At 33.2% G+C, this 57,223-nt stretch overlaps 6 protein-coding genes and 1 non-coding gene across 7 annotated transcripts in view; 5 read left to right on the top strand and 2 right to left on the bottom strand.

The window, feature by feature from the left end:
- Nucleotides 1-18,213: 18,213 nt before the first annotated feature.
- Nucleotides 18,214-21,453, top strand: LOC105762856 (probable receptor-like serine/threonine-protein kinase At4g34500). The gene is made up of 7 exons (XM_012580795.2): nt 18,214-18,933; nt 19,380-19,484; nt 19,575-19,697; nt 20,093-20,263; nt 20,361-20,490; nt 20,563-20,772; nt 21,105-21,453. Exons 1-7 carry the CDS (start codon nt 18,398-18,400, stop codon nt 21,210-21,212), a joined length of 1,383 nt encoding a protein of 460 aa, XP_012436249.1. The 5' UTR covers nt 18,214-18,397; the 3' UTR covers nt 21,213-21,453.
- A 2,200-nt stretch (nt 21,454-23,653) lies between these two features.
- LOC105762851 (coatomer subunit gamma) lies at nt 23,654-29,830 on the bottom strand. The gene is made up of 19 exons (XM_012580790.2): nt 29,643-29,830; nt 29,060-29,157; nt 28,917-28,967; nt 28,633-28,746; nt 28,329-28,529; nt 28,126-28,227; nt 27,603-27,710; nt 27,288-27,521; nt 26,752-27,002; nt 26,484-26,655; nt 26,215-26,370; nt 26,084-26,134; nt 25,754-25,882; nt 25,475-25,672; nt 25,253-25,384; nt 24,991-25,164; nt 24,485-24,724; nt 24,159-24,353; nt 23,654-23,962 (listed from the first exon to the last, which is right to left on the bottom strand). The coding sequence occupies exons 1-18, from the start codon at nt 29,686-29,688 to the stop codon at nt 24,159-24,161; spliced, it is 2,652 nt and encodes an 883-aa protein (XP_012436244.1). The 5' UTR covers nt 29,689-29,830; the 3' UTR covers nt 23,654-23,962.
- A 3,047-nt stretch (nt 29,831-32,877) lies between these two features.
- LOC105761910 (uncharacterized) lies at nt 32,878-35,197 on the top strand (the record flags this gene model as incomplete). The annotated part of the gene is made up of 4 exons (XM_052624890.1): nt 32,878-32,942; nt 33,442-34,360; nt 34,448-34,538; nt 34,788-35,197. Coding segments are annotated over 4 exons (1,095 nt in total), but the record flags the coding sequence as incomplete, so codon positions are not given.
- Nucleotides 35,198-38,139: 2,942 nt separating this feature from the next.
- Nucleotides 38,140-40,910, top strand: LOC105762857 (ras-related protein Rab7). The gene is made up of 7 exons (XM_012580796.2): nt 38,140-38,339; nt 38,482-38,508; nt 38,623-38,722; nt 39,605-39,751; nt 39,851-39,931; nt 40,033-40,178; nt 40,610-40,910. The coding sequence occupies exons 1-7, from the start codon at nt 38,287-38,289 to the stop codon at nt 40,674-40,676; spliced, it is 621 nt and encodes a 206-aa protein (XP_012436250.1). The 5' UTR covers nt 38,140-38,286; the 3' UTR covers nt 40,677-40,910.
- Nucleotides 40,911-49,046: 8,136 nt separating this feature from the next.
- LOC105762852 (pentatricopeptide repeat-containing protein At3g62890) lies at nt 49,047-52,193 on the top strand. Its single transcript, XM_012580791.2, has one exon. The coding sequence runs from the start codon at nt 49,837-49,839 to the stop codon at nt 51,856-51,858; it is 2,022 nt and encodes a 673-aa protein (XP_012436245.1). The 5' UTR covers nt 49,047-49,836; the 3' UTR covers nt 51,859-52,193.
- Nucleotides 52,194-52,324: 131 nt separating this feature from the next.
- Nucleotides 52,325-52,409, bottom strand: TRNAM-CAU (transfer RNA methionine (anticodon CAU)). Its single transcript is given in 2 exon segments — nt 52,325-52,360; nt 52,372-52,409. It is a non-coding gene; the product is annotated as a tRNA-Met (tRNA).
- A 3,021-nt stretch (nt 52,410-55,430) lies between these two features.
- Nucleotides 55,431-57,223, top strand: part of LOC105762853 (probable receptor-like protein kinase At1g11050) — a 2,492-nt gene continuing 699 nt past the window's right edge. Inside the window, exon 1 of the mRNA XM_012580792.2 lies at nt 55,431-57,223. This exon is cut by the window's right edge and continues 699 nt beyond it. Coding sequence (XP_012436246.1) covers nt 55,609-57,223 — 1,615 coding nt within the window. The 5' untranslated portion in view covers nt 55,431-55,608.

Raw genomic sequence — 57,223 nt, 5'->3', positions numbered from 1 at the left:
AGTCGAACCGGGCCTGGTATGTGAAACTGAGCCGATGGTCCAATCAGTGGTTGGACCAAACCAGTCGGGCCGTCATTGGCTCGGACCAAATTGAAAGAAATCGAACCAGCTCGGGGTGCCGGCGGCTGTGAGTAATTTGAGACAGATTCGTTTGTTTTTACCCTTTTACTTCTTGCATTAGCTTTGCTTTGATGGCTTCAAGTTATTCCTTTACAGAGACATTGTTGTTACCTTGTAAATGTCGGGATATTGCTAGGAGGTTGGAATTATTTTTGCGAAGGTTTTCCAAATCATTGTGCACACTCTCCGTGAAGGGCGGACTAAGCTTTATCCTCTTGGCGAGTCAAGTTCTTCATCCGGGAACCCTCTTGTATAACCCTTAACTCAACGATAAACTACTCATTCTAGGGGCATTCCTTTGGTTAAAGATACGTTGTTGTTTCTACTGCTCCTTGAAGCGACACTTTTGCTGAGAAATTGCTCTTCCAAACGTCGCAATTTTTCTTGAGTTTCTAAGGACATGATGCTTGTTGGTGAGAATCCTAGTCTAGAGGGGTGGGGGTCATGGTTGGTAGAGCAGGCGTGGTTGTGAGACAAGTTATGGCTTCTTGCAAGCAACAGGTTATTCGTTCTAAGGGTCCAAAAGGGGATACACCAGGTTGTGGTTGATGTTAGGGGTGAGCAAAATCCGATTCGATCCAAAAAACTCGATAAAAATTCAAATTTTGAATTAAATAGTTTGAGTTATTTGAGTTAATCGAGTTATTCGAATCAACTCGAATAGAAAATCAGAATTTTCAGTTTAACTTGAATATGAATTACACAATTCAAGTTATCCGAAATTCCGACTAAGGAAAGACAAAACTACGTCATTTTGATAAATGTTTACCTTTTCTAAAATTAAAAATCAAAACCATTAAGTTAAAAAGCAAAACTACGTTGTTTTGATAAATGTTTACCCATTAAGTTAAAAGGTAAAATCATTATATTGTTTATGTAGTTAAATAATCTTGTATATTGTCTACTAGTTAAATAAGTGGTCCATGTAAATGCAACATTGAGGATAAATAATAGGATTGGTTAACTCGACTCGACTTGACTCGAAATTTTTTGACTCAATTTTATTCAAAAAAGTTTCAAATTGAGTTTGGTTGCTAAAATAGGATTTGTCAACTCAACTAACTCGAAATTTTTTTACTCGATTCGACTCAACTTGACTGAATACTCACCCCTAGTTGATGTTCTGCTGTAGTTGGGGGGTTGGGGCAACTAGGGAAGTGGTTCCTATTGGCACAGCAGGAGGGATAGGATTGGGAACCTAAGGATCCCTTAGAGCTTTCATCAACTGCTCTAAGATGGGTAAGAGGATACTTGTGTATTGCAGAAAAGTTTCGATAGGGATAGAAGAAGTATCCTGGGGTAGGGTTTAGGCCAAAAGAAGCTCCTAAGCCAAGCGGGATGGGTGTGTTAAATGGAGTGGAGAAGTTGATCTGGTTGGTTGGATCATTGGTTTAGTTGGACGGGTCGACGAGGATGCCATTCTAGTATTGTAAAGCCATGTTGTCTACACTCACCGCACCAATTGTTGATAAAGTGATACAACAAGGAGATGTGGTGGTTGTTGCGAAGGTCGGTTCACCCAGTTGGGGCGAGAGCTAAAGGTTACAAATAATGAAGGTGAGGAAAGTATCAAGGTTAAAAGCTAAAGATAAGTTGATAGAGTATAAGCTTGTATTCTTGGAGAGCCAATCCTTTCTTCATCATTCTTGGAGGTATTTATAGGCAAGGGTCCTGTGTAGGATGATGTTAACGTGTTAAACTTACCCTCTAGTCATTATTACTGAACGCGTGGATGATAGAACTAACCCTATCATTCACTCTAACTTGATGATGTAAGACAGTTGAGTCCATATGGTGTTTGATAATCTGAATGACGAATGACTTATGCTTGTCCGGATGATCTCTTCGAAAGAAAACCTTATGGTGACCTTTCAATTTGCTGACAGTTGACATACCATTTGAATATCTTTTTGATTTACCGACAGGAATAAAAGTATTACAATACGTAATGAAATGATTTACGGGGACTCATGAGTAATAACTATGAGTATACATGTTTGTTATGGTATGATATGGTTTTAGAAGGTTGCGGCCTTGTGATTTTCAATAAACTAACCGTTATGATTGTCATTCTTCTTTTGCTTTCAGCTTTGGACCAAACAGATTCTTTTTAGTTTGGCAGCATTCGACGCTACTTTTTGATAAGTATATGAATGTGGTGATACAACCAACGTAAAGTTCCTTTCCCTGTGGTTGCAATTTTATTAGTTTGATTCGAATAAAGACAATCCTGCTCTCTAACTTATTTTATTTTGGTACAACAAACCTCCTCCATTAAAATGGTTTTCTTTAAACAATTCATTTAATATTTAATTTTTTATTGAATTAGAAGGTTTACAAAAATATCCTTTTGTGTATAAAATAAGTCTATTATTACGAGAGTATTTTCATATTTTCAATAAAAAAAATCTGCATACGATGAATTTTGAACCCATGTCTCCAACATTTACAATACCTACTTTATCACTTCGATAAAAACTTGAGTTAGTAGTTGATACACTGACAGTTTCCACAAACAATTTTAAAAATTTATCATGTTTCTATTTTTTTTTTCAAGTATTTTAGTATACGTTAACCCCTAATCCTATCTGTGAGTCTAAAAACTCCACTAGTAATATATCAAATATTTTCCCAAAACTTTATTTTAATTTTTGTATACATTTTAATTTTATTTTACTGAACTTTTTCATCAACATCGTCCTTTGTATATATATATATGCTTATATTAAATCCTTGACTAAATTGGTGTTACAAGCCACCCAGGCTCCAACTTAATTGAGATATTACAAAATTACCTGCACATATAAAGTAACAAATATTAATACAAATATATTTTTGTGTTTTCATTTTTTTAATAAAATAAAGAGTAAACTATACAGATAGTCATCCAACTATAAAAATTTTCATTTTAAGCATCCAAAATATAAAAAAATTAATTTAAACACGCATGTTACATGATAGAATTTGAGCTTAGGACATATGCATATCAAAGTTTTAACTTTGTCATTTCAACCAAAGCATCATTTGGATTTTATATAAAATTTTAATAAATATACTTATTACATAATTTTTTATCCACATAATGGGTGTGCCATAAATATAGTATTGATATTGTTAATTGAGTTAGTGTCACAAGTCAACTTAATATCAATTCAAGATTAACGAGTTTTTTAAAAATTAAGTTACCGCTCTTGACTCTACCAAGAATTCAGTTGTTAAATAAATATTTTATAACTATATTTTTAATGTTGTTTTTTTATGAACATGATAAAATTTTGACATTTTGATAACATGTTAAATGACCTAACATTAGAGGCAAATACAACAGGCGATTAGGCTGCATTTAATATTTTTAATCACTTGTATTTACGTATTTAAATTTATTTTTACTCGAGTTTAAACTAATTTGTTTTATTTTAATTTCGTATATATTATATATATTATTATCAATTTCAAACCATATGTTTAATTATTTATTGAATGATATTATTAAACGCACAAATGTGTTCTAAACACGTGACTTCACGCGTTATAGATTTACTAGTATTGATAATGTCATTGATTGAGTTGGTGTCATAAGTTAACTCAATACCTGCTCAAGATCGATGAGAATTTAAAAAAAAAATTTATCACTCTAACTATTATTCAATTATTAAATAAATCTTTTATAGCTAGATTTTTAATGTAAGATTTTTCTTTCACAAATATATTACATTATAGTTGTGGAGTTAGCCTTTCTATTTTTCAGTTTTCTTCTCTCAATTAAATTCTATTTTAGTTTCTCACTTAAACTCAAATTAGTGTAGGTTATTTTAATATTATTTGACCTATAAATTTAGCCTATAAATAGACTATTTTCCCACCCTAACAAGATAACCCATAACACATTTAGGTATTAGCTTTTTAAGCTTTTAGAGAATTTTGTGTTTAATTCTTATTTTCGTGTTTCGGGGTTTAGTTTTATCTCTATCTTTGTATTCTTAGTTTTTGCCGTTATAGTGAAATTATCTTTATCCGTGGTTTTTATCCTTTTCGGAGGAGTTTTTCTACATAAAATATTTATATTTGATTTTTTCAATTTCTTTATTATTTTACTTGTTCATTGCTTAATCACGTTTGTTTGATATTCAATTAAAAAATTGAAGTTAATTTAGTGATTGTTGAGTTAATCTTGAGCCAATTAAATTTGAGTATTTTAATTTTTAGCTTAAGTAGTTTACGAGCCTAATCAAAGATTCCTATTTTCAATTAATATTCCTTTGGAGCATGAATACTTGAATTTAAAAGCGAGCATCGAATATAATCTCATTTTTTTACTAAATAATTGAATCAATGATGATTTTAATTTACCCAACTCAAATCATTTTAGCATTTTAAATTCAATTTCGGGTGTGTTTGGATGGATGGTGCGTTTTCTTGTGGTAAGTGTAAAAATAACAGTAACGGTAAAATTAAATATTACAGCGATACTAAAGCGTAAAATAAAAAATAAATTAAATGCATCCCACCTGATCACCTCGCCTCACCATCTATCGAAACCCACCTTCCATTAATTTGGCCTAAACCTCAAACTTTAAATTTCAACTCGACCCTACACTTCTTAAAATTCGAGTTTAGTTCAAATTATTGGAACAAGTAGACTAAGTGTTAGCTAATTAAGTTATAAGTTTGTTAGTTAATCTAGCTGTTATCTAGCTGTAATTTTCTGTTAGCTTAGTTAGCTGTTTACTTCATGTATATAAGCATTTTTCCTATTCTGTAAATAATAAGGAAAATCATTTTCATATTTTCCACGTTTTCAACATGGTATCAGATGTAAAATTCTTTCTTTCTTTCATTTTTCTTTTCCGCCAAACACTCTGCTTTTCTTGATTTGCTCTTTCAATGGCAACTTCCGATCCATCGCTTCCTTCCAGTCCGTATTTTCTTCATCCAAATGAAAATCCATCGCTTGTTCTTGTTACTCCAACATTAACCAGCCTTAATTACAATTCTTGGTCGAGAGCGATGCGAATGGCTCTTCTTTCTAAAAACAAATTGAAGTTTGTTGATGGTTCTATTCTTCTTCCGACGACCACAGATTCGATCTATCCGGCGTGGGAGCGGTGTAACAACATGGTGATTTCATGGCTGCATCATTCTATTTCACAATCCATTGTTAACAGTATTCTTTGGATTGATACTGTGCATCAGATTTGGCGCGATCTTCATGAGAGGTTTTCGCAGGGTGATGTCTTCCGTATATCTGATCTTCAAGATGAAATTTCTGTTTTCAAACAGGAAGAACGCTCTGTGACTGATTACTTCATTGAGTTGAAGGTTCTTTGGGACGAGTTGTTAAATTTCTGTCCACTTCCATCGTGTTCGTGCCGTATTCAATGCTCGTGTGGTGATTTTACCACCATTCGAAAGTATCATAATAATGACTATGTCATTCGTTTTCTCAAAGGATTGAATGAGCGATATGCTTCTATTTGATCTCAAATTATGCTTCTGGATCCTCTTCCGACCATCAATAAAGCTTTTTCTATGGTGATTCAACAAGAGCGACAGCTTCTTGCTCCCTCTTCTACTGTTTTTGTGAGCAATGTTGTTCGTCAACCTTCCAAGAGGCCATCTCAGGCTTCTTCTCAGGTTTCTTCTCGATCTTATGATTCCAAGATTGATACTCAGAAATGTACCTTTTGCGGTGGTTTACAGCACACAGTGGATACTTGTTATCATAAGAATGGATTTCCACCTGGCTATAAGTCTCGTAATTCAACCTCTCGTGTTCATAATGTGTTTGAGGAAATTGATGCAGACACGATTGATTCTTTTACTGGATACTCTCAGTCTGTTACATCACAAGGTTCTGGTGTTACTTTGACTCAGGAGCAGATAACTCACCTGTTGGCATTGCTTCCTTCTTCTTCGAACCAATCCACCAATCCCACTCACTCACAACCTACACCACACCTCACCAACCAAGTCCTGGTTACTCCATCTCTCACTCTTGCTTCTACTGAAGGTATATTTTCTACACCTATATCTTTTCATTCACCCTATTGGATAGTTGATACTGGTGCTACTGACCATATCACACACACATTAACCTCTTTTGCATCCTACACTAAAATAAAACCTATCTATATTACATTACCTAATGGTATTAAAGTCACTGCTCGTTTCTCTGGCACTGTTATATTTTCTGTACATCTTTACCTTACCAATGTTCTATACATTCCTGAATTTGCCTTTAACATGTTATCTATCACTAAACTTACATCCACCTTATCTTGTTCTTTTGTGTTTCACAAATCTTCTTGTGAAATACAGGCTCTCCCCTCTATGAAGATGATTGGTACAGCTAGAGTGATGTCTGGTCTTTATTTGTTTGACTGCCTTATTGCTTCTTTTTCAGTGTCAACCCCTACTGCATTACAAGTTTCTTCATCATCCACATTGTGGCATCATCGACTTAACCATCTTTCAAATTCAAAGCTCAAGTTGCTGCCATCATCTATTCCCAACTTGTCTTTTTCGAGTGATTCTCCTTGTAAAACTTGCCATTTGGCAAAGCAAAAGAAACTTTCTTTTCCTGTAAGCCATTCACTATCAAATAATTTTTTTGATTTGATTCATGTTGATATTTGGGGGCCTAATGTTGTTGTTTCCATTACTGGTTACGTTATTTTTTAACAATTGTGGATGATTTTAGTCGTTTTACTTGGGTTATCCTTATGAAAACAAAATCTGAAGCTCGTGTTCATCTTCAAAATTTTTGTCTCTTGGTTGACACACAATTTGGTTGTAAAATCAAGACTATTCGAAGTGATAATGGTCCTGAGCTTAATATCCCACCTTTTTATGCTTCTCGTGGTATCATTCATCAAAACTCTTGTGTTGAAACTTCACAGCAAAATGGTTTAGTGGAGCGTAAACATCAACATATCCTTAATGTGTCTCGTGCCTTGTTGTTTCATTCCAAATTACCTGAGCTTTTCTGGGGTCATGCCATTTTACACTCTGTATTTCTTATTAACCGTACACCAACACCATTATTTAACAATCTTACCCCTTTTGAAAAACTAAATTCTACTCCACCAGATTTTCAAGCCTTAAAAGTTTTTGGTTGCCTAAGCTTTGCCACCACCTTACAATCCAATAGACATAAATTTGATCCTCGTGACAGAGAATGTATTTTCCTTGGTTACCCACCTAATGTCAAAGGCTATATTTTGTTTGATCTTGCTTCTCATGACATTTTCATCTCTCGAAATGTCATGTTTCATGAAACCACCTTTCCAACTGTCACACCTTCCTTTGATACTATCCCAAATATTACTTTTGATCCTTCACTGTCTTATGATACTGATATACCATCTCCTGAACCTATTCCCTCACCTCAATCTGACTTTTCAACTCAATCCTCTCGGCCATCTCGCACTCGAAAACCACCATCTTACCTCCAGGACTATCAATGCCATTTATGTCCACCAAGCCAATCTCACTCCACTCTTTATCCATTAACTAATTATCTTACCTATGCCAACCTCTCCACTTCTCATTTACATTTTACCTTAGCCATTACTGCAGCTATTAAACCTCAAAATTTTAATCAAGCCAACAAACAGTCCCAATGGAGAGAAGCAATGCAGGCTGAATTTTTAGCTCTTGAACAAAATAACACTTGGGTTCTTGTTGATTTACCACCTGGGAAACAAGCCATTGGTTGCAAATGGGTGTACCGTATTAAGCACAAAGCAGACGGTTCTATTGAGCGATATAAGGCTCGTTTGGTTGCTAAGGGTTACACGCAAACTGAAGGTATTGACTACTTTGACACTTTTTCTCCTGTAGCAAAGATTACAACTGTCAGATTGTTACTGGCTATGGCTGCTTCAAAGAAATGGTTTCTCCAGGAGTTAGTTGTTAATAATGCCTTCTTACATGGAGATCTTGATGAGGAATTTTATATGTTGCCTCCTCCTGGATTTGATTTGGGTATGAATAAGGTTTGCAAACTTCAAAAGTCACTTTATGGACTTAAATAGGCTAGTAGGCAATGGTTTTCAAAGCTTACATCAGCTTTGTTATCTATTGGATATGTGCAATCCATGGCTGATTATTCTTTGTTTGTGAAAAAGGAAGCTACTTCATTTACTGCTTTGTTAATCTATGTTGATGACGTGATTCTAACTGGTGACAACATGGATAAGATTAACAAAGTCAAAGCCTTCTTGGATACCTCATTTCGGATCAAAGACCTTGGAGATTTAAAGTATTTTTTGGGTTTAGAGGTAGCTCGAAGTTCATCTGGTATTCATTTGTCCCAAAGAAAAAATGTCTTGGACATTCTTTCTGATTTTGGTTTCTTAGAGTGCAAACCTGCTAAAACACCTATTGCAACCAAACTGTCAAAGGATGCTTCTCATGAATATCTTTTTGATGTTACTGCATATAGACAACTTGTTGGCCGATTGATTTATTTGCGCCTTTTTCATACGATATATCATTTGCAGACAATAATCGAGTCAAGATTTGGATAAACCTACACTCTCACACTTGCAGACAGCTCATAGAGTGCTTCGATATTTGAAAGGATCTCCTGGATCTGGTTTGTTCTTTTCTAGTTCAACAATTCAACCAGTTCTTAAAGCCTTTAGTGATTCAGATTGGGCGGGTTGTCCGGATACGCGACGGTCAATCACTGGATATTGTATGTTCTATGGTGACTCATTGATTAGCTGGAAGGCAAAGAAACAAACTACTATTTCTCGTTCTTCCACAGAAGCGGAGTATAGAGCACTTGCATCCACAACATGTGAAATCCAGTGGCTACATTTTTTGCTGACTGACCTTCATCAGCCTGTTTCTCATCCAACTTCATTGTATTGTGATAATGCTTCTGCTTTACAATTGGCTGCGAATCCTGTTTTTCATGAGAGGACAAAACATATAGAGATAGATTGTCACCTCATTAGAGAAAAGACTACTCAGGGTGTTATCAAATTGCTTCCTTGTTCATCCAAAGATCAACTTGCAGATATCTTTACCAAGGCCCTTGCTGCAGTTCCTTTTGAGGCAAATTTGGTCAAGCTGGGAATGAAGAATATCCACTCTCCAAATTGAGGGGCGATTAGCTAATTAAGTTATAAGTTTGTTAGTTAATCTAGTCATTATCTAGTCGTAATTTTCTCATTAGCTTAGTTAGTGCTTACTTCATGTATATAAGCATTTTCCTATTCGTAAATAATAAGGAAAATCATTTTCATATTTTCCACGTTTTCTACACTAAGTAAAAAAATTGAAAAATAAAAAATCTGTTAATTGAATTCACGATTAATTGGACAATTTTTATTCACAAGTAAAAAAAATCCACGATTAATTGAATAGAATCTTATTTAATTTATAATTAATTTTAATTTGTTATGATGTAAAATTACATATTTCATATTTAGAATAGTGAGAAAATACTATGTAAAAATTATTTCTCAAAATATATTATTCATTATTGATTATATACTTGAAGAATAAATTGATTTAGAAATATTTATAAAAGATTTAAATTTTACTAAAAAATCATAAAATAAAGTTTATTTTATTAAAATAAATTTAAAAATTAATATGAAAAATTGAAAATCAAACTGAAGTTAAAAAATAAAAGAAAACTCCAGTGAGCTGAACTCAACTCTGGTAAACTACTATTTACAAGAGAATTTAATCTCCTTTTATGTATTAAAATCTCAATCGAAAAAACATAAATTAAGGGATAGTTGTTTGAAAAAATATGGTTTATCATTTGATAAATAATTTTCGAATTAATAGCTATAATTTTGGAATAATTGAAAATGGACCACTTGTAACAATAATATTACAACAAAAGGTTAAGCGATTTTATTGTCTTAAATGAAAAGAAAAGCATAATTTTATCACCGGCATGCGACACGTGATAATCATGAATTATAATTATTATTTTATGTTCTCATTATTTCATGACTAAAATTTTCAAAATTTATTCGACGCATATTTGAGATTCATTCTTAAAATTTAAATTTAATATTAATTTTATAATTTAAAAATATTGATTTGGGGTAATTGTATACAATTAAATTTGTTGATACATGCTATCAACGGAGACAGAGAAGGGGAAAAGGGGTGATGGTATCGAGGAAGGCCGGTTCATCCATTCTAAGGTTAAGAGTCAGAAAAGTAGAGGGGCTCAAGCAGTGGCGAATCCAAGAATACGATTTAGGGGGCAGGGGCAAAGTTAAAATTTTTTTGGGAGGGGCAAAATTAAATTATATATTTTTATGACAGTAAAAATGTAATTTCGTCATTTTAATAACCTATATATTTATAATTTTTAGAGGATTAAATCAAATTCTTATCATTTTGGGGGGCCAAAATGTAATTTTACTATTACTAATTTAAAATTTTATAAATTATAAATAGCCTAAATAAAAAATATTTCATTCTAGGGGGATCTGGGCCCCTGCTACCCCCTTTAGATCCGCCTCTGGACCCAAGTAAAGCTAGTAGAGGGTTTAGTGTATTAGGGTTTTTGAGAGTGGAGAAAAATCCTCCTACAATGTTGAAACCTTTGGATATTTATAGGTAAGTGGCGGTTCCTACCCAACTATGCCACTCAATGGGCCTTAGGTGGTCCAATGAAGGGTCCAACTGGATCCAAATTGAGGTAGGGATATAACAATAGCTCCCCCTAGTCGAGAGGTAGGTTATAAAGTAACTGTACCTCGAGATCATCTATAGGCTGCACCCTGTTGATGGTAGTTGTAGCAATTAAAGTAATGAGACGAAGGGTACAATTATATACTCGATGACATGGGAATATACGATGCCTTGTGAGGCTATTTGAAATTCATGCGCACCCTTTTTAATAATGAGCTTTCGGATGATAATTCTATTGATAGTTGACTTGTAGAAATTTTGTTTTGTGATTTAGCGGGTGGTATGCCCATTGGCTCGACAATTTGAAAATGTATAATGTATACTTGAGTGATGTAATTGTCAATTGGAGGAACCAGAGTTATGCAGTGGAGATGTGTTGTATGTATATTGCGGACACGATTATTGAAAATATAAAATATATGAAGTTCAAGCCATTCATTGGCAATATAAAATGTGAGAGATGCAACCCATTCATTGGTTATATGAAACGCAAGAAATGCACACCATCCGTTGGCAATATAAAGCATAAGAAATGTGCACCGTTGCATAAGAAATGCACAATGCTCATTAAACCACGAGCGGGAGGATTATTCGTTATCATAAATAATGGTAGCGAATGTAGCTTTTGGCTTGAGTTTTTGACGAGAAATATTGGATAAGTGCTTATGGAAGGTGGTATTATAATGTTGACATGAAAATAATTGTTGATCTAGAGAAATAAAGTGTGTGTGCTTGTAGTTATAAAATTTATTAGTTAACTTAACTCTAATCTTTATGAATATGATGTGCATTACCTCTATTGAGAGCTTGAACGGTTCATAGAGGGGCCCGAATGTTGAAGATATGTCTCACTTCGTTGAGAGCCTGAATGGTTCACAGAGGGACTCGAGTGTTGAAGATATACCTCACCTCGATCGAGAGCGCAAAAGGTTCACGGATGCCTCATCTTTGCCAAGAGCCCAAAGGGTTCACGGAGGGGCCTGAATGCCTACTCTTGACGCATAGAGGGAGGCTTACGGAATGAACCACAAGTCAGTTGCACTACCGTGGCTCTTGCAGCTTCAAATTACGTAGAAAGTAAGGCCCTACCGCATCGAACCACAACCATCAATCAAGTATACTCGATTGGATTTACATGATAAAAATCATGTTGAATCACTACCGTTGGCCAAACCAACCCGAATTTAGGTGATGAAAATCATGTCGAATCATAGCCGTCAACCAAGTCTACTCGGCTTGGACTTATGTGACGAAAACCATGTTGAATCACTATTGTCGGCCCAGCCAGCCTAGATTTATGTGATGAATGTAGAATCATAAGTACAACACGTAGAATTTATAGATATGACATAAATATTAACAGTGGGTGAGATTCCCTCTCTAACAATATACACTATAGGAACATACATATATGTAAAGGGGTATAACCACCCATGGGAACCCCTCGTGGGTTCTCTTGCCCAAACTCATATAGACATGCACGTACAGGCAAGTATAGATAAGCATACCGAATATTTACCGTCCGTGGGGTGTAACCATCTAAGGATGGGAATGGAGACCTATGGTGGTAGCTGCCCATGGTGTGTACGCACTCATGTGAGCTTTATGAAATAGAAAGGTACAACAATAATTTTGGATGATTACAACAAAGGTTAGTCGGCAAGGTGCAGCTGCGGAGCACAACCCATCATTCTTTGGGTCAAATGTGCAAATACTCCCCCCTTTATACGATTAAAAAGGATGTGAGGATCCATTTTAAAGACATTAGCAACCATCTCAAACCTCTTAATTCATAACTGATAACACCTCACGTCCAATTCGTATTAATGTAACAAGCACATGCAAACACAATGAGTCACATTGCTACCCCTTCAAAAATAATAAATGAAATGCACATTTTAATATTTCAAAATAATATTTTTAATATTCTAAAATCGATTCCAATGAATTTTTTTTGTTGAATAAATTCAAAAGAAAATTAAGCCAAATTTATGGGCAGATTTTATGCTGATCATCAATTTGGTCAACGATTAAGAAAAGAATTAGCAATTTCATCAAAATAATTACTATATGTGTTTCTATTACCCCCATTAAACATTGAGATCATGAACCAAAAGTCTTGCTTGTAACAGTAGTAATAGTAAGGCAATTTCATCAAAACTCTTTTCTCGATTTTTTTTTATAGACATTTTCACAAACATTTTACAAGCAATGCCGAAAAGAAGTGTTAAATGCCCCCACGCGTACACGAATATCACTGGAACAGGAGAGCAGGGAAACCCTGTAATTAGGGGTAGATTGCATTTAGGTCCCTCTACTGAAGAAATGGACAAATTAGCCCTTATATATTTTGAAACGTGCAAATTAGCTCCTTCGTAATTTTTTTTCTGTTAAATGATGATGTGGATATGCTGAAATTTTTTTATGGATAAACTATAAAAATGGTCACCCAACTATGCCTTTTGTTCTATTTTGGTCACTCAACTATTAAGTTTTTTCGATTTAGTCACTAAAATTTCCGAAATTAAATATTTCAAGCTCCTTTAGCTTATGTGGCCTTTTTTTTATTGGTGTAGCACCAAAATTAGCCCTTTAATGTTTATATACTCTATCAATATGATCTTAAATATAAAAAATTCAACAAATTTAGCCCTTAGTGTTTACAAAATTTGTCATTTTAGTTCTAATTCTAAAAATTTATTAAATTTGACCTCAATTTACAAAATCTATCAATTTAGTCCTAACTCTAAAAACTAAAAGATATTTTTAAAAAATCATTTTAGCTCTTTATAATCATCAACTAATCCATGTGAGATATTATAAGAAAAAGAGTACACTCTTTCAAGCCACTTGCAAAATAACTCTAAAATTTAGGATAAAACACAAAAAAAATTTAAGATCCAAAAGAAAATAAAGGCATTAAAAACGTTATTTGTTTGGGTAGTAATGCAACCAATTATTCCAAATAAGTTCCAAATCAATTGGTTCGGTCCAGTGTGAAGTCTAAATTATAGTAAAAGAAATTGTTGCAAGTGGCTTAAAAGAGGGTATTCTTTTTCTTATTTTAATATCTCACATAGATTATTCGATGGGTTATAAAGGGCTAACAATGATTTTTTAAAATATTTTTTAAATTTTAGAGTTAGGACTAAATTGAGATATTTTGTAAATATTGAGGGTTGAACTTATTGAATTTTTAGGATTAGAGCTAAAATGAAAATTTTCGTAAACATTAAACTCTAAATTTATTGAATTTTTATATTTAGGATCAAATTGATAGAATGTATAAATATTAGAAGGCTAATTTTGTTACTAGACCAAAAAAAAAAGCCTACACGTAACTAAAATATTTAATTTTGAAAAGTTAAGTGACTAAATTGAAAAATTAATAGTTAGATGACCAAAATAGAACGAAATGCATATTTAGGTGACCATTATAATAGTTTACCCATAAAAAATAATTTCAGCATGTCCATGTCATCATTTAATAGAAAGAAATTTAAGTGGAGAAACTAATTTACATATTTTAAAATGTAAAAAAAAATCATTTACTCATTTTTCAGCATGTCCATGTCCCTAAATATAATGGCTTCACTTTATGAAAACAGAGAGCCTAACCTTCATTAAATAGCACTTTGTTCCATTCTTACTCTTTTTGAACCATCCACGTTCAAAGGAGGCCAACATTTTGTACTTTTTTTTTCTCAATGGCGGCAAGTGCAGTTCTTAGATCATTCCCTATTCTGATATCATTTCTTATGCTTTTAGATCAATTTGCGTTATCCCAAGTGGAAAACCAGTCATCTTCAATGGTATTTATAATCCATTTTCTCTAATCATAAAACGAAACTGATCAGTATACTTTCCTAATAAAGCTGGAAAATTTCACTAATCAAATGTTTTAAATAAAAACTTAAATAAATCATCAAATCATCAATTATGTAAAATTGACAGAATAAGAATGGAATAAAATTAAGGATAAACTACAAAAATAGTCACTTTTGTTTGTCTCAAGTTACATTTTAGTCACTTATCTTTGAAATGTTACGTTTTAGTCACTTATGTTATTATTTTGTTACAAAGTGATCACTCTTCCGTTAAGTTCTGTTATCTTCCTAACGGTAATCCTACGTGGCAGTTCAACTAGATTTAAAATGTCAACTTAAATTTCCTAATAGAATGAGGATAAATTTTTAATTAAATAAATTTAATTAATTAAAAATTTTAAACCCTAAATCTTAATTAAAAAATAGTTCATCTCCTTTTTTTTAGTTTTTTTTTCAGTTGACTAATAAAACAGTCATGTCTTTGAGCAGGCCTCAGTAATCATCAATAGCTTGACTCCATATATTTAAGAACATAAAGCTTCTACCTTTTTTCTGTCACATAAAAAAGATAAAAGGAAAAAGAAGGAAAACCCCACACCAAATTTCTCTGCATTTTTTTTTTTTTTTTTGCTTCCACTTTACCCCATTGAAGTAGACATGTTGGCGACCTTATGGATGGAGGAGCTTTCACCAACCAAGAGTAAATAGCTCTACCAAACAGCAGCAACAACAACAGTACCACCAGTTGAAGCTTTGTATGCCTGCGCCAAAGCTAAAAGCTAAGAGCTTTTGGATTTCAAAATCTTTTAGAAGCTTGTGTTACAAAGCTATAGAGTCCAATGTGTGTTGCTCACAGAGGTTAGAGTATAGTGGTATGATAGTAAATCACTCTGTGTTTTGTTCTTCACCTGGTCCTTTTGAAGAACAACAAACTGAAATGGAGGGTTTGGTTGAGAAAGAAGGACTCTTTAAAGAGAAAAATGAAAGTTGTAGTGAGAATGGGGTTCAAATGGGAACATTTGCCGAGTTGCTTGAAGACAAGGGTAGGGAAAGTAGTTCAAGTTCTGATTTTTTAACATCTGAAACAACCGGTCATGGGGAGGAACACAGTCACAGTAGTTCCGAGGAAGGGTATGCTGAAAAAGAAAACTTAAAAAAAAGGGAGATGAATGGTTTTTAACTAAGATTTAGGGTTTAAAATTTTTATTTAATTAAAAATCTATTCTTATCCCATTAGGAAATTTAAATTGGTACTTAAAATCTAATTGACCACGCATAGGATTACCGTTAGGAGATAATGAATTTAACTAAGAGTGATCACTTCAGAACAAAATAATAACATAAGTGACTAAAACGTAACATTTCAAACATAAGTGACTAAAATGTAACTTGAGGTAAACAAAAGTGACTATTTTTGTAGTTTACCCTAAAATTAAATAAGAAATTGTAAATAAAAGAATAAAGTGAACACCATCACCAGTAAATAGATCAGAGTTCCGTCATCGGCGTTCAGTCTATGTTCATCGTATCATTGTTAACACACGTTATAAATAAAGATAGAGAAGGAAAGGGGTGGTGTCGAGGAAGGCTGATTTACCCAGTTTAGGCCAAAAGCTGAAAAAGTAGAAATGCTCAAACAGAGCTAGTTGAGAGTTTAGTGTATTAGAACTTTTGAGGGTGGAGAAGAATCCTTTACACTATTGATACATTGAGGTATTTATAGGTAAATGTGGGTTTTTACTCAATTATGTCACTCAGTGGGTCTTAAGTGATTCAATGAAAAATTCAACTAGATCTAAATTGAGGTAGGGATATAACAAAAATTATTTTAGTCCAATTTAATATTAGATTTGAAATTAGCTTTGCTGATTTAATTTTATGCATGTTTGAAAATATCCATCAACGAGATCTTTGTTTGATGGTAGGTATGAGGTTTTGAAAATTTTAAGATTTTAAGTTTGAATGTTATATTATCTAAGTTCCCAGTTCTTAATTTAGATTGAGGTTCAACTCTCACTATGTGTGGGTCTTACCTAAATTTATTATGATGTAGGTTCGAAACAGAAGCGTAGTCAGGGGGTTGGCAAGGGCTTCTATCCCCTTAAAATGGAAAACTTTTTATTCAAGTCTTTTTAAAAATTTAAATTAATAAATGCAAAATTGCATTGTGGCCCCTCCTAAAAATGAAAAAAATTGATTTAATTTTTTAAAAATTATAAAGATATAGGGTATTAAAATCGTGAAATTGTATATTTACTATCATAAAAATTACAATTTAATTTCTTCCCTAAAATAAATTTCTGAATTTACTCCTAGTTCGGATATATATTTATTATCTGTTTGTTTATCTGTATTGTAATGATTGAATCTAGTTGATTTAGAATAATTTTAGTAGCAGTTATATGGAGTGTTTATTATAATTACAATTTCATTTGTGGATTGTAATTATGCAAACATATTATAAGTATATCTAACTATTTTTATGCTAAATTAATATGTAATAAGTAGGCATATCTAGATGATGCTGCATAGGTAATCTATTAGGTAGCAAGTTTACGTTAAGACATTCACTTTCTATCTGGTCAAGTGTTTAAACAAATGGTTATTGTTCAAATCTCCAAAGAATTTTGGTCGGCTTATTTGTGATTTACGTAAAACCCTAATTGGCCATTCTAATTTAGTTTGATTTTTTAAGAGATTTTATTTTATTTTTCAAAAGACATTCTAAATACATTGTTGAAAGGTAATGATACTTTAAATAACAAGCTAATTTTAAAAATTTTATATTAAAATCAAGTGAGAAATTAATTAAATATTTAAAAGAATAAGTGTAATAAGTTGAAATCCTATTATCATTTTAAAAATTAAATCCTGTTTTTGCTTAAATTATGCCATTAATTCTTGTATTTTAATTTAATTAATTTTAATTCATGTACTTTTGAATTTCGGTTCAAACAAGAGTAAATAAATTTCTTTGATTGAATTTAATTATTGGTCTTGTACCATACATATAGTTATAGATTTAATCCACATTCTCCAGTTAGATCATTCTTAGACTCTATACTTTTAAAATTTTGAAATTTCAGTCTTGACGAAATGACACACGTTAATTCATTAACTGAATTTTTAGTGAGTACACATACAATAATATGTTTGTCATATCGATTTTGGAAATAATAAAACTTAACTTAATAAATTTAACAAGTATCTTTGTCAAGACTTAAATTTTAAAATTTAAAAGTACAAAAATTAAGAATAACCAAATTAAAAGAACACGGATTAAATCCATAACTTTTTGTAAAGTACAGAGACTAATAGTAAAATTTAACCTATTATTTTACTAAGAAAATATGAAAAAATAAAAATACACTTGTATTAATATTTACTACTTTATAAAAATAAAAATATAATAATAATAATTTTAATTCTGGAACTTTAGGCGTTCGATGCCATTTCCAGTCAATTAGAAGTAAATAGATAGAAAGTCTACAGTGGCATTACCGTAATAAACCCGCATACGCAAACCCAATTTGGTTACACCTCAACATCTCTCATGTCTACTTCACTCTTTCCCTTTTTCTTTTGTTTTTCTTTTTATCCGTTGAAGCTTGAAAACTCCTCTGTGTGTGTGTGTGTGTGTGTGTTTTTTTTCCTTTCATTTCTCTTTAAAGCACAAAAACCCCTTAGTTCCCTAACTTTTCCCTTCTATCTGATCTCTATTTCTGCAAACATTTCCTTCAACTTTCCCGAGAAAATTCTATCCCTCGCCGGAACCAATGCCAGTCACCGGCGAAACCGATGATGGCAACAATAACCACTCTATATCTCACATTCTTTCATACAAAACGCCCCTGTTCAACCTTAAGCTCTACTTAGTAATCTCAATCTTCCTGGCCTTTTTTCTTCTTCTATTCTCTTTTACGATCTTCCTCTGTTGCCGTTTAAACAGAAATGCCCGGAAACGGAAAGTGAAGCATAGCTCAGGTCTGATTCCGTTGGTCTCCAAAGAGATTGTGGAGATCAAGGCGTTGGATCAACATGCCGATTGCTTTAGAGACGAGGGCAAGATCGGAATCCTGGTTCCCAAGAAGAGTAACGAAGGTGTCGTCGACGATGCCTCCGGAGCTAGTGACGTGTCAGGGGATGCTCAGAATATCGGGTGGGGTCGATGGTATAGCATGAGGGAGCTGGAGATGGCGACTCGTGGATTCGCCGAAGAGAATGTGATCGGTGAAGGTGGTTACGGTATCGTTTTCAAAGGCATTTTGCAAGATGGTTCGGTCGTTGCTGTAAAAAATCTGCTTAATAACAAGTACGTAAAAAGAGCTTCCTTAAGTTATTCTTCCCTCTGTTTGTTTCTGGGGAAAAGACAAAAGCAGTTTCCTGGAAAACTCATTATCTTGTTTATTCTTTTTTTATTTAGTTTTTTTAAATTTTTTTATACCTTCTAGATCCAAGACAGACTGTTAAAAGATCATGCTTCTGATTTTTTAAATTGCTGTTTTGACTTTAATCTACCTCTTTCAATCTACTTTTTAAAATTGTTAAGTAAAATTAACTACATCTCTTTGTTGCGTGGCGCAGTATTAGGAAAAGTAAAAAAAGAAATGGCTACTTTGTTCTTTATTGCTTTAAAATAAAATAATCAAACTGTTTTTTCGCTTTCTTTGCTTTTACTTTGCCTCTCATTTCTTTTAATGTTGACTAGGAAACGGTAAATAATATAAGATTTGTTTATCGCTGTTGCATTGTTAACAGGGGCCAAGCAGAAAAGGAGTTCACCGTAGAAGTTGAAGCCATTGGCAAAGTGAGGCATAAGAACTTGGTAGGATTAGTTGGGTACTGCGCTGAAGGTGCTCGAAGGTAAATTTTTTATATGCAAATTGACATAGACAAACCTTTGTATCTTTAAGTGAAAATGAACTGAAAAATACTAAATTACTATTTCTTCAGGATGCTTGTGTATGAATACGTCGACAATGGGAACTTGGAGCAGTGGTTACATGGCGATGTAGGTCCTGTTAGTCCGCTTACCTGGGATATAAGAATGAAGATTGCGATAGGAACGGCAAAAGGGTTCGGAGTTACCTCCTTTTTTTTACCTTGCCCAGGCTCATGAAACATTATTTATATTGCATCTGCCTGGAAAAATAAAAACTCTTACATGCGCAGTTGGATATCATCTTATGTGGCATTACTCGCGTCCTTTGTGTCTGCTTAGAAATCTTTTTATGCTTAGTATCATATTGATTGAGAAGAAAAAGAAGCTAAAAGTTGAAAAATTAATAATACATGTATCGGCTTAAGAGCAGGATAGGTTTCATCAAAACCTCCTATGCCCTGATTTTGTATCTTCATATTGTAAACTTTCATTAGTCTCTAATCTCAAAGTGGCATCTAGCTTTTGTCGTACTTGCATCCTTTTTCAGGTTTACCCTCCACTAATTATTATGTTATTACTTACTTTGCAGGTTAGCCTATTTACATGAAGGGCTGGAACCTAAAGTTGTCCATCGGGATGTAAAATCGAGTAATATTCTTCTTGACAAAAAGTGGAACCCAAAAGTATCAGATTTTGGACTAGCCAAGCTCTTAGGATCTGAAGCTAGCTATGTGACGACTCGTGTTATGGGAACATTCGGGTTTGTTCTCTTTTTGTCTATATTTTTGCAGATGGGAACATATTCATACCCTACTCCATTGGTTCTTATTGTGTTGTATATTGGGTTTTCTTTGCAGTTATGTATCTCCGGAATATGCAAGCACAGGTATGCTTAACGAGGGAAGTGATGTCTATAGTTTTGGAGTTCTACTCATGGAGATAATTACAGGGAGAAGCCCAATTGATTATTCTAGGCCACCTGGAGAGGTAAGAGTGTTTCTCCTGCAATAATACCACTAAAACACCGCAATAACACCATCTTTGTCTGATGTATTTCAGATGAACTTAGTTGATTGGTTCAAAGGTATGGTAGCGAGTCGTCATGGAGAAGAGATTGTGGACCCATTGATTGAAGTTCAACCCTCACCTAGAGCTTTGAAACGAGCATTGCTTGTTTGTCTCCGCTGTATAGATATGGATGCCAATAAGCGCCCAAAAATGGGGCAGATTGTTCATATGCTTGAGGCAGATGATTTTCCTTTCCGCACTGTAAGTCCTGTCGCATGCTTTCTTCACAACCTTGTATAATTCATCCCTGAGTACTGAAATTCTGAAAACATACTGAGTCCTTAATATATGATACCTTTTTATTACACTGAGTGAATGATTTCATGCTGAATTTTATGCACACCGAGCATTTAGGGACATCAGGTGTGCCAGTGGCCAACAGTTGCTGATGGCTGACATGTTTATAAAAACCTTTAAACAGGCTGATGTAGTAATCTAATTGTCTATTACCTTTGGACATGAGATCCCGGTTTGTTTTCCCCTGCTTTCAGCTGTTTTTAGTTAGTTACCTGTTCCTTTTATTTTGTCTGCAGGAGCACCGACAGGCACGGGAGAGAGATACTGTTCCACCCTCTGTGCCGAAAGCTGGTCATCCGAAGCGTTTCGACAATGTTGACATAGAGAAATCAAGATGGAGATAAGTTATTGTTTGTTAAAAGGCATTACGATTGATGGTTCCTGAGGTCAGCTTATGTTGTAGAATAAGTTTTATATGAAAAGATCTTACACACCTGGGATGTGCATACGCATATACATATATATAATCTTTCTTACATTGTTGTTGATACACTGCAGCGTTTTAGAAGTCAAGGAGCCTTGTAAATATGTAGTTGCCATTTTTAATATTTGATATTATAGATTATACCAGTCTGTTTAAGTGCATCGATCCTCTCCATTCCTACATGGATGAAAAGCATGATATTGTCTCTGTCACAAAAAAAAAAAAGCCTGATATCTTAGGTTAAGGGGGTGTTCAAAATTGGTATCAGAAGTTAGAACATTATATTATATAAAATTGAATTTTATGTTGATTTTATTAAAAAAAAGAGTTAGATTTAAGATAGTTAGTCTGATATGAGTCAGTTTTGAAGAAATTTAAAATATAGCCATGTGAAAATGAGGTTGAGATGGTTGGGTCGTGTTACATCATTTTTGGATAAACAGTCATTGTTGAGTATGATGTGAAGGAACCGAAAACATGTTGAATCAAAGACACAAGCGAATGCTTATTGCCGAAGGCCTGCCGGCCGTCTGATTTATTTATTAAAATTATAAATAACTTCAAAATAAGGATTTTGAAATTTTAATTTAAATGCACTTTAGGTATGATCTCATCACCCCTTTAAAATTTAAAATACAATAATAAATTTGAAATTCTGGACTTACGAAATTGGCTCATATAATTAACCTCCTCGTTCATTCAATGTTAAAAAGATCTTCTATTTATTTTTGAATCCTCCAATTTCTTGAATTAAATTGATGAACCAAGCTTGCCGCTTATAGGTAAATGACAAGGGTGAATGGACTACCCCCAAATTACATTTCAGTCCCTTTAAATATCAAATTATAAATTTATATATGATAAAGTTGCTCCTTGACCCCTAAAATAAAAAAAGAAATTATTTAGTTCTTTTTGAAAATGATGAAATCATAAATTAATATATGATAAAATTATATTTTGACCTTTAGAATAGTCTTCAGACTTTCTGATTAATTCAATTTGAATTTTGATTAATCCAAACTTTTTACCAAATATTTTTCTTCACTATTCTCGAACTCAATATTTGAGAAGTGGACCCCAAACTAAAACTATGAACACAAGGTAACCGATAGATCTCTAGGTTTTTCAATTTTGCTTCTCTTCTAGTTGGCCACCACCTCAAAATTATAGATCTCATATTATAATTGCTTTGATTAGCAACAAGTACAATCACTACTTAAATATAGAATTTAAAACTTAGAAAATTTTAAATTATTTTTAAGTACAAAAAAATTGCACAAAATAAATCTTTCTATAAAAGAGTTTCTCTTAAGGTGTTTATGCGTCTGGAATGGCCAGCCAACCTCTATATTTATGAAGAAAACATATTGAAGAGTTTAAGATTAATTCGAGATTTAAAAATAATGAAAACACAAGAATCCTTGTACAAGTAGTACACTAATCAGCTACTGAGGGGCTAAGAAACCCCTTAGCCGACTTTGCCTTGGTCGAATAGGGCTGGCTTGGCGACAAGCTATTGCCTGTGAGCCTTGGACCTTAAATATTTGACATTGTAAAACTTCATCAATTCAGCTCCTTAGTTAACGAAAGCCATTGTGGAACTTGCTTATTTGTTAGATTTTTATAAGATTAAAAATTAGTAAAAGTGAATGGATTTCAAACTAAAAAGAAAAATAATGAATTTTTTAAAAAAAAGGCAAAACGAACCCAAAATAAAAAGGTCTTGAACTTTCATCCAATCCAATTATTCACAATGATTTTGGATTTCTTTTCGTACAATTTATTTTAAAGTTGGTGAAAATAATTATGTAGTAAATTTAGAAAAGTTAAACATAAAAGCCAAATATGGTTGTGCTTTAAATGATAAATTAGAGTCAACTTAATAATTTAATTATTAAGTTTGAATTTCATTATATGCATTTATTTTCTGAATTTTATATAAGATACAAATACCTAAAATATTTATTATTTTGTTAAAATAATAATCAAATAATTTAATAAGGTGAAACCCAATTCAAAAGTGACACCTAGTCAAAATCTTGATACATAGATATATTTTAGAATACAAATAAAAGTAAAATTTTGAATAGCACAATATATAAAAATAAAAAACTATATTAGTTAATAAATTTTGAAGTAATTTATTATGAATTAACTGAAAGTTATAAATAATTTATAAACAACCCCTTCTAGGTTGTGATAATATCTAACACGTATAACAGCTATCGCCTAGAAAGTAGAAACCGCAACTCTTGCAAAATCGTTTTCAATAATCAATTTCACCCCCATATAATTTCCTGTATTCACTTATCATCCCAAGGAATCGATTAGAAGCAGAATTTTAACAGGTCACAACTAGCATTAGAAAAAATGTCGGTTCTTTTATAAACTAGTCTTTAAAAAAATAAAAAAATAAAATAACGCCGACTTTTTTTGAAATCACATTTTCCAATGAATACTCCCGGGTGATTTCAAATTTACCGAACGTTCCTTAAAACAAGACCAAAAAGAAAAAAAGCCGCACTTCAAAATTCATGACATAGAATTATGATGTATCCTATTCTTAATCCCATATAAGAAAATCTATACCTAAAAAATAGAACAGTAAAATCCTTCCCATGAGCGTCACTCGCATCATAGAGTATTAATGCAAGATTGACATATAGCGACCTGGTAAATGCAAGTGAAAACCAAGATTAAGAAGCAATCAATCCTTCCTACTAGCTTATATTTTTCATTTTTAACGTGTTGTGTAGCCATAAGCCTCCCGTGTCTCATATAAAGCCACAAATAGTATAAAAGCCGGACTATATGCAAAAAAAATTAATTAAAAAAAGTACAAACAAACAAAAAATGGACAACCTACCTAGCCGCTAGCTACAATCTCATGAATGGCATCACTAACAGCTTCGTCCTCAGATCTAACAGCAAGCTTCATAGCTACATCCTTTGGACCGTCAATTCCAAATTGCAATCGCACTAGCACCTTCACATTCCCTATGTATACTCCTGATAGTAGACATGTGTGTGACCTTGAATTGCTCGGTACAACCTCCGTCCCCTAGACTCCCCACACCAACAAGAAAATCATAAAATTAGAGCGGAAACTTGACTGTGCAATGTAAGGTAATCAAGGTAAAACACACTGCATATCCTTCAACAGCATATAGCAGAAAAACACAGTGCAGTTACCTCACAGGGTTGCATGCCAAGAAGATTTATGACGGCATTAACAGCTTCAGCCAGGTTTTCCCTTGGGCCAAGGTCGTATTCATCTACACGCTCACAGTCTGGACCCATGCTTTCCCATGCATTCCTGAAATTTGAGACACCCACTTTCAACATGTAATCAGCGGCAACAACTTCAAGCTCCTCTAGTTGGTACTCATCCTCTACTCCATCATCCTCAGCCTCACCAGTACTTGGATCAACCTAGAAGAATATCAGTGCGAGCATGACACATGGAAAACAAACTCCTTCAATTCATGCCAAAAGGCTATATAGATAGATATATGCACAGAAGGTTTCTTCACAGATGTGTGATCATTCAGAACCACTTTAAATGTGTAGGCTTCACAAAATGGGTTGTCATTCAGAACAAATTCAAAGCTGATGCATGGCCACGAAACAATCCAAATAAAGGAACATTATTGAAGGCCATAAATTCTGCCAAAGCCAGAAAGGGAAAGAAGTCATACCTCTTTTACAATGAACCTCAGCATATTTGAGAATTTTCCAACAGCTGGGACCCCCTCTGGCTTCTCAAATGCCACAAAAGTCTGTCCAGGTGAATCATATGGAAGTGATCTTAAAGGCTTTGAAGCTACTTCAGCAAATTCCTCAGCCTCTGAAGCATCCACAATAACAGTGACCTGGAAACGAGCAGATTAAGATCTCAACATAGAGTCTATCATAGGTTTTGAGTAATTTATAGATGCTTTGTGTAATTTGATCATTTACATTCTCCAATAATTGCTCTGGAATAGTATTGGTGCAGTTGTACTGAAACACAACATGGCCATCAAAAATATGTTTGACAACATTAACTGCATATTCTGTTTCTGCTTCTGTCAGCTCCACAGGTGCAGAGGACTGGCCAATAAGAATTAGAAACAATGTAAGTTTAAAATAATGCCTAAAACACTATACACATGGAACACAAGTCAAAGTCAAATGAAGTACCTTGAAAAGTTTGCCAAAGTTTGCGAACTCGGGAATTGATGAAAGAAGCTTCTCATAAGCATCAATAGTTGAGGGGGGGCCAGGAGGAGGACCACCAAGACCAGTTGGCTTTTTACCAGGAGCTTTCTTCTCAGCAAGTGGCTGAATCTTGACCTCCTTTGGTACAGAATTAATGTCAAAAGACTCTTCAGATGGCTCCTACACCCAAACAACCAAATTAAAAACACGTGAGATGATCAGAAAAGAAGAAATAAGTGTAACAGAAATTTAGAAACTTACATAATTTTTTAGACTTCTCTCGAGGTTCACTAGAGGGATATCTAGGGAGCCAAAGAGAAACTCCTTCATATCTTCAACCGCACCATCGGCGCCAAGTGTATTAAGATATAGTGTAGCCCTGTCACGAACCTATAGAAAAAGTTTAAAATGCTCAGATTGTTTGAATATGAAGGAAAAGGCATCAAATTTGACTTCCTAAAGCTGGAATTAAGCATGCATCAATAACAAAGGCAAGGAAAATAATGCATGCATCCGCATATACTAAATCTGTCCAAATACAAACAAAAACTACAAGTGAAAACAGTAAAAAAAGGGGATTATTAGACTCACCTCATCATCAGTGTCAAAGAGACATCGTCTTAAGAGAATAAATATGCGAGGCTGCAAAAGAATGCATGGCCAATAAGTCACAGGTTAAGTTTACTACAGAAATGCAAAAGAGAAAAATTAAGATTTCACACCTTCAATGAATCAACCATAGCACCAAATTTTGCAAGGGTGCTGACTGCACCAGCCCGGACAGTAGCATTCTCAAGATGTACGCGGTTATAAATATATCGTATATATTTACTTGGATCTGAGGTTTTTGGGCCTTCAATCCCCAGAAAATGAAGTATCTATGATACAGTGTTGAGAAAATTTTAATATAAGTCATAGATGGGAGAAAATGGGAACAAAAAGCATAAAGAGCATGACAGAGATAATGAAAAGTAATAGATGAAAATGCTACCTGTGTGGAAAGATATGTGAATTCACAATCTTCAATGAACTCACACAAATGGAGCAATCCACTCTCCTTTGCTTCAGGTATATCTCTGATGAGAATCACAATTGAATCTACAATGGCCTTTTTATACTCAAACCCACCTTCTTCCCTAAGAATATTGCTTAAGAAGTTCATCCTGAAGACAAATGAGGATAAAGAGAACTCAAGGCACTAGAAAAGAAATATCTAGTAAAGCCTACTGACCAATAATACAGAGCCAAGTATCCCTTACAAAGATCTGTGCTTCAATGGGAACTTTAAGCATAATGATCTTATGGCTTCAATGACAACAATTTTGAACTCATCAGCAATATCCGACATAAAGGTAGTTATCTGCTTCATTAGGCGATCCACACTAGACTCATTTCCAGTTTTGAGAAGGGTAGTGATTGCAAGTGTGGCAATGCTTCTATTTTGGTCAGAAATTAAACTCTCCATGTCAATATTGCAGTTAGTGACAGCAATGGGATGAGTCATTGCAACCTGAAGAAATTTAGTCACATAGTCAGAAATCAAAATGCACACAAAATGCATGCACTCGACCTAGAAAGAAACAACAATCATTTATGATCGAAACGTGTGTATATGCTTTATAGACAATATAGCAACAAATTTCCAACAGGCTCCATAAGTGCGTTGAACTTCTGAAATTTGCAGAAGAAACCATCTCAGCCCCTTCACTAGAGTGTTCGGTTTGCATTTTCGTAGAACCAACAACATAGATGTCTGTATAATAGCATAACATAATACTAAGGAAAATAAATCAACCTTGTTCAAAGTACGAACTGCAGCAAATCTCAGCACTGGCTTAGTAGAGCTCAAAAAGAGCTGAAGAACTGTAATTGCTGGTGTCAGTTCTCGGCTTGTCACACCATTGAGCTCTGTGATTGCTCTAGCAGCCTCAAAAATTACCATCTCAGCCTTATGGCGCAGGCAACCCTCAAGGAAGTCATAGAAAGGACGATCCCCTGTTTGAGTGTTACTAGCTGACTCACGAATAACCTGCAGTTTCACCAATTACTTCATAATGTTTATGAACAAAAAGCTTGGAACAATGACAGATATATTAAAGAAGGTGAGTACCTGACTAGTATAACGTATCAACAAGCATTGAGCTAAAGGTGAGCGGACACTTCCCCTAGTCAAACTGCTAACCAGCTTATTAACAGCTAGTCGATCGTTTTGTCGTATCTGCAAGTATGAAATCACATACATTCATCACAGATGTGAATCGATTTCACAGAGTGAGAGTTCAATTTAATTATCACCATCCCCCAAATCCAACCATGCATATAAACATACAAGAAAGGATGCAAAAGTACCTTGGTTCTACTGCATCAGAATACTTTTATTACAAACAGTTTTTCTACCACTTGCAGCAGAAACCTATAAATACTGTTCTAACTTGGATAATGATCCAAGCATGCAATGTCTTAAAATCCCGTAAAAACAAAATCAACAAGACTGCTAAAATCAATCAGAAGATAGAGAAACTGTGACCACAAACTATTTTCAAGGAAGACTCTTATCAGACAACCAGTTGGGCCTGAATCTACCAAACTGGTTTCCATAAGCAAATAATTTCCAACCAAGACATGTAACATACCTGGTGGAGCAATGCCAGAGCATGAAACTGCACAAGGGCTGCCCTTGATTGAACAGCTTCTTGAACCTCATTACTCCATCGTTTCACAATCTCAGGATTTGTCTGGAAAAATATTTATGGTATGTTAACAAGTCATCAGAGATTTGATGACTAATCTAAAAACTATATGAAAACAATACAAAATCCTAAGAAAAGAGTAGCACCTGAAGCAAGTGTATACCACTGACTAAGGCTGCACTTGCAACAACAGGATTTTTGTCAACGATTGCTTGTTTCAAGTATCGCTCAATCTGGGTTAGAAGAGTCCCATCTGTTATCTGGCAAAGCACACGAATAGCATTTGCTCGATACATATCAGTCTTGCTAGTCATGTCCTTCATAAGAGAGCTTGTGACAATAATAACCTATACTCAACAGGAACAATAATTAATTAGTATGTAAATTTGCATGAATACGTGCACAATCAAAACTTTATTCAAGAAACATGGAAATTCAAAAGATATATACCTCATCTGCTGATGGAGATAGCTCCTTTATTATCACGTAGACCATTCTCCTCAAACCTAAATCTCTCGATTGGAAGAGCTTTGTCACAGCAAAGAAAACTTCTGTAGCTTCTACCTGTTCAAATAACAGGAGAAAATAGTCATTACTCATTCACAATGGAAAATTTCATGACAATGAAGCAGTTCCTTCAACATACAAACTTACTACGGTAGAAATCCATACAACAGGGTCAAATGTTTGTAAACTAAAATTTTAATCTTTCTGGCACAATTAAAAAGACAGACCTTAGTAAATGTTTCTCCTTGATTCAACAAATAGAGAAGCTTTGTGATAACCTACATAGAAACATCTAGAAAGATTCAGTCACTATAAAATGCAAAAACAAGCACACCAAATAGAATAAGAAGATGGATAAAAATGCAGTAACCTGAGAGCATCTTCGAGGATCAAGCTGAGGATCATTGAAAACCCTAGCTTCTTGAAGAACCGCACCCTTCTCAATCCCCAAAAACGGAGAGTAGTCCACTGTTCATAAAACAAAATTACAAAATTAACAATAAAATACTTATCAGATCACCTAAAATGCCATGAGAACTCAAGAACCATACAAACAGAACTCTAGATAATAGATAAAAACCGTGAGATCCACATCAAATCAACAAAACGTAAACGCATCAATTGAAATTAACAAGCTACAATGCCCTTTCTGGAATTCAAATCTAGTGGAGCAAGAGTATAGATCAGATCAACTAGAACTTAACCAAATTCAGCTAAAACTATAGCGTAACTCCTGGAAATTAGATAAATTACGCAATGCATCTTTAAATCAATCGAAAAGAATCAAAACCGTACAGATCTAGAAGCTAAAAACTGCCAAATCTAGTATTTGCATTAATTAAACACGAAGCGGACAATCATTTCCAAATTAGCAGAGAGAGAAAATAAATGAATGAATGGGAAAAAAAATAAAGGAGTGAAGAGGAATCGAAGAAGAAGAAATTTGAACTTACCTTCATCGTCGTGATCGTCGTCTTTCTTCAGAAAAGGCTGCGCCATAGTTAATTGAAAATTTGAATCTTTGAGATCTACAGCGAGTGATATAGTTTCTCCTCTTATATATCTGAAGGGGTGAATATCTCCCTCCTCTCGCTCACTTCTGTGCTGTGGTTTTTTTAACGCATTGGTACTTTTCAAGAGTACTTAAGAAATGTTAGGAAAGGGGTGGAGATCTGGTGGATCTGGTAATATTTACACAATTACTGTTGATTTCTTTTACTAATAGAACTATGCCACGTCAATGAAAGTAATTTAATTACGAAGTAACTTTTTTTACAATAAAAACAATATTACTTGGGTGCGATTGAAAAAGAAAATTAATTTTTTTAACATAGAATTGCTTGTAATTATATAAATACAAAAAGTCTTTTGTATTATTTGGGAGAATAGAATCGAATACAAGCACTAGACACAAATCGTAAACTCTTTAATTTGATACATTTAAAGTTTTATATTGTGGTTGAAAGGACATTTGTTGTTCTAAAAATAAATTTTCTCATATAAACATATAACATTAGTATAATATAAAAATGGTTGGATTGTATTAGTATGTTACTTATTTCATAATTTCATTCGTTGGTTGAATTTAGATGATACATACTTTGAAAAGTATATAAAAAATCTTAATAATATTAGTGATAAATATTCGATGATAATGATAAGGATAATATGTTAAATATTAAAAGGTAATAACTCAAGAAATGTTAAAACAATTAGATAAAATGCATATGATGTTTATTTTTCTTGTTATTTTTATTAGTAATCGTATTATCGACTATTTTTTGGACTAATATATTACATATGATTATTTGATTTTAATTTTTGTTACTCGTTTAGAAATTTTGTATCACATTGATAATTTTATAGTAATTAATATTTATTATGTAACTGGGTAATTATGGTTTGTACTACTAAACATGACACAGGGAATTACTATATAATTACACTTTATCAGCCAAACACATCCAATTACCTTGCAACATCAAAACTGACCTTAAAATATTAGTACTTTAAAATATATTATTCCAAAATGTTAGTGTATCATGTGTTTGTGTTTTTGGTTTAGAGACCACTCTCCAAGCATTTGTGAGTTTGAAAATAACAAAAAAATATTTGGTAGAAAGCTTGGATTAGTCAGAGATTAAAATCAGATTGATCGAAAAGCTCAGGGACATCCCAGGAGGATCCATACGACATAACTTATCTCTCTTAGCATTGGACATATTTGTACATAAATGTTTTGATTAACTTGATTTATTGTAATAGATATAACGAGAAATTCCTATTTATTAAAATTTTTAGAATTCTATTGCACAAATATTTTATATATTTTGAAAATCAAATCTAACACTAGTATGTTGAGCAATAAGTTGTACAATCAATTTATCAAACATAACCATGAATATTCTCTATAGCCATGTCATTGTCACCTGAATGTCATTTATATCCTTCTCGTCCTTAAAAACGTGTCAAATAATGCAGGCAATATTTCCACCATACAATACTGCTTACCGTAAGGTGTTGTCAAGGTGAAACCGAGTCAAAGTATTATCATGTTATCACTTAGAGTCCATTAATGGATGTCAGAGGTATTGTTTATGGACCTTCTCTCATTCAATCATCTAAAAACATACAAGGTTTTAAATTCCAATTTCATGGATTAATGATTATATATGCAGATAAGATCAAGTGACATTATTTCCTAATTTATATGACATGCTTCATCATAATGCATGACATGTTTATCGATTTTATCAACATTCAATTGAACGTAATATACTAATTATCTAATCCATAATTGAAAAATAAAACCGACTTTGACTAACTATAAATTCTCATGGTTTCATCCTAGAAAAAGGAAATAAATAATTAAATTAAAAATTACAGGTTTTTTTTAAAGCATTCTTTGAGCCTTCTACTTTTCTAATTTTTGAATCCTTGAAAAAGTAAATTCTCAAAAGTGCTCCAAAACTTGGAGAATCGAGGTTGTTGCACGTGAAGCCCGGAACAAGTTGCCAACACGGTGTGCTCCTAACACCCTCTCGTATGCATCGTCCACGTTAAGGTGCAATCCTCCGTGTGTCATGGTGTTATCGCTTCTATTGTAGCATCATCCCCGCGCCTCTTGCGTGTTGTCGCTAGGCAGGGGCACAATGCCTTGACCCTTTCTAACTAGCGTTGATCAGCTGGGGCATGATTCCCCATCCATCCCTCGTCTAGTGTGCCTGCTGAAGCATGATGCCCTAATGACCTGATGTCAAATGTAGTAGTTATTTTAGGTAATTTCTACACTTGATAAGCTTATTTTTTAGCACGTTTATAATTAATTATTGTATTTTCTCTATTAGTAGGTTAGAAATAAAATATTAATAAAATAAATATTTCTACGCATTTTCTGATATTTCGATGACCTGTAAGGCCGACTCGAGCCTCGTGAGTGACTAATGGGCTATTTAAGTGTGTAGAATGTTAGTTTAGGTCCAAGAATACGAGGAATGATGATTGGGCCACGATATAAGGAGCCCGACTAGCCAACAAAGCTGCCAAGGCCTGTAACACACTTAACATCGTGGCGAGGAGCTTTCTCTCGTTGCGACGACGTGATGATCATGAGAGGAACTTCACGGTGGCGACATTGTGACGAGGAGCATTCCCACATCCCGACGATGCAACGATGGCAGGTCAAGATATTACTAAATTAAGAAAAATTACTAAATTCAGAGATTAAATATTGTTTTATCTCTTAAAATTCTACTTACATTTGATTTTAAGTATTTTGAATTATCAACATATAAAGGTCAAATTTTACTAAAAGTCCCAATACTATATGTTTTTGGTTATTTTAGTCTCTTTATTATAAGTTTATCATTTTTACACTATGTTTGGTTATACACCCCTAATCGGAGGGCCCCACTTATTACGCCTCTAATCCGTTGTTTGGTTCAATGTATTGCTATTACAGGGCTAAACCATTACTGATCTAATCGGTGAAATCCACCGATTTCTAATTCCTCCCTTTTACTCAGTTTAGGCGCTGCTTCAGTTTACCTCCCTGTTTTACCCTCCCGATTTCTAATCCAAGCGTCTTCTGTTCCTTCCTTTTGCTTCTGCCGATTTGCTCCAGTTTCTGCCAATTTGCTCCATCTGTTTCTTTTCTTTTCTTTTCTGCCGATTTGCTCCCTCGATTGAAATGTTCATTCTTCTTTTGCTGACACCCACAATGTAACTGCCACTGCTGGTGACTCTTTCGTCCGGTAATTTCTCGATTTCCCTTTTCTTTCTTCTTTGGAGTTCACATTTTTAATGAACTGTCTGCTGATTATAGATTTTAGATCTCTTTAATTTTCTGATGATTTTAGTGGGGTTTTGTTTTGAATTGTGTGGGATTTGAGAATTGGTAGGATCTAGTGAATTAGAATTGGGTGGTAAAACGAATTTGAGTTGAAACAGTGCTGACAAATTTGAAGTTCATATATTTTGAGTGAAACGAAACAAAAATATCAAACTTTTTGAACCTAAAGGAATGAAAGATCTAATTTTTTTCTCAATCTTGCTGAAATTTCTTTAGTTTAGTGGTCTGCTTAAGTCAATTTTGACTTAGTACTAACTATTAGAGAGGCTAAAAAAAAGGTTATTTTTTAGTACATTCCTAAATTGCTATCGACATGTATTTAGTATTTGAAAGATGAGGAACATTGAAGATTTTCCTCTTTCGCCTTTGCATCCTGAATTTGTGGCTAAATCTTAAAACAGTTTTGAGAAAAGTACATTCCGTAAACCCAAAGAATCTTCTAACTTTAGCTCACACTCGATCCAAGCAATCGTTTTTGAGGTGGAAGATAGAGAGGCAATTGGGGGTTCAGCTTATGGGGGACAAAGAGCTGTTTGTTGCACCGCAGATCTTGCAAAACTCGGTGTCTGTTCAGAAGGAGAAATTATTCATCGCCCTTCCACAAAGAATCCTGGCTGGCCTAAAGTGTTCGGCGTCTCATTTAGTAAAGATGATGAGGTTACAACATTGCCATTAAAATCTATACAAATTACTAAAACTGGGATGTATAACTTGTACTTCATTCACTGTGATTTAAATCTTAAAGATTTGATTGTTGAAGGGAAAACTGTATGGAAAAACCCTACTGGCTATCTGCCTGGTAGAATGGCACCTCTGATGAACTTCTATGGCTTCATGTCCCTCACTTTTGTGATCCTCGGAATCTTTTGGTTCCTGCAATATGCAAGATTTTGGAGAGAAGTTCTTCCTTTGCAAAATTGTATAACATTAGTGATAACCTTTGGCATGCTTGAGATGGCTCTTTGGTATTTTGATTACGCTGAGTTCAATGGGAGTGGAACCAGGCCTGTTGGAATCACCATGTGGGAAGTCACCTTTGATACTATTAAACGTACAATTGCACGAATTATTATTTTGATGGTTTACATGGGTTATGGTGTTGTGAGACCTACTCTTGGTGGCCTTACTTCAAAGGTAACCATGCTTGGAGCAACCTTCTTTCTGGCATCTGAAATTCTTGAGCTGGTAGAAAATGTTGGTGCTGTGAGTGATCTTTCTGGAAAGGCAAGACTATTTTTGGTTCTTCCGTTTGCAATCTTAGATGCCTTCTTCATTCTTTGGATATTTACTTCTCTCTCTTCAACTTTAAATAAACTTCAGGTATTCTTTTTCTTTCTTCAACTTCATCGGCAGATCAAGTTAATAACAATATATGAAAATTTCTCACTAATGGATGCAACTGACTAGAAGGATGGTGGCAAAGCTGGATATATACAGGAAGTTCACAAATGCATTGGTAGTAGCAGTTATTGTCTCTGTCGGTTGGATTTTCTACGAGGTAAATCAAGTCCATTATCTTTGATGCTTTCTTTAGGCTGCTTTATCAATAGACTTCACCATATAATGTAGAAGAAAGCAAAGAACATGCTAGCAATTTAAGTGCAGTCTGGTATCTTTATGATGGGAAGTATAGGGTAAAGTAATCAAAAACTGCAACATATAGTGTGATGAAAATATAGCATTTTAGAAATGGCATCATTATCAAAAACCTGCTGCACCTTACAACTGCGAAACTCTGCCTTTTCAGATTTACTTCAAGGCAAATGATGTTTACAACGAGTAGTGGTAGAATGCTTGGATCATCCCAGCCTTCTGGAAAATCTTATCTTTCTCTCTGCTATGTGTCATCTGTGTTCTTTGGGCTCTTTCTCAGAATTCTACGCAGTAAATATCTAACTTATTGAGCCCTAACCTTCTCTTTCTGCCTTTCCTTTTCTGCTACGGTTGTTTATGAACTGTTTTATGGACATTCAAAATGAAAGAAGAAAAAACTTCATACTCACACCCTCAATTGTTTAATATATTTCCTGATCGTTAATAAAGGTAAAACTCGGCAACTTGAGATGTCTGTGTAGGCTTGATTACTTGTTTAATTTGTAGCTAGTTCCTCTGTGTTACGGAATTTAAAGATGTATGGCTGTTTTATATTGTGGTTGATGTTCCCGCATATTTTAGTTTCAGTGTTGATCTTTGAGAGTTTTATTTCAACGTCTTTGCAGTTTCTTATAGTTCACCGTTTTGTTATTCCGATCTTAATATGTATGCTTACTCTGGTGAAGCAAATGAAGATTTTGACAAAGATGATACTAATTTGACATTATAAAACCCTCTCCAACACCTTCAAAAGATTTTAGAACTGCACCGGAAACTAGAACGGTGCAGGGCAGCAATGGAGCATCCTCTAATGGTGATTTGGAAGAAGACAAGACAGAGTGACATAAAAACCCCACCTGTGAATCCGTGATTCTTAGAACTCGGTTCAATACTCGGATTCACTTAAATCAAGGCCTTGTTATAGTTGTAACAATGATCCCACTTTTTTTTTGAACTGTAATGATATCAGGGTGGCTACCATTACAACCAAACATCAGATGTTGAGCTTTATCTTTCCTTCCTTTGATTTTATATTTTACATGTTTTTTTTGGTTTTACCCTAAAAGTTTTCATCAGTTAGTTGTTACCAGGGGAACAGACAATCCTAGTATGCCTTTTTTTTTAATGTTAATATAGTTTGTGACATGTTATTTAACATGTTTTTTTTGTATCGAACATTATCTACTAATGTTGCAGAACAATAGATACCATACTTAACCGGGAAAGCATGTACCATGACAATATAAAGGAGGTTCCAACAATTGAGAATATCGGAAAGGATTGTAAATATTGGAATTTGAGGAACTTTCCTGGACCAATATTTATCTGGCAGTTGTCTAATAATTATGTTAAATTATCTTTTATAGTATCATATATTATGATTTGAGTAAATTCATATAAGAATATTAATTATTAAGAATTTTATTAAATTATATATTTTAATTATAATATATTTAATAATAATTATGTTAAATTATATTTTATAGTATCATATATTATGATTTGAGTAAATTCATATAAGAATATTGATTATTAAGAATTTTATTAAATTATATATTTTAATTATAATATATTTAATAATAATTATGTTTAAATATGATTAAATTATTTATTATTGATATTAATAATCTTATTAAAATTAAATAACAATAACAAGAATCATTTACCCAAACAAATTTATGCTAAGGGTATTCTAGTCATTTTAGTTTTTTCCATTATGCTATTACACCTCTATTCCATTCAACCAAACACAAGAATACTATTACGCCTCTATTCCATTACATTCAACCAAACAATTGATTTGCTATTACACCTCTATTCCATTACACCTCTATTCCATTACGCCTCTATTCCAAAACAGTGAACCAAACGTGCTCTTAGTTTTTCCACGAGCTATACATTCCCAGTCATGAGATCTTTTTCCCCCTTAATTTTGTTAAATAATTTAACTTTTTTAAGGAAAAAGATGGTATGATGTGGCATTTATTTTTAATTTTTTACAATTAAATAAATATTATACTTAATTATTATTTTTTAAAGGTGCAAAAATTTATCCAATTATAAAAAATTGTAAATATATATATCTTATTATTACATATTCTCATAAAAGGACTAAGGGCTAGTTTTGCAATGCTTTTGAAAAGTGCTGTGAAAAAGTGCTTTTGAAAAGTTTGGTTTAAAATTTAAGTGCTTAGCATTGCTGTCAAAAAATACTTTTGAGAAATAAAATGTCTATTTTAGACATGTTATTATCAAGTAACAAATATGCATTTAAATAATATTTAAATTAGCTAATATTATTATATTTTAGTAAGAATATAAAAAATCATTATAACTTGTTGTTAATATTTTAATATATGAAATATAAATTTTAAATATTTTAAGTAATAAATATTAATTATTTATAAAATTTAATTAGAATATATAATCTATGTTTTAAATATTTAAATATAACCATTAAATATTTGTAATTAGTATTTTAAAAAATATTTTTTCATTTTTAATTAATGATTTTAACACATTTGTTATTAAGCACCAAGAAAAGAAAAGGAAAGTATTATGTTATTGGAGAGGTGAAAAAGTAATTAAGTACCAAAATTGCTTTTGAGAGAGGAAAAGCTAAAATTTTTAGCTTTTCCTTTTCGGAAGTGTTTTTGAAGAGCTAAAAAGCTAAAAATTTCAGCCAAAAGCAGCTTATTCTGCACAGCTTTTCTTCCAAAAGTGCTTTTGAAGTTAGAAGTGTTTTTTTTTAAGCAATGAAGAACTGACCCTAAATTTACCAAAAACACATAATAGAAGGAGCTTCTATAGAATTTTGCTAAATATAAATTGATTCAAAACTACATTTAAGAATTTAATTTTGGTAAACTACCAATATAGTCACTTTTATTTCTCTCAGGTTACATTTTAGTTACTTATGTTTGAAATGTTATGTTTTAGTCACTTACGTTATCGTTTTGTAACATTTTAGTAACGTTAAGCTGACGTGGCACGTTAAATCATCATTTCAAACAAAAATTTAGGTTAAATTATACAATTTGTCCCTATAGTTTTTCATTTTGAGCAATTTAATTTTTTTCTTTCACGTTAAAAGAGGTGAAGAAGGAGGAAAATAAAAGAGAAGCATAAAAGAATAGAAAATAAAGAGAAAAAAGGAAAGTTAAAAGAACATAAAAGAAAAAATAAATTGCTTAAAACGAAAAAATATGAGACCAGGTTGTATAATTTAACCTAAAATTTTTATTTGAAATGATGATTTAACATGCCCTATCGGTTTATCGTTATACACCATTAACAACAGTTAATGGCTCAATGACTTAAGTTTTACAACACATTAACATAAATGACTAAAATGTAACATTTCAAACATAAATGACTAAAATGTAACATTGCAAACATAAATGACTAAAATGTAACCTAAGAGAAATAAAAGTGACTATTTTAATAATTTAACCATTTAATTTTTATTTTCCTACAGAACTTCAGAAATGAGAAAAGCTAGAAAGTGCAGCCAATTTTCCTTGGGAAATTTCCCTTTCAGACAAACAAGTCCACGAGCTCCTTATTCACTCTCTCTCTTTCTAGATATAGAAAAATTTAGCTTTCTTTTTCCTTTACATCTATAGATCCGTCGGTTCCTTACCATTCCTACGATGCCATCTCGCCGTAGAACCCTTTTGAAGGTCATCATCCTCGGCGATAGCGGGTTAGTATGTTTCTATGGTTTCCAGAACGGATCTTTCGATTCAAATCATAACTTGTTGTTTGTTTCGCCTGCAATTTTCTTTAGTTTTTCTTTTTGGTTTTCAAATTAATGTTTATGACTGTGATTGATCTGTGATTTGCAGGGTAGGGAAGACGTCTTTGATGAATCAGTATCCTGCAGCAGCCGTTGCTTAATTTAAAATTAACTAGTATTTAATTATTAATTAATAATAGTAATTATGATCTGAGTTAGGGTATTGTTTACCTTTACATTTTGCTTTTAGATATGTTAATAAGAAGTTTAGCAATCAGTATAAGGCAACAATTGGGGCTGATTTTTTGACAAAGGAAGTGCAGTTTGAGGATAGGCTTTTCACCTTACAGGTTAGTTTTTGTGCTTGGAAACTAGCATTTATCAGTTATCTTATGAGCTTGCTTCAGATGTGTGCATTTGTTTTTTGGGATCTTATTTTCATGCCGATTATGGTGTCTTTTTTACAGAGAAAGGTTTGGTTTTGATATCTAGCTCGTGAATCAAGCTTAGGTTTGAACTTCCATAAAATAGAGCTTAACGAGGGGTTCTTAATTACATTTCCATGTTCAGAACCATGATTTAAAATTTTGGATTTGGGTTTCATTTACTTTATAAATTACAAGAATCAAATTCTTATCTTATTTATATGTTAGTGAAGGTTCAACATGGTTATTTATTTGAAAGGTATAAAAACATGAATTTCAATTTCACCACGAAATGGTCATTCAATAAATCCATGAATTTGAAAAATAATCATTATTGTTGCATTTACATGTGTTATTCCACAATTTATATTACTTTGAAATCGAAGTTTCCAAACACAATTTTAAGATCTCAAGCAAATGCATCTTACTTTGCACTTTTCTCATTAATTCAAAACTGCCAGTGCACCCCCCATTTTCGTTTATTGGCAATCTTGTCAAAAGTTTCTTTTTTCCTGGTTATAGTGTTAGTGTTGAGGGGCAGCTAGTTTGCAATGATTTAGAATGTGATAATTAACTAGGTTATGATGGTGTCCCACACGTACAAAGACCTAGGTGGATCACTTGATGAATTTTGTCTCATCAGGGTCCTATGATTTAGCATTTGACAACCTTATGGAGCAGGACCACCATTGAGTACTATCTAGTAAATTGCAGCATTACATTCTAAGATAGGTTTATATTAGCTTTTATATGTCATTTTGAGCTGGCACCATGTTAAAAGTTCATCGTGTTATTATCTTTTCCCAGATCTGGGATACTGCTGGCCAGGAAAGATTCCAGAGCTTAGGTGTTGCTTTCTACCGTGGTGCCGATTGCTGTGTTCTTGTATATGATGTCAACTCAATGAAATCATTTGACAACCTTAACAACTGGAGAGAAGAGTTTCTTATTCAGGTATACATTCTAAACTCACGTGAATGCTACTGTAAATAATTAAACCAACTCTCCGAAATTTATTGAGTAGAGAAATTATGATTTGAAAACCTCTTGCAGGCAAGCCCTTCAGATCCAGAGAATTTCCCTTTTGTTGTTTTGGGAAACAAAGTTGACGTGGATGGTGGAAACAGTAGAGTGGTATATATTTTTGTTAATTTTTTCTTCTTCTAGTGGCATTATAATTATATGTACTCTCTCCCCCCATAGATACAATTATCTGCTTCTTGTGGACTCTCTAGGTGTCCGAGAAAAAGGCTCGAGCATGGTGTGCCTCAAAAGGAAACATCCCATATTTTGAGACCTCTGCTAAGGAGGGAGTTAATGTGGAAGAAGCTTTCCAGTGCATAGCAAAGAACGCGCTGAAGAGCGGTGAAGAGGAAGAAATGTAAGTTAATCAGCTTTATCCATGCGCTCATATTCATTTTTGTTTAATTTTGAATTATGTGAAAACTGTTAAGCTTTAATTTAGTACCGTCCTCTTCTGAAAAAAACAATTTCGTACCGTCAGCTATAAGTTGCTACATATAGACATGCAACACCATTTTGATGGACAAATTTGAGTAGCAGCAGCTAAAAGTACTGCACTTAATTTTAACTTATTCCATGTTCAATTGTCTTTCTATGTATATTTCATCGCAAATCATGTCCATTTTGAGGACCCATTTTTGCTGACGGAAAGTTGTTAACAACTGAGATTCTGGAATTATTTTTCAATATCTTTATTTCATTTCACTCTGTATTTATTTGATTAATACCTTAATCTCTTTCTTATTTATTTTCTTTCATGTTCCTCTTGTGGATATTCCATCCGTAAAGATATTTGCCTGACACCATTGACGTGGCCAGCAGCAGCCAACCACGGTCAACTGGATGTGAATGTTGAAGCATATCGTGTGATCATTTTTTTCCCTGTCGGTAAGCATTATGAATGATTTGGCCAACCCAACCATTGTTATGGATTCATGTGGGGGATATACTGTACATTAGTGTATGTGTGAGGAACAAAATAGTCTGTTAATTCTCTTTTGGTGCCCGTGTATTTGTAACTTCTTAATTTGTTTAGTATTCTTGTTTTTTAGTCAGCAGTACCCAATGTATGGTTATTTCAAAATATCAATCGATCCGGCTCAAAAGCTTACCCAAAATATGGAATTTGGAAATATTTTATTATATAAAATAAATTTAAAATGTACAGTATATGGAATTTTGTTATATGGATATCAAATATGTAATAAAATTCTGGTCCGTGTAATAAAAAGTAGAGAGATTAAATTCTTAAAATAAAAGTGTAAAGATTGAATTTCAAATATATTGCAATCTTTAAAATTTTACCCTTTAGTTTAGTTAAAAAATAAATATTTAACCCAACGTGAACTATGAGTAGAAAGAAATCATATTAGTAAATAAATAATTTAACCTTTAAACATGTCATGTTTCTTGCGAAGGATTTGAATAATTTTATATTTTAATAATTACTTTTAATTTTAAAAGTTTATGATTAGGTTTTATTTTATATGTTTACAGATTAGTTTTTAAATGATTTTTTTATATAATATTAAGAATGAGAAGGAAGAAGGAAGTCACATGCTTTAAACTCTTGTGATAAGAATTTTAATTTATTTAATTTTAAAAGTTTATGAGCAGGTCTTATTTGTATATGTCTTGGTTCTTAATTGGTTTTAATTTATTTAATTTAGTCATTATTTTTAATTTAAATTGTTATATTATTGAACTTGATTTATACTTATGAATGTAGGTTTAAATGAAAACATCATAATGCTTTTTTCTCTAAAGTACTTTTTTATCTGGAGTAAAAAGAAATTCTCTTAGTTAATTTTATTACGTCACATGATATTTTTAACTAAAATAAAAATCATATTTATATTAAACAAAAATTAAATCAAACCATCATATTTAATATTCCCTTCTTCGTCTTATTTTGGATTTTGAGATTAATTAATAGATTATTTTCTTCTTTGGAGTATATATATATATATATATATATATATATATATAATTTTACGAATTTTGTAGCAATTCCAAAAGCTAATTTTGGAATAAGAGATTTAGAATTTTTTAAAAATAGTAAAGAGTACCAATAACTACAACACTAGTTCATTCAAAAAAAAAAAGCCATGGCAGCTCATATTAAAGTGATTTATTATTGATTCAGTTTTTCAGTTAACGGATCAATTTTTTTTGAATTAGTCTTTAGGCTTTATTTTTGAATTTCAAGATTTTTTGTTGAGATTTTTTAGATTTCATTAGTTGAGATTCATTAGCTTTATTGTGTATAAATACTGAAGCTAATCAATCAATAAAATCATAGTCATTCATTCATCATATTCAAAATTATTATATGGTATCAAAGCTTTTTTCTCTAATTGAGTAAACGGTCCAAATTATATTTTTCCCAATCTTCCATAGCTCAAACTTGACAAAAAGCCGCTACTGCTATTGTGACTACTAAAATCAATTGAATAAGGGTGGGTTTTGATGGGCGATTAGGTGCTGTGCGGTGCGTTTAGCTTACTTTTTGTCTCACGCTACAGTATCTAATTTATTTCTACCGCTGTTTTTACACTAACCGCAGGTAAATGCATCGCCCATCCAAACTCACCCTAATTTGTCTACTCCTCATACCACGCCTACATTTGCCACATCTCCATTGGAACTCCCGCAATCAGAATCGTCAAATTTTATGTTCCCTATTTAGTCTTCCATCCCCACCCCCTTCCCTTCTTACTTATACGGTTTTTTTTAATTATAAAAATACCCCAAAAAATAATTAATTATTTAAATAATTTATTTTTTTGATAGAATATGAAAATAATCTGAAATCTATAGTAAAAGTTGGTGGAGCCAAAGTATTTGGTGCCACCAACATGCCACATCAGTAATCTGTATTAAAAAATTAATTTTTTTAGTGGAATCATGTAGAGTAGTGTCACTTGTATAAATATTAGAAAAATACTGTAATTTTTAAAAGTACGAGAGGTTTAAACAATTTTACATTTTTCTGGTAGAGCCAAATAGATTGAGCCACCAGATTTTAAGACAGTAGGATGTCTGCCTATTTACATATTGAAATAGATAATTTTTTTTCATTCACGTTACTTTTTTGGGTCTTTGTAATTTTCTTCTTTTTTAAAGTTTTTATGTCTTATTTTTTATTTATTATTGGTTTTATAAAATTTGAAATTTATATTTTGAATGGTTTATAATATTATTTTTAAATTTAAAATATATATTTAAAATTTTAAATATATATATTTAAAATTTAAATATTATTTTAAAATATTAAATATAATTATTTTAATATTATAAAATATTTAAAATATATTATTTTTAAAGATATGACCTTTCAAATTTATTATTTGTTTTATAATATTTTAAATGTATATTTTAAATATTTTTAATTTTAAATATAATTTTTTAAATTATTACTTTTTGAATTATTTTTAAAGATATTCAAACGTTTTTTAAAATAATATTTAAAATTTTAAAATTAATAATAACTCCACCACTTTATTACAAGTGTAATTTTTTAATATAAAATTTAAAATTTAAAATTTAAAATTTTATTTCGGTGGAGCCATTCTTTATGGCTCCACCTCTTGGTTCTCTAGCATATATAAAATGGTGAAATTGTTGTGTTTAGTAGGAGAGTTTAAAAATTCTATTGAAGATAATAATGAGGTATTTTTGTTGTACGTTCTTTTTTATGGTAAAATTGTAGAAGGTGATGTTGGTTATGTATTTCAAGGTCAGCAAAGAGTAGGGTTGTGACTCAAAAAAAATGTAAAGCTAGCAGAAATAAAAAGGAAGATCAATGCGAAAATAGTTGTCCGTTGTGGAAGGGCGATGTCCAGATTATTTTACAAGTTTCCAATCTCTACAGATCCATTCAAATTTTGTGAGATACAACTGTTAGATGATGATGGCTTGGGCACTATGATGGAACTATGGCGGTCGACTAGGAGTGAGAACCCTCAACCAGTTGAGTTATTTGTTGAATTAACAGACTTAGAGCCTATTGAGAATGTTAGTCCAATAAGTCAACATCGCGAATTTGACTTTGATCTTAATGTCGGATGGACAGACCAGTTAGAATGCGGAGGGACATCGCAAATACCCGAAACTCCAAATTATGATGGGAGTTTGTATAACAACCCTACCCCTAGTCCTCGTCTATAAATACATCCGGAGGTGATAATAAGCACAGAGGCAGATGTCGGAGAAATGACCAATAATGGTGAATATTCTGATTAGGACATTGAAGATTTTAGTGACCCTGATGTTGATGAGGTTCAGGACGATATCGATGATGAAGTCCCAGAGGAGGTTGAAGATGTTCATAGCCCTTCATTCAGTAACCCGAGTCATGACATTATTTTACGAAATGAACCTAGGGGCGAAATGTTGAACATAGATCTAGATGCAGCGCATGCATATGAGTTCCTTGAGTACACTGATATAGTACCTGCTCATAGATTGGCGTCAAATTCGCAGTTGGAGGAGTTCGTTGGGCAACGGTTTGAAAACAAGGCGGACTATGTGTTTGTCATCAAACAGTATAGCATGAAGTTGTCAATTGATTACAAGGTTGCCAAGTTTACACTGACATTATATGTTGGGGGATGTTGAAGAGCCGGCGATTGGTGTGGTTGGCGAGTTCGGGCTACTTTTATACAGAAGACTCAACAATGACAAATACAAAAATTATAAGGTCGTCATACATGCACTGCTGCTTGATTCCAGTACAGAGTGTCGTACAGAAAAGTGTGGTGGGTGAAACAAATGGTCATGCAATAATTGTACGGTGACTAGGATGAGTCATACAATGAACTTCAGGGTTGGATTTCAGCGATAGTGGAGTACGTCCTAAGAATTGTCGTGAACTTGCAAATGTTGCCTTATAGAGGCCCAAATGGACAATTGGAATTGGGGAGAAGAGTTTTTCATCGACTGTTCTGGACTTTCGATCCATGTGTTAAGGCCTTCTCCCACTGTAAACCGCTAGTGCAAGTTGATGGAACATGGCTTTATGAAAAATACAAGCAAATACTTCTGACTGTGGTTGCACAAGACGATAACAGAATTGTACTACCGGTCGTTTTCTCCATCGTGGATTCGAAGAACTCTGAATCATGGGCATTTCATTCGGAACTTGCGGAGGCATGTTGTTAGGCAAGACAACATTTACATTATGTCCGACAGATCGGAGGGCCTTGCTCTTGCGATTCGCAATCTGAAGTTCAGTGAAGGTCCATCTACTGTATTCATCACATCGCTGTCAACTTCCACAATAAGTACAAGAACAAAGACTGGCGCAAAAGAATCGTGAACATGGGTAAGAATATCGTATTTAAATTCATATTTGTAAATGTTTCGAGTCCATTTCCTAATTTGTAAATGAGGCTAGGTAGGACACGTGCACGTCGAAAAAATCAGGGATGCCATGAAAGAGAACGTTCAAAGGGCTAGGTTGATGAATGCAAAACTATATTCCCGAAACTTGGAAACTTTTCGAGTGACAGAGTACATTGGTCATTGGTCGGGGATCCCGCCACAGTCCTACGGAGTTGATCTCCAAAAAAGGCGGTGTGAGTGCGGGATGTTCCAAACACTATGGTACCTGTGTGCGCATGTGGTTGCAACGTGTGCAACCTATAGTTTGAATGCCGAACAATATATCGACGATGTGTACACACTTGAACGTACGTTGCGTATTTGGGGTAACGAGTTCCCCGTATTAAGGGGTGTATCGACATGGGAAGTGCAACCACCTGAGTTAAGTATGGCATGATCCGCTCGTCCGAGTCATACTAGGGAAAATGAAACCGCGACCTCAAAACCCGATACCCATCCTGTATGGTAAAATTTTTATAAATATATGATAAATCAATTATCTATATAATTTGAACATAAAATTATATATTGAAGAGTAAAATTGAAAGGTTGAGAAAATAAAAACATTACACTTATACTATACCAACAAAGCCATTCTAAGTATTTTTATTTAAGTTAAATTAAGTAATAAAACATTAATAATAGAATGAAGATTTGTCATAAAATATTAATAATAACACGATCAAATGTGACTATTATGTCGTTAAGCATTAAAACCAAAGGCAACCATATAACCATAAAATGTACATAAAAACAAAACAATAATGTCCTAAAAGAACATAGGTGGTATGGGTAAATATAAAAATAAAAAGACTTATTTTATTGAACCGATATCTTTAACAATACATAAAGTTTTACATATAATATAAACTAGGCATAGTCAAACTCTAAAATTTATCCTACATACGAGAACTTTTATAAAAAAAAATATTCACTCGTTAAAGACAAATATAACTTTTTTGTACCCCACAAATGGAACCGAGCACAGTAACAATGCAAAATTAAGCAGAAAGGTCGTCATATTAAAAAAATTAATATATAAATTTATGAATGTGTTATAAATTAAAAAAATTATAACCAACACGTAGAGATCAATTTCATGAAAAAAGAGTTTAAAAGGGATAATAACAACAAAAGAGATATCTATTTCATGCCATCAAAGCACGTTGAGCAAAGTAGTGCTTAGCAAGAAAAAACGAGAAATTAAAATGATTTTTTATTTAATTTATAATTAATTTTTCTGTTTTGTTGATCCTCGATGAAGTGTGATCTGTATTTGCTCCAAAAACATTTTGATATCTGCATAATTTAAAAAATACATAAATTAAATATAATTAATTATTATATTACAATAACTATAAAATATAAAAATAAAAATAAAACTATAAATAACTTACTTTTTTTTCTTTATTCTACAAATATTTGAAAGGGATCAAACCTCACATTCTTAAATAAGACGTTCATCTTTTTATTTATTTATTAAATTAACAATTAAGTTAATGACTGGTCACATCGTTGATGTCATTGACACGATGTGACTAGTTATAATATATATTTTAATTTTCTAATATAAATTTTTACCTTTTTAATATATATTTTAAAAAAGTCACAATTTTTTAATAAATAAATCCTGCTTTCAACAAATAAATCATTTTTGTTTTTCCAATCAATAATTTAAAATTAAATAAAAATATTTAAAAATTTAAAATATACATTAAAAATATTATAAAACAAATAATAAATTTGAAAGGTCATATCTTTAAAAATAATATATTTTAAATGTTTTATATTATTAAAAAACATATTTAAAATTTTAAAATAATATTTAAAATTAAAAAATAATTTTAAAAAATATAATTATAATTAAAAATAAAACATTTCAAATATACATTTCAAATTTTATAAAACCAATAATAAACAAATAAATAAAATAAATAAAGGACAAATAAAAAAACTTAAAAAGTAAATAAAGAGAACTTAAAAATCAAAACAAAAAAAAAAATGAAAAAAAGACAGAATCAGAAAAAGCAACGTGAACGAAAAAAAAAAATAAAAAATTTACCTGTTTCAATAGGCAAATAGGCTACTGTCTTGGAATCTGATGATGCCAATTTATTTGGCTCTACTAGAAAAATGTAAAATTGTTTAAACCCTCTCATACTTTTAAAAATTATAGTATTCCTAGTATTTATACAGGTAGCGCCATTCTATATGGCTCCACCAAAAAATTAATTTTTGTAATACAGATTGCTGGCGTGGCATGTTGGTGGCACCAAACACTTTAGCTCTACCAACTTTTACTTTAGATTTTAGATTATTTTCGTATTTTATCAAAAAAATAAGTCATTTAAGTAATTAATTATTTTTTAAGTTATTTTTATAAAAAAACTACTTATACTCGTAAAAACTGACCACCACCTACCCAAAGCCTAATGGTAACGTCCTCTCAAATCAACCTTCATTCATCTCCTCCAACTGAATCACCCATTGTGCCTCAATCTACTACTCCCTACACTCCTCCTTTGTCCCAAACACCCAAGCAAACCCAAACCCATCAAACATACCCCTTCCATCTCGCTTAGTCGCTAGATCCCAAAGCAACATATTCAAAACCAAAAAGCTTGTTCACTACATTGTGAATGTTACCTCCTCCTTCCCTCTTACGACTTATAAACATGGTTTAAAGAATCCTATTTAGAAAGCGACAATGCAGTTTGATGCACTAAAACAAAATCGAACTTGCGAATTAGTTTCACTTAATCTGTAATGACCCGAAAGTTAATGGTATCGAAAAGTGTGGTTTCAGAATCGCGTTTCCATAAATCGGACCCGTAAATATTTTTATTAAATATTTACAGAGTTATATTAAAAGTGAATTGAAGTTTAGTTAGATAATTTCGTTGAATTAGTGCTTAATTAGAGTATATAAACTAAATCGTAAAAATATCAAAAGTTCAATTATAAAGGAATCTACAATTAGAATTTAATGTGAGGATCTTGTATAGCAAATATACTCCCTTAGATTTGTATGGCCGGTTATAAAATTTATAACTTAAAACTAATAATATATTAAAACATTAGTTAAATTAAGAAATGGGTGGGAGGAAAGAGAAAATATTTTCTCTTAAAAATCATCAAAATTTCGAAGCTAGGAGAAGAAGAAACTCACGAATGATGAAGGGTTTCAAGCTTTAATTAGTTAGTTAATTTAGTGTATTTTTTTGTAATTTTATGTTTTCAAGATTTTTGTAGGTTAAGTTAACTTACTCATGTCATATTTTTTCGGTATTGAGAACATCTTTTGTTTAGAATGATAACATTTCAAGAATAGTTATGTTCAAAACAAATATGGTTTAAAACTTTTATTTAGAATAATTGTGTTGTTTAAAAAAGACATTATTCAAAACAAGTTTTTCAAGAAAAGCAGAATCATAGAACAACTCTTGTTTGGAACAATCTCTACTAAGAATAACTATATTGAGAATAGTTGATATTTGAACACGTCAAAATAACTTTTATTCAAGAACAACTCTTATTAAAAAAATCTTCTTTAAGAATAACTTGTATTTTAAGAGATGTTCCAAAAAAATGTTTCATAAGAGACTGCTACACCAAAGTAGAAAAAGTGAAATTAATCTTAGAAATAGTTAAGAGAAACTTATAATATTAAGTACTTCTCTTTTATTTCGAAAACATAATAGACTCCTATTCACTATGTCCATTACCAACTTATGTTAGGACTTTTGGTATTTTGACATTCGAAGTCTCAAAGCTATCTTTAAAATGCTTTCAAATAAATCTTTTGCTCGACTCTATTCTCGGTCACCTACAGTTTCTCTGTACCTTACAAACCATCAACTATTGTTACTCTCAGTGTTACAATATCTGTTCCAATTTTTTTCTCCGCTTTCTCTCGATTCATTCCATTCACTTGCTTGCAATGCTTCGTGTGCATTCTTGACATGGTGTTGGCCATTTTGCAAGCCATTGAACTATACCAAGACTGTAAAAGGGCTCGTTGGGGGAGGCAGCAGGTAGTGGTTCATGGGAAATTGACAGCAAGGAAATCAACTGGAACAAACTTCTTCCCATAATGCGTACCAACTAATATTTAACTGGGCTTTCTATGACAATTGGAGTGGCGTAGCATGGCAAATAAAGCCTTGATATGGACATGATTTCCTGTCAAGGAATTCTAAGATATATGCCAATGATAAAATTCTTGTTGAGCTCCATGTTAACAGGGAAATCCTTGTTGAAGTGAATGCCAGGAGCCTGTCAAGTTGCAAGCTGTGGGGAGGAAGCAAGCAGGTTCGAAGCATTTTAATGCAGGAAACACCAAAGACCCATGAGAATAATTTAGGCAGGATTCAAACTATGTACTTTGTCACGCGGACACACCCTCATCATAGAAGGCTTAATCTATGCACACTAATGGGACTGTTGGACCTGGGTTCTTGTTGTAGTCTCTTTGTTATCTTGTCTTCTCTTTTGCAGGTTTATGTTTTGGTTTCTTTTATGATATGGACTGTTAACCTTGTCAAATTTTCGATTTATATATAAACACTTTATCCTACAAACCTTTACCGGAGAACTCCTTGTATGAGCTACCTAAGCGCCCTTCCCTTCCAATGCTTCGTGCTCTACGCTCTTCATCAACAACTATACTTCCCGAGCCGCCGCAACCCCAAGCTTTTCTCTCTACAATTCATCCCCACATTGATCCTTCCCAAACAAAATGCACAACACCAAAGCCCTTTCCCTACACTTCAACCTTGCCAACTCTCTTGCAACCTATTTCAGATCAAAATCCGCCTCCTCATTTATCCTATGCACCCCTTTTCCAGTTCTTAACTGGCCAAAACTTCTTAAAATTAGGGCAACAAATCCATGCCCACATGACCCTTCACGGGCTTCAACCCAATGCTTTTCTTGGCGCCAAAATGGTTGCCATGTATGCAAGTTCAGGTGACCTTGAATCAGCTGTAACAGTTTTCCGTAAAATAAAAGACCCAACTTCTTTATTGTATAATTCAATTATTAGAGCTTATACAAATAATGGGTACCCTTTAAAAACTATAGATATTTATCGTGAAATGCATTCTTTACGGCTTAAGGGTGATAATTTTACGTTTCCTTTTGTGCTTAAATCATGTGCTAATGTATTGGATGTTTGGATGGGAGAATGTGTTCATGGACAAAGCTTGAGATTTGGGTTGGAGTTGGATGCTTACGTCGGCACGTCTTTGATTGATTTTTATGTGAAGGTAGGTGAATTAAGGGATGCAAATAAGGTGTTCGATCTAATGACTGTTAGAGCTGTGTCCTCTTGGAATGCTTTGATTGCAGGGTATATGAAAGAAGGGGAGATACGGGTAGCTGAGGACTTATTTCGGGGGATGCCGTGTAGGAATATAGTTTCTTGGACATCTATGATTTCTGGCTACACGCAAAACGGGTTAGCTGAGGAGGCATTGAGTTTGTTTGATGAGATGTTGAAAGAAGATTCTGAGGTTAAGCCTAATTGGGTAACAATTATGAGTGTTTTACCTGCTTGTGCACATTCAGCTTCTTTTGAACGTGGGAGACGGATTAACGAATATGTGAATAGGATTGGTTTGGAATCAAATCCTTCGGTGCAGACTGCGCTTATTGCTATGTATGCTAAATGTGGTAGCCTTGTCAGTGCTCGTTGTTGTTTCGATAGAATACTGGAAAATGAAAAGAATTTGTGTGCTTGGAATACAATGATCACCGCTTATGCTTCTCATGGTCAGGGTTTGGAATCTGTCTCGACTTTTGAGAACATGGTTAGAGCCGGGGTATACCCTGATGCAATCACATTCACAGGGTTGTTGTCCGGTTGCAGTCATTCTGGTATTGTCGAGTTTGGATTAAGATACTTCAATTCTATGCAGACAAAGTACTCTGTCGAACCAAGACACGAGCATTATGCTTGTGTTGTAGATCTTTTGGCACGTGCTGGACGATTGGTAGAAGCTAAGGAGTTCATTAAGAAAATTCCAATGCAACCCGGACCTAGCATTTGGGGTGCATTGTTAGCTGCTTGCAGGAAAAGTAGAAATTTAGAGATTGCCGAGATAGCAGCGAAAGAGCTGTTTGTTTTAGAGCCGGAGAACAGTTGTAACTATATTCTGCTTTCGAATATGTATGCTGAAGCAGGCATGTGGAAGGAGGTTGATAAATTGAGAGCTCGTTTAAAATGTGAAGGCATCAAAAAGAACCCTGGATGTAGTTGGATTGAGATCAAAGGTAAAGCGCACTTGTTCCTCAGTGGAGATTTATCTCATCCTCAGTCGAAGGAAATATATAACCTGTTGGAAGCATTGCCTGAGAAAATCAAGGCAGCTGGTTATATACCTAACACCGGTTTTGTGTTGCATGACATAAGTGAAGAAGAGAAAGAACAAAACCTCATTATTCACAGTGAAAAGTTGGCCATTGCATTCGGACTACTTAACACAAACCCTGAAGTAGTTATACGCATAACTAAAAACCTTCGGATCTGTGGGGATTGTCACACGGTTATCAAGTTCATATCGAAAATCTATGAACGAGAAATAGTTGTGAGAGATGTGAATCGATTCCATCACTTTAGACACGGAGCTTGTTCTTGTGGGGACTATTGGTAATTTTGTAACAAATTCAAGTGGCAGTGTGGCCTGCACTTGGAAAGTAATCAGTTTGTAGACGTTAGACGTCGTAAAAGTTCAAAGGCATGATTGCATTGGCATGGATGGTTTTATGTAAAATGCTTTAGTTCTGGACAAGTTCCTATAGGAAGTTTTCAAGTATGTATGCTATTGTTCTTTTTACTTTTTTATGTGCAGAGCTGAAAGCTTTGTTCTGGAAAAATAGCTTTACTTGCTGTCAGCATGGCTATCACAACTAAAGATGTCAAGCTACAAGAAAACGAAGTTGTATCTAATAACAGAAAAAAATAGATTTTCATTTTCCACTTCAGAAATTGTTATCTTATGCAACAGCGCCTACTGAAGTTAAGAGATTCCTACTGCTTGGTGATGCTGTAGGCAGAACCTACGAGCGAGCGAGACATATCATATGTCCAATCCTAGATTTTGAAAAATGGAAAATGATTGGGGTGAGAGAGGCTCGAACTCTCGACCTCAGGATAACTCAGAAGCTATGAGACCTACGCGCTAGCCAACTGCGCCACCACCCCGTTGTTGCTCTTTCAATATATATTGAAAATTAAATAGACTAAACAATGAATGAAGTCATTGCCCTGGTAAAGCCCATCATTGCAGAAGAAAGGACTTAGTTTTGTTATAAAAAATACATAAAGATTACAATGTGTGAAATTGTGTTAGTTGAGTGCAACTTTTCACCTTGGAACCATTGCCCATGTCTTCGGCAACATCCATGCAGTTGAGACCAGCATGAGCATAGGCAGGGGGCTCCTTCAATTTTTTTCTCAATTACTATTTCATCTCAAACATCAAACATCTACTTTCTTTCTTTAATATCTTATAATTTCACCTCTTCCCATATTAATCTTATAATTTAATCACAGTTATGGATAATCATTCATAATAAAGTTAACACAGTCGACGTAATCTATTTGCTTACAAAAGCCAAAGAGCCTAATCACATATATTTTATTATGTTTCATATAAATTATAGTGTTAAATTACAATAACCCACATAGAAGTCTAAATATAAAATTACCATTTAGTATCAAATCTTAAATACTTGACCTACTTTCCATTGTTCATACTATTCTTTTTCCATTTTCCCCAACGCGTAATAATATGATATAATCTAGTTATTACTATATAGTATATTCTTGAAGCTGATGTACATTGAGCCGGTTTTATTGGAATGATAATTTAGTCTTCCTATATATATAATTATTAAGGAAGTATTAATCTACTCTTACCATTTTTTCTTTTGGAAAACAGTATTCAAAATTTTTTTTTAATAATTTGACTGGAATTATTTCATAATAAAAAAGACTTAAAAGTTGGGCTAAGGCCATTACAAGAAAAAAACTAACAGACTAAAAAAATAAAATAAAACGGGCCAGTTAATCCATCCCGATCAAAAGAATAAAAAAATAAATGCACCTAATTCTATCCTATCCAGTCAAATCAAGAATAGCTGGATACCATTTATTTCTTTTTTTTCATTTCCGATGCCCAGCCATAATGAATAGCAGGCTTTCAATAAAAGATAAAAACGTTTTCTCTGCTACTCTTCCTTCCAGAAAACTCTTCACTTCCTTCAATCTGGAGGTTTTGGCCAGAGGTTTCCCACCGCTCTCCGAACCATCACAGGGACTTCCTTCTCCAGGTAACAGCATTCATTTCTTCTCAGGTAAATAGTTGTTGTTATATAAATTATTAGAAATATACGCATTGTTGAAAAGTCACGCTTATGATTAAAGGTATTTATATATGAGGTGGGGTTGAGTTTGGGTCGAACCTAAATATAATATTAATATATTTTATATTTGTTTAAGCTCGACCCAATTCTAAATATGAATATAAAATTTTGTCCGAACCTGTTTATATTTGTAAAAAACTAACCCAAGTCCTTTTTAGACTCATTTATATTATATTTTAAATATTGTAATTTTTATATAGTCATCTTAACATTATTTTAATGTTTAAATTAGAGTATTATAAGTTTATTTTTTTAATGTGTTACAATTTACATAATAAATAAAAATAATGTAATATAGAGTATTATAAGTTTAAAAAACCGGTCAGGTTGGGCTGAGCTGGGATGAGCTATTGAATGTTCAAGTTCGAGCCATCCATATTTTAAACGGGCCTATTTTTTTTGTCTAAATTCATCTTTCGTGCCTAATATTTTTACCCAAATTCTCTTAAATTTCAGACAGATTTTCAGGTCTGAACGAGTAACTTAACTCGTGTTGGAAAACATAAAACTACCAAAAAAAAATTTCTAAATCCATTTTCATATTATCGATGAATAGTAAACTTTAAAGAGTCAATATTCTCTTTATTTTTCCTTAAAATCTATATAAAAGTATTTAAAGTAAAAACAAAAAACCAAACTACCACATGCCGGCCTCTCAAATTAAAATAGTTTATTTGCTTAACCTCACCGAGTAATATATGATGAATGCATTTTTTATTGAAGTAAGTGTTAAAAAAGTATTTAAGTAAATAGCCAATTGGTGTATTTAAGCGTTTAAATAAAACAATTTATTAAATACAAAATATTTTTATTTTTAATTGCTATTATGCACATCAGTCAAAGAGTTGAATCTTAGACAAAAATTGGTACATATCCATTATTATTTAATATTAATAAAATAGATTAAAATATGTTTCAAGTCCTTGTACTTTTTATACATTTGACATTTAACCCCTCTATTATTATTCTCAAAATTTTATTCATTTTACTTGTCAAATTTCAAATTTCGGTGTAATTGTTAACACCCTTTTTTTAATCTTCCAAATCCCTTTTGATAGTCCATATTCGAAGTTTTGTGGTTGTCTATTCGAATAATGTTGTCTCTAAAATTTAAACTTGTAATCTGTTCTTGAGAGTGCAATTTACCTTACATTGTACCCAACGCTTGTTGGTTAGTTAAAATTTTATTATAGAATGTATATGGTGAATATAAAAACGGGTTAAAATATGTTTCAAATCATTGTACCTTTTATATATTTGAAATTTAATCTCTGTATTGTTATTTTCAAGAATTTGGTCATTTTACTTATTAGATTTTAAAATTCAAACAAACCCAATTGTTAACACCAATAAATTTCTTCATTAAACTTGCTTGTGCGACCTTTTGAAATTAAAAAAATACTCATTTGATAGTCATGTAATAAAATATGACATTATAAAAACTTGAATTTAATAGAAATTTAGCAATGTTAAAATTGAACTTGTTTTTTATATAGAAAAGTAAAGGGTTAGATTCTTGAAATAAAAGCAAAAGGACTATAATTCAAATATGAGAAAAATATAAGGACTTGAACCGTAATTAATATTTTAACCATAAAATAATATTTTAATTGCAAATGCCGACAATGATTTAGGAGTGGGACTTTTGTTTATAATAAGATTTTCCCGAAATAACGAAACCCAACGACCCCCATTTAGCAACAAACAAGCCCTTGGCAATCAGCATGCATGCATATATTCAACGCTCCAATCATAAGTCCTTTTCTACTACTGCTGCAACTTGACGCGCGCTTTGGTAAGGAAAAAGAAAAAAAACAAGAAACAAAGCAGCCAAATAAGATTTGAAATGCAGGATGAGTTCGTTTGACCCAGTGCTGATTCCCTCATTCTCTGCAACTTCCGTCCTGTTTGTCTTTGTCATCACCCTTATCTTCCCTTTTGCCTGAAAATCTACCAATCTTCAACGAAAAACAAAGATGCACAGACAGAACATGAAGATTGGTTTCGAGGTTGCTTGTTTTGTTTTCATGTCTGCCCTTCCCTTCATCTTAGCTGATTCGCCTCCTGCTTCCACCACCAACTCATCTGTAAACTGTCCAATGGACCTCAACTATGTGACAAGAATCCCATGGAACTCATCTCTTTGTCTTAACTTCCACCCTAACTCAAACTCCAAAGCTGAAACTGCACAAGAAAACTGCTGCATATCTGTCTTATCGGTCTTTGGTATTGGACTTGCCCAACATCTTAAACAAACCTCTCTCTTCGGGCTACCCAATTTGGCGGCTTCTCTGTCGTGTCTTGAAGATTACCAGTCAAAACTCAACTCACTTTCTCTTCCTAATAATCTTGTTTCCCTCTGCGTTGAGCCTGAGCAGTTTGTGGTTACGCCTGAGCTTTGTGCCGGCATACAAACAACACAAGATTGGGTCGCAAAGCTTGGGGAATCCACTGAACTTGACCAGGGTTGCAGATCTGATCTCAGTGATCTCACTGCTTGTGATACTTGTCTTCGTGCAGGTAACCAAGTTCAGACTGAATTGATCTCCATTGATGGTAATACAACTCACAGTACAGATTGTTTTTATTTTACTGTTCTATATGCTGCTGGGATCGCTAATGAGCTTGGACCTGAAAGTAATGGGGCTTTGAAATGTGCTTTCTCGTTGGCTTTGAATGAACAATCTAGTTCATCCAGTAAAAGACATTCAGTCCTTGTTTTTGGCTTGACTGGTGCTGGGGTTGCGCTTCTTGTTGCCTTTTGTTTATTGGGGTTATACTTTTGGTATGAAAAAAGAATTACAAAGAAACGTGTTGGTATCTCCGGTTCTAATTTTGAAGAACAAAGGTGTAGGCCAAATTTGAGGCCTAATACAGGTTCGATTTGGTTCAAACTAGAGGATCTTGAGAAGGCGACTGATAATTTTGCAAACAAGAATTTTATAGGGAGAGGGGGGTTTGGTTTTGTTTACAAAGGGGTTTTACCAGATGGGAAAGTGGTGGCTGTAAAGAGGATTATAGAATCAGAGTTCCAAGGAGATGAAGAGTTTTGCAATGAAGTTGAGATTATTAGCAACTTGAAGCATAGGAATCTGGTGCCTCTTCGAGGTTGCTGTATGATGGAGGGTGATGAAAGCTACGATGACAAAGGGTGTCGAAGGTATCTTGTCTATGATTACATGCCGAATGGAAATCTCGATGATCATTTGTTCCATTCGAAACTGGCAAGTAAACCATTGAGTTGGCCTCAGAGGAAGAACATAATTGTGGATGTGGCAAAAGGGTTAGCTTATTTGCACTATGGAGTGAAGCCTGCGATATATCATAGGGACATTAAGGCTACGAATATACTGCTCGACACTGAAATGCGAGCGAGAGTGGCTGATTTCGGGTTGGCAAAGCAGAGCCGAGAAGGCCAGTCTCACCTTACTACTAGAGTGGCAGGAACTCATGGATACTTGGCCCCTGAATATGCTCTTTACGGCCAACTGACCGAAAAGAGCGATGTTTATAGTTTCGGTGTGGTTGTTCTAGAGATAATGTGTGGGAGAAAAGCTCTCGATTTGTCATCATCGGGTTCACCGCGTGCGT

The sequence above is a fragment of the Gossypium raimondii genome, chromosome 12, assembly GCF_025698545.1.
Source record: "Gossypium raimondii isolate GPD5lz chromosome 12, ASM2569854v1, whole genome shotgun sequence".
NCBI classification, from domain to species: domain Eukaryota; kingdom Viridiplantae; phylum Streptophyta; class Magnoliopsida; order Malvales; family Malvaceae; genus Gossypium; species Gossypium raimondii.
The sequence above is the reverse complement of the archived record's forward strand: the minus strand, read 5'-3'. Positions and strand labels throughout refer to the sequence as shown.

Coding starts and splice junctions, on each gene's coding strand:
- LOC105762856 (XM_012580795.2), top strand. CDS start 18,398: ATGCCAGTCACCGGCGAAACCGATGATGGCAACAATAACCACTCTATA. Junction 19,485..19,574: donor TGCGCTGAAGGTGCTCGAAG/GTAAATTTTTTA, acceptor CTATTTCTTCAG/GATGCTTGTGTATGAATACG. Junction 20,491..20,562: donor ATTCTAGGCCACCTGGAGAG/GTAAGAGTGTTT, acceptor GATGTATTTCAG/ATGAACTTAGTTGATTGGTT.
- LOC105762852 (XM_012580791.2), top strand. CDS start 49,837: ATGCTTCGTGCTCTACGCTCTTCATCAACAACTATACTTCCCGAGCCG.
- LOC105762851 (XM_012580790.2), bottom strand. CDS start 29,688: ATGGCGCAGCCTTTTCTGAAGAAAGACGACGATCACGACGATGAAG. Junction 26,371..26,483: donor TCACATATCTTTCCACACAG/GTAGCATTTTCA, acceptor ACTGTATCATAG/ATACTTCATTTTCTGGGGAT. Junction 25,385..25,474: donor ACTTTGGCAAACTTTTCAAG/GTACTTCATTTG, acceptor CTTATTGGCCAG/TCCTCTGCACCTGTGGAGCT.
- LOC105762857 (XM_012580796.2), top strand. CDS start 38,287: ATGCCATCTCGCCGTAGAACCCTTTTGAAGGTCATCATCCTCGGCGAT. Junction 38,509..38,622: donor AAGACGTCTTTGATGAATCA/GTATCCTGCAGC, acceptor TTTTGCTTTTAG/ATATGTTAATAAGAAGTTTA. Junction 38,723..39,604: donor ATAGGCTTTTCACCTTACAG/GTTAGTTTTTGT, acceptor ATCTTTTCCCAG/ATCTGGGATACTGCTGGCCA.